Raw genomic sequence first — 72,089 nt, 5'->3', positions numbered from 1 at the left:
TAAGGCCTGAATATCCATCGCCATAGGCCTCTTCGATGCTGGTAAATAGGCCAAACTCCCCAAACTCTCTGCCCGGCGACTCAAAGCATCCGCCACCACATTGGCCTTGCCCGGGTGATACAAAATAATGATATCATAGTCCTTTAGCAACTCTAACCACCTCCTCTGATGCAAATTTAGATCCTTTTTCTTGAACAGGTGTTGCAAGCTCCGATGGTCAGTATAAATCTCACAGGGAACCCCGTATAAATAATGGCGCCAAATCATTAGGGCGTGAACAATGGCAGCTAACTCAAGGTCATGAACATGGTAGTTCTTCTCAAGTATCTTCAATTGTCTGGACACGTAGGCAATCACCCTACCGTCCTGCATCAACACCGCTTCGAGGCCAACCCTCGAGGCATTATAATAGACCGTATAAGACCCCAAACCTGTAGGCAATATCAAAATTAGGGCTATGGTCAGAGCTGTCTTGAGCTTCTGAAAGCTCGCCTCACACTCCTCCGTCCACTGGAACGAAGCACCTTTTTGGGTCAACCTGGTCATGGGGGCTGCAATTGAGGATGGTCTCTATAGCTGAGGATGGTCTAGGCCAACTCTACACGACCTCTATCTTCTTTGGATCCACCTGAATACCCTCACTCGATACCACATAGCCTAAGAATGCCACTGAATCCAACCAAAACTCACATTTTGAGAAATTAGCATATAACTTCTTCTCTCTCAAAGTCTGAAGCACAATCATCAGGTGCTACACATGATCTTCCCGACTCCAGGAATACACCAGAATATCATCGATAAAGACAATGGCAAATGAGTCAAGATATGGCCGGAACACACTGTGCGTCAAATGCATAAAAGCTACTAGGGAATTGGTCAGCCCAAATGACATAACAAGGAACTCGTAATGATCATACCGAGTCCTGAAAGTAGTCTTCAGGATATTTGGCTCCTGAATCTTCAACCGATGGTAACCTAAGCGCAAATCAATCTTAGAAAACACTCGTGCGCCTTGAAGCTGGTCAAACAGATCATCAATGCGAGGCAAAGGATAATGGTTCTTCACTATAATCTTGTTCAGCTGGCGATAATCGATACACATACGCATAGAACCATCACTTTTCTTCACAAACAAGACAGGACCACCAAAGGCGATACACTGGGCCGAATAAACCCCTTATCAAGCAATTCCTGTAACAAATCCTTCAACTCCTTTAAGAGGAGCCATACGATACGGAGGAATAGAAATAGGCTGAGTGCCCGGCAACAGATCAATGCCAAAATCAATATCTCTATCAGGCGGCATACCTGGGAGATCAGCTGGAAACACATCAGGAAAATCTTGTACTACTGGAACTGAATTAACTAAAGGGGTATCAATACTGACAACTCTCACTTAAGCTAAATACGCGTCACACCCCTTCTCAACCATACGCCGAGCTTTAAGAAAAGAAATAACTCTACTGGGAGTGTGATCTAAAGTACCTCTCCACTCAACATGTGGTACATCTAGCATAGCCAACGTCACGATTTTGGCGTGACAATCAAGAATAGCATAATGGGGCGACAACCAGTCCATGCCCAAGATAATATCAAAGTCAACTATGCTGAGTAACAATAAATTGGCTCTAGTCTCAAAACCACTAAGAGCAACCAAACACGACCATAGATGCGGTCCACAACAAGAAAATCTCCCATATGAGTAGAAACATAAATAGGAGAACTCAAAGAATCCTGAGATACACCCAAATGTGGAGTAAAATAAGAAGACACATAAGAATTAGTAGAGCCTGGATCGAATAGAACTGATGCATCTCTACGACAAACCAATATAATACATGTGATGACAAAATCGGAAGCAACAACCTCGGTACGGGCAGGAATGGCATAGTATCTGGCCTTTCCTCCCCCTTTAGGGCGACCTCTATCTCCCCAACCTCCACCTTTAGCTGGCTGAGCAGGTGGGGTAGCAACTAGAGCTGTAACCATAGCATGAGAACTCTGCGGGGCACGTTGTGGTTAAGAAGTATGTGGAGGTGCACCCCTCCCAAGTCTGGGGCAATCCCTCACCATATGACATGTGTTACCACACTCAAAACAATTTCTGGGAGGGCATGGTAGCTGTGACTGGCTTGAGCCAAGTCTGCTGGACTGACCTCTGAAAGTACCCCGCGCAGGAGGCGCGCTAGAAACCAGAGGTGCATAATAAGGCTCCTGAGGCCTAGGAGGAGCTGGAGAACTACTTACTGCTAGAAGAGCTAAATGAATATGGAGACTCATATAACCCCTACCGTGATGACCTGCAGCTGGGGTACGAGCACCAAAATAGTGGCCCGACTCTCGAGACCTCTTGGATGGTAGGCTTGAGTAGCGGTACCTGGATCTTCACATGAAAAACATGCGTAGGAGATGCATGAGTACACCACAGTAGTACTCAATAAGTGCCAAGCCTAACCTCGGTTGGGTAGTGACGAGGAAGGTCAGGGCCCTACTGAGGTTAAATAAAATATAAAGATCAACAGTATAGAACAGAACAGTAATAATAAGTACGACAGTAAAATAACACAGGATGTACAAGATAGCAACAACTATACAGAACGAGGTAAACATGGAAAGGAAATACAACTTAGCACCAATAATAACAATCGGGGATCTCTCAGGATACTGTCCTGTAGTCCCATATGTACATATCTAGTGGATCTCCCAGGATCCCGTCCCGTAGTCCAAATCATAGTGCGAGGGGGATCTACCGGAATCCCGTTCCGTAGTAACAAATGTAAATACCCAGTACTGGGGGAATCTACTGGGTGCATTCATGTAGTTCCATATAACTGTGCAGGAGGATTTACCGGAATCCCACATCCGTAGTCCCAAAGTAAACAGGCAAGGGGGAGCTACCGGAATCCCACATCTGTAGTCCCAAAATAAACAGACAAGGGGGAGCTACCGGAATCCCACATCCGTAGTTCCAAAATAATTACACAACAGCAACAGGAAAATATACAGAAATGGAGAGACTTCGTATTAAGGCAACAAGTGATTCTAGCCTAGCATGATGCACATAATTCAAGTAAGGCAGGTTGAACAAATAAAGCAATTAAGTCACTTAGACATGCTTTCCTAAGCTAACAACAGGCTTAACAATGCAAGTAATAGAAACAGGAAAAGAAACATACTAGTAATTACTTAAAGAAAATCGGATTTCTAACAATTAGCACAAGTACGCACTCGTCACCTCGCATACAAGGCATTTCAATTACCAAATATACCAATCCTAAGGGGAAGGTCCCCACACAAGGTTAGACAAGCCACTTACCTTGAACTGGCTCAAAAATCAATCTGAAACCACGCTCTTGCCACGAGTACTCGACTCCAAATGGCCCAAATCTATTCAATTCAATTTCATAATGTAAATAACACTTCAAGTAACTAATTCTACAAATATATTTGTCACGAACCCAACCCCGATCATGATGGCGCCCAACACACTGCTAGGCAAGCCCGACCATTCAACAACATTATCCCAAATTCTTTTTCAGATTATAGATAAATATCACAGAGAATTTACTAAGTCATTTCATCAAGTGTATAATTAATAATAAAATCTGCGGAAGTTCAATTAAAATACCACACCATAGCCCAATAGAATCTGGTGTCATGAATATGAGCCTCTAATACAGAATATCCACCTATTACAAGTCTGTCTAGGAAAAATACAGAATAAAAGATAGAGATAGATGGGAGAGATCAAGGCTGCGAACGCCATGCAGCTATCTCGATACTCCCGGATACTACTGCTCAGCTAAACAAATCCTCACTCAGCCTGTAGTGTACCTGGATCTGCACACAAGATGCAGGGAGTAATGTGAGTACTCTGACCCAGTGAGTAATAAACATAAATAAAGGCTGAGTAAGAAATTATGGAAAAATACAAAGTAAACTATAACTGGCAGTTTAGAACAACAAATAGTGAAACAACAAGTCAATTAAGTCAGAGTACCAAATACTGAGACATGTATAACAGATAAAAACAAATGCATAAGTGCAATGCAATGCATATGATGGTATACTCTAATACCCACTGCGGCGTGCAGCCTGAGCCATCCATTTATTTATCGTCGACGGCGCTCACTGGGGGTGTGTACAGACTCCGGAGGGGCTCCTACAGCCCAAGCGCAATATCAAGCCATCTCGTGGCATCAAATCTAGGCCCTCGGCCTCATATCAATATCAGTATAATCACCCAGGCTCTCGGCCTCAATATCAATGTAATCAACCAGGCTCTCGGCCTCAATATCAATGTAACACTGCTGCGGCGCGTAGCCTGATCCATGCTCAGTCCAGAAATCATCATAAGCCCCTTGGGCATTCGTAAAACAGTAGTTCTCAGCCCGAAATATCATTTAGAAATATCATTTAAGTTTTCAAATCTTAGAAAGATGGCGGAGTTTGCAAAAAAGTATTTAAAACCTTGGACTGAGATAAAATGATATGCAAAATATGCGAAAACAGTGATATCAATCCCTAAAGGATTCAAATAATTGGCAAGAAGCCCAAATGTAACAATCAAATCCAAGTAAGGATGATTCTCAATTTAGTTCAAGTAGAAAACACGGTAAAACATCTCTCGGGACGGACCAAGTCACAATCCCCAATGGTGCTCTACCCCACGCCCATTATCCAGCGTGCAAGTCATCTCAATATAGCGTTACGATGTGAAATTCCGGGGTTTCAAACCCTTAGGACATCATTTACATCAATTACTCACCTCGATCCGGTCCAAAATCTAGCCCGCGATGCCTCACCCGCACGAATCGACCTCCGGATGCTCCAAATCTAGCCACAATCAGTATATAATCATTAAAATATGCTAAGGGAGCGAAGCCCACTCGAAAATATCCAATTTAACATCAAAATCCTGAAATTGCTCAAACCCGGCCCCCGGGCCCACGTTTCGAAATTCGACGAAACTCACAAAATCCGACAATCCATTCAACCACGAGTCCAACCATACCAAAATTACTAAATTCCGATAACAATTCGGCCTCCAAATCTAGAATTTTTGTTTTTGAAAAGTTTACAATTTTTCTCCAATTTCTTCCATTTGATTCACTAATTCTTGATGAAAATAACCATGAAATCATTAAATATAATCACTTTTGGATATAGAACACTTACCCCAATCCATATGGTGAAAATCGCTTCGAAAATCGCTTTAATCCGAGCTCCATAGCTCCAAAAATGAGAAAACTCTCGGACTGCCCGAATCATACACTGTCCAGAAATTTTTGCAGTTACTGTTCACGCATTTTACTGTTCATGGGTACTGTTCACGGTACTGTCATGGGGTACGATATACGAGGTATTGTTCATATGTACTGTACACAGGACTGTACACGGATACTGTTCATGTTTTCTGTACACGGTACTGTACACGGTATTGTACACGGATATTGTTCACGTCGGTGCGGTTACTGTTCACACGTGAGAAAAATGCAGAAACTGCCCAGAAAATTGCAGCAGCTTTTCGTTTCACTAAAAAGGCTCTAACTCCATCATACGAACTCGGAATTCGATGATTCTTGTTCCTATGAGTCACAAATAATAATAAAAAGCATAGACCTTCAATCGAAACTCAATTCGGAGCTCTAGTTCAATACCCATTTCGCTCGTTAAACAATTAACTCATGTTTCGTGTCAAAAACCCAATCGCGACTTGATGAAATTAGACCAAACTTTCCAGATCACTCCTATAATTCATTATTTAAATTCTGGAAATCTCGAAATAAAATTTCGATCTCTAGAACTAAAAATGAACCTTTGGATCATTACATGCTTATGCTCAAACGACAAAAATCTTCCAAAAACTCTTCCAAAACTTATCCGAGCCTCATGGGACCCCGACCAAACATGCCAACATAATTCATAACATTATTCAAACCTCTTCCAATCATCAAAACACCTCAATCAACATCAAATTACCCAAAGCTCATCGAATTCAAGCCTAATTTTCTAAAAACTTCTGAAATACACTTTCGATCAAAAACCCAACCAAATGATGTCCGAATAACCTGAAATTTTGCACACACATCAGAAATGACATAGCGAAGCTACAACAACTCTCGTAATTCCATTCCGACTCTCGGATCAAAATCTCACCTATCAACCGGAATTCGCCAAAATACTAACTTCGCCAATTCAAGCCTAATTCTACATCGGACCTCCAAAATTACTTCGGATCACACTCTTAAGTCAAAAATCATCCCCCGAAGCTAACCGAATCATCGGGATTCAAATTCGAGCCCTCTAACACATAAGTCAACGTCCGGTTGATATTTCCAAAACAAACCTTCCTTAAAGAGACTAAGTGTCTCATTTCCTACTAAAACCAATCCAAATCAACTCGTTCACACCCAACACTGATAATGAAGCATAAAGAAATAAGAAATGGGGAAAACGGAGCGGTAACCTATGAGACGACGGGTTGGGTCGTCACAATATTCTAAGCTAATACACGAAATTATGTAAAATTACCAAAACGCCCCTCGAGCCCACATCTCGGAATCAGGTAAAATTTATATTTTCAAAAACCTCATACTCTCAAAAGCTCATGAATACCAAAAGTACCAAAATCGGACCCAAATGGTCCCTCAAATCACTACTCACAGGTTCCTAATTAGTCAAGCCCTAAACCTCAACTTGCCACTGATTTTTCCTTAATTTTCATGCTTAGGATGATAAAAATCACTATAATAACGAGTTTAGGGAGCAAAGACCTTACCCCAATGAACTGCTCTGAAAATCTCTTCTGAAAAGTGCTCCCCAAGCTTCTTCCCGTTTTAAAAAAGATGAAAAATGGCTAAAATCGCGAAGGCAAGAATTTATATGTTTTGCCTAGCGATTTCCGCATTTGCGGCCTTGGGACAGAATCTGCGGTCCCCCTTTTGCGCAAAACAAGTCGCATCTGCGACAACTCATTAAAAGCCCCAAATTCCGCACCTGCGACCTTCTCACCGCATTTGCGGTTACGCAGGTGCGTAAATACTTACGCATTTGCGGCCTCTGCTGCTCCTCCTTATTTTCGCTTCTGCGGTGACAACGCCGCTTCTGTGGCTCCGCACCTGCAGAACCTAAACCACAGGTGCGGTTATGATAGATACCAGCTGAACCTGTAACTTGTTAACTTCAAAAATCCTTCCGTCAACTATCTGAAATCATCCCGAGGCCCCCGGGACCTCAACCAAATATACCAACAAGTCACAAACCACTATCCAAACTTGTACCAATCCTTAAAATACCTAAAACAATATCGAAACCTTGAATTAACCAAAGATTTAAGCCTAAGAACTCCAAATTTCTCAAAATACGCTTTCGATCAAAAAGTCTATCAAACCTCGTCCAAATGACCTGAAATTTTGCACACACGCCACATTCAACCCTACGAAGCTACTACAACTTCTGGAATTCCATTCTGACCCTCAAACCAAAATCTCACTATCTGATTGAAAACTCCAAAAATTCAACCTTCAGCATTTCAAGCCTAAATTAGCTACGTACCTCCAAAACACATCCGAACACGCCTCTAAGCCCAAAATCACCCAACGAAGCTAACGGAACCATCGGGTTTCCATTCCAAGGCCGTCTTCACACTGTTCCAACTACAGTCAACTTTCCAACACTTAAGCTCTCATTTAGGGACTAAGTGTCCTAAAACTCTCCGAAACTCAAAACCGAATATCCCAGCAAATCAAATTAGCAGAAATAAACTTTTTGGAAAGCAGTTATTAGGGGATTGGGGCGTAAATTCTTAAGACGACCGGCCGGGTCGTCACAACTAAACCAACAGTGGGGCGATAACAAACCTGGAATACCAGCCACAGTTTTTATCATCCTCTGGGCTAACTAACACTCTCTTACTTCTCCCCACTAAAGTGAAAATCCCATGACAGAAAAGCTTAGGGGAGTAGAGATGAATCAAATGGAAATGTAAAAGGCAAATTAGCCAACCTTGCTAAATGCCTTAAACAAGCAACAACCCTCCACACAATGGGGCAAATCTGTCCTAAACAAACGTCGAAAAAATGACAGAATTCAATGATAACAGGATCAATGGGGGGGTTAAAATTCAGCGTAAAAGGATATGTATACACAAAAGTAAACCCGGTCAAGTAAGATGTAATTCTTTGGTTTGCATTAGGAATTATAATAGGGAAATCAGGTCTCCACAATCCCTACGAACAACATAGATCAGACCTTCGGTGATTTGAGAAAGATAAATATCAGCACAATCTAAAGAAGAAATAGAAGAAAATTGGTTTCAAATCGATTCTCTATCAGTGTAAAAAGATAGTTCATCAGGGACAATTTCATCTACTAAAGGCTCATGAACGGGTTCATTAGAATCTTTACTTCTAGATGAAGGTCTATGGGAAAGAGAACTCCTAGTTCTAGAAGGAGGCGTAGAACTCACTGGAGGTAAAGAAGTGCCCCGTATAGATGAAGACCCTAAACTACGTAGTCTTCCTCCTCTTCTGCTTCTAATAGGAGCAAGAGGAAGATCATCAACAATGGGGACTCTTCGAGGATTAGGGTTTGAAGAAGACATGGCAATACGAGGAAGAAGAAAACAAGAGCGAATATTCTAAGATGTGAAACTTTTTATGAGAAAGACAAAGACAAAAACTATATTTATACTTAGAAGCAACCGTCAAAGAAAAAGGTGTAATGATGGAAACTGTCGCTTCGTAATTGATGAAGCCGCAAAAAAGCCCTAAAAGACGATGAAAAGTTGCAGAACCAATTAGAAGATGCCACGCGTCACGACCATTAAATGGAAGTGACATATGAAGCGTCAGTTCCAGAGAAGGTATAATGGCGGCAAAAATACCCACTTTAATAAAATCACTTCCCAAATATTCTATTGATGAATAAATGGTAAGTGGGGGAACTATCTGTATTGGGAAAAATCAAGTTAATGTATCGAATTAATTATGTGGTGACATGTCATGACACGTGGAGTGGTAAAAGAATGATAGTTGGTGAAGAATAGTTGAAGAGGCACGAGCTTTAGCAGGCACAAGCAAAGATCCAAGAAATCCAAAAGGGATAGGTGCTCGAACCTCTTAATATTCTGAAGAGACATCGGAAGAATGAACCTAAATAGCAAAAGGGGTATAGATACGTATTATTGGTAATTAATAGGCATTAATTACGGAAAATATTATAGAATCTGTATCGAAACAGTTACGATTGACAATTATAACGTTACATTAAATGTCATTAATTGTCCATAATGACACCATTATGAAAGGAGAAAAACGTATTACTTAGAAATAACTATAAAAGTGAGGAATGGACATTTGTAAGGGCACAAAATACTATTGGAATATACTGATTTACTTTGCTTTCCATTCAGCTATTATTTACACCAGTTATTTCTATTTCTACTTCATTATCAGTAACCCGAGTTCTTCTTAAAACAAGCTTTGACCGAAATTCAAATTTTTGGTTAAACATTTGTGTCATACAATCTACACGCGGTCTCTTCTATTTTATACTTATGTGAAAACATCTTACTAGGAATGTTATGAATAAATTTTAATTTGTGATAAAGCTCATCGTCCTAATAGCTTAACAGTAAAACAAAATGGGAATTCTAATCACGCATGCTAGTAAAAGCAAATTAAAGCAACATTTTTATTAGCTTCATGCTTAATGAACTGAATTACAAACTTACAACACAATAAGTTTACCACCAAAAAGATACACCTTACATATGAGCTATTCAAAATAGAAAAATGAGTACTCACAACAGAAACTCCGTTAAGGATAACAGTACGAAATGACTAGAATTTTGCAAGGGAAATAGCTTATAAAAATTCCTTTAGTTTCTAAAGGCGCAGTGTTTTCTGATTTCGCCTGCTTTCCCAGTAAGGACGCCAATTTTGCCCATCTTTATCATTGATTCTCCAAAATCCTTGAAGAAAGTGGATGCATAGGGATTTAGCTGGGACAAGACATAAGCTTTTGTTTGACTATCAGTAAGAAGGGCTGCATCAGATGCGAACAACCCTCTTCTTTTGCTAACCATGGTGTAATAGTCAGTGTCGAAACTCTTAAAACTTCCAGGGTCCATTTCGACGATGGTGGTCACATCTCCTGGCTTGCATTTGATCTTCAAACGACCTATGTAGTTCTGATCCATCTTTGGGTCTGTATCACCTTTGCCAGTGAAATTGTACATACGACTTGAGAAGGAAAAACAATGTGACATTCCAATAGTGTGTCCTCCTACGAATAAACAAGGAGAAAATAAGAGAATATAAATATATGTTATAGATTTTTGAGATTCTTGAATTAATGTAACTCTTCCACATGGAGTTGTTTCACAATAAAATATCAATTTTACCTGATAAAACAGCAAGGTCTTTTACATTTAAGCCCAAGGAGCCAAATGTTGTTTTAAGAGTAGTGAAGTTATCAAAAGGAGTTGGCAAATTCTTTAAGGCATCTAAGAGAATTGAAACTCTCCCATCTCTTCTTCCCAAGGGAACTGCCCAAGTTGGTCCATTAATCTGAAACAACCCATAATATATAATGTTCAAAGAAAAATTATATTTGAAATGCTAACAAATAGGACCAAATGTACTATAGTAATTAGTTACCAGTTCAACAGCATCACGGGCTGCTAAGGCTAAAATATCAGAGCAAGACACAATGCCAGGACACTCTTGCTCTAAAGCAGATTTAGCAGCATCAATTACTTGGAATCCCCTTAGGCTTTGGTTTGGAATTGCATCTTTCTCAGCTTGGTTACCTTTTGTTGAATTCAGTAGCACTGAACCATCACATCCCTGCATGATTAAATGATTTTTTTAGTGCATTACGTGAAAAATGTTTAAAAAAACATAGGAATATGATAAATAAGGCATAAAAACATGGTGATTACCCTAACAAAACAATCATGAAAATGCATTCTCAACAAAGGAGCAGCTAGGGTTGGAGCACGAGAAATGTAGTGAGCTGTTGTCTGTTTGACAATTGCTTCCACATTTGGACATGTTTTCTTGTAGAACCCTACTTCCACTCCTTGTGAATTAGCACCCTTCAAGATGCAAAAAATCTGAAGAATAAGAAATGTAAGAAACTTAAATGTTGCCATTATCTTTTTTGGACAAAGGATGATGAAAATCTCAATGTACTTTCTTGCTTGAAGGGATGATTGGGACACACAAATGCATGCCCTTTAAATAGGATGCAAATGGTGATCATATCAATCCTTTGATTTGTATAAATGGTAGAGCTGGTATTGGAAAGTTTATTTTAATATTTACTAGCAGTTAGCACCTTCTAAACTAAGCAATTTTTAATGTCATTATTGTTGCTAATATATGCAAAATGGACTCGCCAGAAAATAAAATGTAATTAAAAAACAAAAAGGAAAAGACAACGAAGAGCTTTAATAATTTATCATGCTACTGTTGTGTGGTTGATTTGTTAAATATTTTTTTTAAAGAATCTATCAACCATATCAAGTGTCATCGACGCAAGAATACATTAAGTGCAGAAGTCAGATTTAAGGCTAGTTGAACGTAGATTACTCCCAGATGAATTTGGAATATTTGAAATTTCGGATAGGATCGAGCCTTTACAATCGCACTGTATATAATTCAAACCCTTTTTCGAACTATTTAATTTTCATTTTCTTGCTTCCACCCATTTAAAAGGATAATTAATTTTGCTACTTTGCGTATATTTGATTTATATTACATGACAAAAGACTTCCTTTATTTCTAGAGTTGGGGAGTAAACGTTATTATATCTGAATGAACAAAGTGTCTAGCTTAAAATGAGCTCAGTTGAGGTGTCCAACTGGTCATTGAGGACAACTTAAAGGAGACGTTTATGTATTTTGTCTTTTAAAACTCAGCATCTAAAAACGGCGCGTATTATTTTCTTTCTCTCACACACATATCACCTTTTAGTTGGTATGAAATTCTTTTCTTTTCTCTTTTTATCTTTCTTATAAAGAAAAAAAGTGTAACTTTTTATGATAACAAATATTTCTGAAATACTGGTGATAACAGTGGGAGACAATTTACTTGAAACAGGTAGAAAAAATAGTTAATAAACAAATGTCTGACATGTTTTATAAGCTTGATATTAAGTAATTCGAATATCAAGTTTAGTAGCATTGACCTTTTTATAAATTATTTGCTTTCAAATGCAGCAGGAGAATATACAACCCACCCCCTCGGCCCCTTGGAAATTAGTATGGTTCTAATCATATATGCTACCATTTGGAGGCGATAGCGTCTAAGATTTAAAGTTTATAGATTCTGAATTTAAAGTTCATAAGTTCTGAAATTTATTATATATACATATTTAGTGATTTCTCAGTACATATATAGAGTTTGGAGTCATATCATATACACGCAGAAATGCACAATATAAGCCACATTAATTATCACACAGTATTAAGTTGAAAGATGGACAGTTAATGTGCCTCCAAATAAAATACACGTGTAAAATTATTGGATTCACGTAAACACATAATTAATACTAATATAAATTCACCATTGCCAGACCCCGTAAACTTTGATAGAAATTTTATATATTTATATATGTATACCTTGAAAATGATTAATTTAAATAACTTGACATCTTGAATACTAAAACCTTTAGGGTCACCGATTGAGCAGAATACTAGTGTCCCGGTTGAGTTAAAATCCTAGGTCCACATCTAATCCAACGTTCATTTTTTTTTACACGATTGCACATCCGAATTGAATTGGTAAAGCGAGATGAAAACCACCATTGATTATTATTTCAATCCTTCAAATCCAAGAGCATGGTTGAATAAGAGGGCATGTTGGACCATACTAATTGTGTAGTGGGTACTAATCCTAATTCAATGCTCTCTTCTTCTTTTTTTTCAATTTGATTTATTTTTCAACATTGCTTAGCCCATTAAAACTGGTAAAATATGCTGATATACATGGACGAAATAAGAAGACAAATAAACTCAGGATTGAAACCAGAAAGTGACTAATATAATACAGATTCAAGTTAGTAACCCTTGAAGTGTTGAGTCCTATAATTAAGTCTTGCTTAGCTATAAAATAAATAGTATATTTGAAGATTAATATAATAAAGCTGTTGATACAAAGAACGCGCTGTTTAGGTAGTGCGTATGGATAGAGTAGAGCCGGTGTATTATTCCTTTAGTTGTCAGTTAGTTATATATGCTAATTATTTCTTTTGGCTATAAACAATTTAGTTTGTAAGCGTAGACATCGAAATTTTAATGAATTAAGCTCATACGATATTTGGACTAAATTCAAGATACTACAAAGCGAATCTTGTACTAGGAGTATATTAGGGCTGCTTGGAGGCTACTACTTTTACCTAACTCTAGATAACTCATATAAAACAGGTTACATATTTCCTTAAAAAAGAATCTTAAAAATTGAGATCATCTCGAAATTCCGTAAATTCATGGAATATTCACAAAGATCAAAGACATCAAATATTGTCTTTCACAAAGCTGCAGACGTGATTTTCTTCATTTTCATGGAGATCAAACATTCCTGGAAAACAATTTAAATCTAGGAAGAATCAAGGGAACAAACAGAATTGTACCCACAAAGATTCATCAATAAAAATTATTTCTTTTCATATATTTTTGTGATTGCAGTTAATTTTTAGCACTTAAAAATTTATTGCCAATAATAAATTTTGTTAAGTTTCAAAGATTAACACATGCGTTTTTACTAACTCTCTCAGATGCGGATTCAAAATATGAACATTATGAGTTTGAGTTCGGAACTCTACCACAGTCATTTGATTTATTGGATTCAAAATTGTTATTTATATTTACTTAGTAAATTTTTTAGCATAAATACAAAATTTAAGTCTATTAAAGTTATTGAATTTGGATGAACTTATATATAAAGCACTACATCCGTCTCTGTTCTTTCTCACGCACACATCACCTTTGGCTGATAGGAGAAAAATGAAAATCTCAAATTTTTCTGTCAAATACATTAGGGGAATCTGCAAATCACTCCCTTGGTCCCGTGTAAACAAGTTTCTCCACTCGAGCTAGTTTTTTTGGTTGAGTTAGGTCCTAAATCATAATTAAAAAGAGGGCTTGTTAGACCATAATAATTGTGTATTAAACCAATTTAATTAGATGATGTTGGATAGAGTTGAGGAAAAAATTATTCACTAACTTCCTATTCTTCAATTGGGTGGTTACGGATGTTAGGCCTGATTCTCGTTATTCTTATATCGTCCAAAACTAGCTAGTTTGTTCTCCAATTGAGTAGTTACTGATAGAAAATTGTAAAAATAGTAACCATGCTATCACTTATAGGGTGGTTGTATACAATATAATCAGCGTTTGTAAAAGTATTAAAAAAAATAATCACCACTTAAAAACACGGCAAATTAGGAAAAAAGTCACATGAACTCTAAGAAAATTTGATTTGATGTATGTACTGTCATAAAGTTTTAAACTTATACAAGTAAAATACATTCATTGTGTTCTGATCACAAGCATGTGAAAAAATATCTTCGCCGTATGATACTTACTAGGCGTTTGGACATATTTTTTTTAAAAAAAAAAATAGTTTTTGAAAAAACTCATCTTCAAAAAATCTCAAAAAACTTACAATTTTCATGGACAAACACATTTTTAAAACAAAAAATCGGAAAAAAAAATATTATGGACAAACGTGTAGATATTCGAAATGTCATTTTTGAATTACTCGAGACCAATCATACTAATGTATCTAACACTTGCACCTTTTTATTTTTTCCACTTTTTCCCCTGTCTTATTCTTCGTTCTCAAAAGTATAGTCACCTATCAAACAAAAACTCTCCAATACAATTATTTTTCTATCGCTTCTTTAAGTTATAATTATGTTTCAATTACTTTATAAATGCTGATTATATTTCAATCGACAACTTTAAAAATTGATATCTGAAAAATCATCCAAGAAAATTCCAAGGGGTTGCTTTTGGAGTTTTGGATTTAAAAGATTATGCTGCTTATATTCTCGCTTCTAGCACATGTTTCTACCTTTCCAAATCTCCTTTATATAATTTACTAAGTCATCATCGCGAAGATTGAATGAAAGTGACAAAGACAAAGATACTTAACATGACAAAATTACAAAAGTCAACTTTCTTACTTTTATCAATATATAATAATTCAATAGAAACTATATTTATACTATGTTTCAATTTTTTTGAACATTTTCCGAGGTCAAATTGACAAATTTTTTATGGGAATTCAGATATAGATTCTTTAGTTTTTTAAAATAAAAATTTATAAGTACTATATATAAGTTACAATAGTTAACAATTCAAAATATTTAAAAATTATTTACAAAAAATATACTCAAAGAAAACTTATATAGGTTTATTCTTACTGAAATAGAGGGAGTAAGTATTTTATGCCAATAGCTCTCGTTAATCGTTTAACAATAACAGAGAGTATTGTTCACTTTGGAACTTCTTAATTACTTGATTATTCTTTAAAAAAAAAGAGGATAAAACCCATGGAAATTTTTTAATGTTCGAAAACTTTAAGAAGAAAAGATCAACTTTTCAGGAATCATTTTGTTTTTCTGTTTCTTTTTTTCTTCTTCTTCTTTAATTTTAATGTAAACAACTTGAAATTAAGCAGTAGGTTATTGAGACAGTACCATCTTTGTTTTATTATCAAGAAAAACCATACAGTTACAAAAATAGTAAAAAATAGATACAAAAGAAAACAAGATACATGTACCTCAAATCATTCACGCTGTCACACAACACACATAAATACAAAATACAAAATGATTGAAACTTGGTACCAAAGAAATTATAGAGAATTTTACCCTATTAATTCACAAATGCACATTGCTTTCTAATTTCACCATTAGAACCTGTCTTCACTTCAATTCTTCCCATTTTTTCCATGGCTTGAGCAAATTCAGCATAGAACTCTTTGAGTGATCCTTTTACAAGTTGGTTGATGTATGATTTTGTCGTAGAACTTGTTGTTAAGGCTGCATCAGATTGGAATAAACCTCTCCTCTTGAGTAAAAGCTTGAAGTAACTAAGATCAAATGTCCTGAAACTACCAGGGTCCATCTCAACTATTGTTGTATTGTCATTAATGGATTTGCATTTCTTGGCCTTAAGATTGGCCGCGTATTCACTGTCCAGAGATGGATCTTGAGTATCAAAAGTTCCAGTGAAATTGTACAGACGTGAGGAAAATGATGGGCAATGAGAAACTCCAATAGTGTGAGCACCTGAAACATGTTAAAATATAGTAAATAAAAGCCGGCTAACTTTTCAATGAGATGGCCACACAATTCAGCATGACAGCATAGACAGAGATCCTAAGATCAAGTCTCACCGCCATCTATTAATACAGCCTATATATATACATGTGGACTAGAAAAATTAAAAGAGTATGTATTTTGACTTACCAGACAATAGGACTAAGTCTTTTAGATCAAGACCCTTCTTGGCAAAAGATGACTGAAGTCTGGTGAAGTTACTAGTTGGAGCTGGAATGTCTGCTAAGGCTTCTGATGCATTTGATATTCTTCCATCTCTTCTACCCGTTGGAACATTCCAATATGGACCTCCCTATTAATATGCCAAGAAAAGGATTAATCAGAATAGAAAATGGTGCTAGAATTTGAGAATTATTTATTCAATATTTTGCTTACTGTTACAACTACAGAGTCCCTAGCAACCAAGGCAACAATATCAGCACAAGAGACAACTCCGGGGCATTCTGCTTCCACTATTTTCTTCACACCATCAATGAAGGAGAATCCTCTCAGTGTTTGATTTGGGATTGCCACTTTTTCGGTCTGATTTCCTGTACTCTTTGTGGAATTCAGCAGCACAGAAGCATCACAACCCTGCCAATACAACAATAACAATTACGTGTCAATCAGTAAAAATTTGGGTCAGTTATATAAATCATCATTCATGTCACGCTACTTAAGTCCGTCTCAATTCAATTACGATAAATGTATATACTTACCCTGACAAAGCAATCATGAAATTGCATTCTGAGTAAGGCAGCTGCAAGAGACGGAGCGTTAGGAATGTGCTTCTGGACATAGTCTTGAATAATCTTCTCTGCTTTTGGGCAACTCTTGCTATAGAAGTTGAGTTGTAACTGGCCATGGCTAGACCCTAGGATTCCTACAAAAATCAATACTAGAAAACCCACAGAACTATATGTAGCCATTTTGGAATATAATGCTACTTAGTTTTCAAAGAGATCTCTTGTTTTGTTGTGTTTCTGTACTCAAACAGCATGCATTAGAGCTAATTTATAGGCACTTTGTTTGTTTGATCTAACTAACATGTGTTTATTTTACTACCATTTATCTTTTTCTTCTTTCTTTCTTAAATTTTTTAATGCAATAGAAAATTCATTAGTTATAGTCTATCTCTATTGCACTTGCTCAGTCACATCGATCATATATATCATAATCACGTTGACCAATCAACCTTCCCAATAATGAAGCAACCAATTATTTGGGCTTATAATCATCTTTCCTGTCTTTTCTTTTTCAAAAAATTTGCCATGACATGCATCAACGTTGAATAGTACTAACTCAATAGGTATATAACATTACATGTAGCAGAGACAGATCTATGATTTAAGCTCCATGAATTCAATCTTTAAAGTTTTTAACATTGAATCCGTTGTACGTATTTTTAAAATTATGGATTCATATCTACTATGCAGTTTTTTTGAATTTTTATACGTAGCTTTATGTTTTGCGTCGAAAACACTGGGTTCAGATGAAACCGCTTGTAACGCGATATCCACCTCTACCTGCTCCTGGAGTATATCTATCATGTATGTTCGTAATGGTGCATGTGAAGTCCAAGTACTTTTAACAAACAGGAACAAATACCTGCTACTTTAGCAGCCAGGACAGCTCAAATATATAGATGCTCATGGCATATCCTAGTTTATTAATCAAGTCTCCAACCTGTTTTGCTACTTGTTCTATTTCATATATATTCAGTGAGATGCAGTCTTCGATATAGATAGAAGAAAGGAGGAACCAAGTAAGAACAAATTTTCTTTATATAAATTTTTGAGATATTAATTGTATACTTGGAAATGCAATACTTGCCCATGAAAATAAACATGTTGAGAAACAAAATGTGTTTGTGAAAAATAATTTGTAGCACTCATAGCTACAGTCCTAACTCGATTATTTCCTAATAATTTTTGTACCTCACAAGCCACATTAATTAGTTGGCCAACACTCACTCGACCTTGAACCACCGGAGCATTACAAATATTCGGTATATTGCCCCGGGGAAAGGCTACATTTAGTGCCGGACCGATGATTAATTTGTCAACGCGCCCAGGTTTCTTTTTTCAAGCACGGAAACCCCAGAACCAGAAGTAGTAGGATTGATTCTATAATAATAAAATAAATAAATATACCGAAATATTTTTGCAAAAATTATCGAATCAAAATAAATATCCGCTAGCACGTCGATTGCTTAATTCAATAAAATGAGAATTAACACTCGATTTCGTTGGCACCATGCAATTGAACCAATTCAATTGTTTGCCCTTTGAAGATCTGGTTAGCTGCATTCTTCTTCACTATTTGACTTGGGATATATAAATAACAGACAACTAAAGGAATAACCACTACTAGAAATTCGGTCAAAAGCGACCACAAAAAGCGACCAAAGTTGGTCGCTTATAGGCCTAAAAGCGACCAAAAAGCGACCAAACATGCCTGGTCGCAATATTGTTGGTCCCTTTATTTTAGGGACCAGAGTTGGTCGCTAATTAGTGACCAACTTTGGTCTCTAAGGTAAAAGGACCAAATATTCTGATTTTGACTTTAGTGACCAACTTTGGTCGCTATATTAATTTAATAATATAAATTTGGCGACCAAAGTTGGTCTCTACATATGAAATACGTTGTTTTTAATTTATCATTAATCATTAGAAAGCGACCAACTTTGGTCTCTAATCCAAATATTATATTTTAAAATCTGGACAATAAAGACCAAACTTGGTCGCTAAATTCAAGAATTTAATTATTTTTTTTAAAGATAAGTGACCAACATTGGTCGCTATATTTCCAGAAATTGTATTTTTTTTAATAGAAATCTGGGCAGGTAGCGACCAAGGTTGGTCGCTATTGCCCAGAAAATTATTTTTTTTATAGTGAAATGCGACCAAATAGAGACCAAAGTTGGTCGCTTTTCTTGGTATATTTTTGACAGAAACTGCCTGTTTTGGCAGCTACACCACCTGCCAGCTTACCAAACATCCTAAACAGGCATTTTATGCCAGCAACAACAACAACAACTATTAAAAGCAACAATTAATAGAACTAACACATTAAGCTAACAAAACTAAGTTAACGCTTATTACAAGCCCATTCGAACTAAAAAGAACTAACACAATAGAACTAAATATTTTTGTCTAGTTCAAAGTATATAAAGTACTCAAGGAGTGTTCTTTCATCATCCTCGTCCGAAAGTTGGATTGCCTCGCCCGATTCATTAGGTGGTTGACTGCGTATGAATTCTCCCACGTCAGCTGCATGTGAAGCGAACCTATATGAAAAATTATATATATTGAATTAGTATTTCAAAATTTATATAAAAGTAAATCAAAATACTTAATGAAAAGTAAAAAACTTACATATATATAGTCGAGGTTCGACCCTCCTTTCTGAATCAGTCTCTTTCTTCTTCTTTACAATACGAGTTTCATTGAATAGCTCATTTTGCTTCATTGGCATCATAAAGCTATCTGGTGGCTTTGGTGATTATCCTCGTGGTACTATTACTCGGGATGAACTTGGATACAGAGAATAACTTGGATACAGTACCTGACAGGGTGTGTCTTTGATCAATTGTTGATCTCTATAGCTACAATGATAATGAGAAGGCAACGACATGTGTTTCAAAATAGTGATGGTATAGGTAGGATTTAACATTTCCTAAGTAGATAAAAGAGGTTATAGAGGAATTCTCTACTTCACTTTCCAAGAGGAAAAGAAGTTTGATTGATAGTGACAACGTTGATGAAGACGGAATATTTTTCCGTTGGTCATGACAGTTCCCATAAAGCGGGGATCATAAGACTCTATGATGACAAAGATTATAGGAAGTTTTGTTCTAAACTTTCTTCCAAGTCTGATCCGTACAAGCTTAATATGATATTGGTGATATTTCTTCGGATTCAGACAATGATTTGACCGACAAAAGTATGGAAATGCTCTTAAAAAGAATTAAAGGTAAAATGTTTTTCTTGGTAGAGAAGGATGCTGAAAAGATTTTACCTTTAATTCTTTTGAAGAGCATTTCCATACTTTTGTCGGTCAAATCATTGTCTGAATCCGAAGAAATATCACTACTATCACATTAAGCTTGTTCGGATCAGACTTGAAAGAAAATGTAGAACAAAACTTCCTATAATCTATGTCATCATAGAGTCTTATGATCCCTATTCTATGGGAACTGCCATGACCAACGGAACACATTCCGTCTTCATCAACCTTGTCACTCTCAATTAAACTTCTTTTCCATATGGAAAATGAAGTACAGAATTACTCTATAAGCTATTCTTTTATCTACTTAGAAAATACTAAATTCCATTCCGTCTTCATCACTATTTGAAACACATGCCATTGCCTTCTCATCATCATTGTCGCTAATGAGAAGAACAATTAAAGGCACACTTTGCCAGGTACTGTGTCTTAGTTATTCTTGGTGGAAGTTCTATTGCTTGTCTAATAACGTCATCAACCTCTTCTAATAATCCTCTGGCAATCTAAAATTCCAAAACATAAACTAAAAGTTCAATTCATATCCTAAACCTTCAATTCATATCCACAAAAGTTCAAGTCATATCCTAAAGGTTCAACTCATATCGTAAAAAGTTCAAGTCATATCGTAAAATTTCAATTTATATCGTACAAGTTCAATTCACAAGAACAAAACCTAAAAACTAAAAGTTCATCAATTCTTATCCTACGAGTTTAAACATAAACTAAAAGTTCAATTTATATCCTAAAGGTTCAATTCATATCCACAAAAGTTCAAGTCATATCCTAAAATTTCTATTTATATCCTAAAAATTCAACTCATATCCTAAAAGTTTCAATTTATATCCTACAAGTTTAATTCACAAGAACAAAACCTAAAAACTAAAAGTTATATTCATATCCTACGAGTTTAAACATAAACTAAAAGTTCAAGTCATATCCTAAAGGTTCAATACATATGCTAAAGGTTCAATTTATTTCCTAAAAGTTCAACTCATATCCTAAAAGTTTCAATTCATATCCTAAAAAGTTCAAGTCATACATAAAAGCTTCAATTTATATCCTACAAGTTCAATTCACAAGAACAAAACCTAAAAACTAAAAGTTATATTCATATCTTACGAGTTTAAACATAAACTAAAACATCAAGTCATATCCTAAAGGTTCAATACATATCCCAAAGGTTCAATTTATTTCCTAAAAGTTCAACTCATATCCTAAAAGTTTCAACTCATATCGTAAAAAGCTCAAGTCATACATAAAAACTTCAATTTATATCGTATATTTGTATCATACGAGTTTAAACTTAAACTAAAAGTTCAAATTTATATCCTAAAAGTGGGCGACTCGTTGTACTCAAACAAGAGCCACGCAACGATTCGCTTAAGGCCTTAAACATTAACATTGTCTTGAACTTTAAGAGAAAATCCAAATATACTATCATGTGTCTATATTAAATATCTACCTATAAACTAATCAAGATTAAACTAAAAGTTCAATTTATACCCTAATATATATCTACCTATGAATCAAGTCTTTGACGTTAAATTAGTATCTATTGCTTACTAAAATATTGAAGGAGAAATACTCAATAAAGCCTAGCCTAAATATTCAATCCATACCCTAAACCCTAGATTTCTATAAAATGTTAAATAATGATAAATATAATCTAAACTCTAGGTTTCTATAAAATACAATGTTAAATAATCAATTGAAACACTAATTCTAGGTTGAAACAATAAACAATTGAAACACTAATTGAAACCCTAGGTTTGTAATTCTAACCTTGAATTTTTAGGAGGTGGAGAAGGAGAGACGCAACAGCGGCAGAGGCGACGGCGACGACAACGACGGCAGCTGAGCGGTGGTCGTTGGTGGCGTAGGTGGGGCCTGGTGGTGGGAGTTGGAAGGGGGGTGGGGTTTGAGTGTGAGAGAGAAAAGAGGGATTTTGGGAATTTTTTAGAAAGAATGGGAGGGGATCCCGGTTTTGAGAGTTATGTAATTAAAATAGCGACCAACGTTGGTCGCTATTTTGGTGGGTAAAACAGTTTTGAATTTTTAGACATAGCGACCAACTTTGGTCGCTATATTCTGACCGTTTGACCAAAATAGCGACCAAAGTTGGTCGCTATTTCAAAAAATATATATATATATAAGCTATATTCGATACGGTATTACCTCATACACTTATACTTAGTGCATAGTATAGCGTTAGTACACTTATACTTAGTGCATAATATAGCGTAAGTATATATATTGTATATATATAAGCTGTATTCGATACGGTATTACCTCATACACTTATACTTAGTGCATAGTATAGCGTAAGTACATATATTATATATATATAAGCTGTATTCGATACGGTATTACCTAGTACACTTATACTTAGTGCATAATATAGCGTAAGTATATATATTGTATATATATATATATATATATATATATATATATATATATATATATATATATATATATATATATTATATAATATATATATATAAGCTATATTCGATACGGTATTACCTCATACACTTATACTTAGTGCATAGTATAGCGTAAGTACATATATTATATATATATAAGCTATATTCGATACGGTATTACCTCATACACTTATACTTAGTGCATAGTATAGCGTAAGTACATATATTATATATATATAAGTTGTATTCGATACGGTATTACCTAGTACACTTATACTTAGTGCATAATATAGCGTAAGTATATATATTGTATATATATAAGCTGTATTCGATACGGTATTACCTCATACACTTATACTTAGTGCATAGTATAGCGTAAGTACATATATTATATATATATAAGCTGTATTCGATACGGTATTACCTAGTACACTTATACTTAGTGCATAATATAGCGTAAGTATATATATTGTATATATATAAGCTGTATTCGATACGGTATTACCTCATACACTTATAGTTAGTGCATAGTATAGCGTAAGTACATATATATTATATATATATAAGCTATATTCGATACGGTATTACCTAATACACTTATACTTAGTGCATAGTATAGCGTAAGTATATATATATTGTATATATATAAGCTGTATTCGATACGGTATTACCTAATACACTTATAGTTAGTGCATAGTATAGCGTAAGTACATATTATATATATATATAAGCTGTATTCTATATATATATATATATAAGCTGTATTCGATACGGTATTACCTCATACACTTATACTTAGTGCATAGTATAGCGTGAGTACATATATTATATATATATATAAGCTATATTCGATACGGTATTACCTCATACACTTATACTTAGTGCATAGTATAGCGTAAGTACATATATTATATATATAAGCTGTATTCGATACGGTATTACCTCATACACTTATACTTAGTGCATATTATAGCGTAAGTACATACATACATATATATATATATATATATATATAAGTACATATTATATATATATATATATAAGCTGTATTCGATACGGTATTACCTAATACACTTATAGTTAGTGCATAGTATAGCGTAAGTACATATATTATATATATATATATATATATATATATATATATATATAAGTTGTATTCGATACGGTATTACCTCATACACTTATACTTAGTGTATAGTATAGCGTAAGTACATATATTATATATATAAGCTGTATTCGATACGTTATTACCTCATACACTTATACTTAGTGCATAGTATAGCGTAAGTACATATATTGTATATGTAGACACACACGCCCGCTTCGTAGTATTATTCATCCCTTGTATTACAAAATTATTAACGACTTACATTTATATTATTTACATAGTAAACACAAAAGTAATTTTTAAATTTGACCATATAGAGACCAACTTTGGTCGTTAACTTTAAATGAATTTAATTTAGCGACCAAAGTTGGTCACTAAATGTACATGAATTTAAATTAGAGACCAAATTTGGTCACTAAAATTTAATCAGATTTATTTATATTTTATATAATATTTAAATTAATAATAAAAATTGTTAAACGTTAGAACTGGGTCCCACATTGGCGACCAACTTTGGTCGCTAAATTTTGAATTATATTTATTTATATTTTATAAATTTTTTACATAAATATATATTTATTAAAATATTATAACTGGGTCCCACTTTAGCGACCAAAGTTGGTCGCTATCTTCTTATCCTTCAGTTAGCGACCAACTTTGGTCGCAAGTTTTAAATTATATATATTTATATTTTATAAGTTTTATAAAATAATAATAAAATTATTAAAAAAAATTGTGTGGGTCCCACTTTTGCGACCAACATTGGTCGCTAAACTCTGTATCTTTGACCAAGCAAGTCTGACCAGTCCAGTCAACAGTTTGACTAAATTTGCGTCCAAATAGCGACCAACTATGGTCGCTAAATTATTTCAAATATTTTTTTTTATTATTTTCGGTAGTTTGGCGACCAACTTTGGTCGCAAAAGACCAAATTTGGTCGCCAATATTTGGTCGCTTTTTGGCCGAATTCTAGTAGTGAACATACCAACTCAGCTCTATCCGTATATACTACCTAAACAGCGCGTTCTTTATATTACAGCGCTATCTTCAAATATTTAAGTTGTACTTAAACCAAGAACTTTATCATAGAACTCTACAGTACTTAAGCTGCATATTGTTTCTTAACTTCAGTATGTATTATAGTCGATCACAGTTTTATTTTTCCAAATTTTAACTTGATAGAGTTGTAATTCTAGAACTCCTCTACTATGCTCCCTTTTTCGGTGTGAGATCTTTTGGAGAAACTCACGCAGATTTGGCTCAAACGAATAATAATACACTTTTGGTTGCCGTGATTATGAAAATATTTCCGGTACAAAAGTCGGTATCATCATTTTATTTTGGGAAAATGCATAAGTACCCCCTCAACGTATGACCGAAGTTGCAACTACACATATTTTCTTTACGGGAATCCTATTACCCCTCCAATCTATTCTAAAATGGAATAAATATCTCCTTGAAATGTCATAACCAGATGTTTCTTGGGAGGTGAAACATGCTCGCATGCCATATATATATTTTGTTACTCTTTTTTTTTCCCTCTCATTATGTTTCTTATTTTGATCTATTATTCTATCCTTTTATGACTAGTAGCAACATGACAACAATGAAATCCAAAATTTTAATTCTCCAATATTGATTTCGGTCAAAAAAATATTCACGTAATGATAATTTCTTTGGTCGTCGTTGCTGCCGAATTTTTAAGAAAAGTATTGTATATTTTCGAAAAGAAAGGAAAAAAATATTTGTTTAAGTTAGTCATAATTAATTAAGTGTAATAAAAAGATAATACGTGTACATATAATCAAAATTTAAATTTATTTTCTTGCTAATGCAAAGATAAGAATAAATTCATAAAAGTTTAAGGAAAAAATACAAATCTAAAATTAATTTTTTTTTAAAGGAATAGTGTTGTAAATGGAGCTCGATGCCTTTTAATGGTGGTTGTCATCTTGGAAAGAAGGAAAAAAAGTGTAAAAGACAAAAAGATTAAGAAAAAGACAAGAAAAAGAAAAAGACCAGCAAGTAAATTGTGGGTTTCTCACTCTCTTTGAGAGAGTGAAACACACACTTTGCCACGTCATCATTTAAGGTGGCAATAATTTCATTTTATAATAATTTATGGGGTAATAGGATCCTCAAAAAGAAAAGGTGTGTAGTTGGAACTTCTGTCATAGATTGAAGAGATATTTATGCATTTTTCCTTTTATTTTCTATATAAGTAAACATATAACTAATACTAATAATATGATTTTATACTGGAATCTTGGTACCGTTGTGAGATAACAATCCAACGATTAGTTATACCTGGATACAAACAAGTAAAATGGATCGCAATAAATTTCCCTTATTCAACAAAAGTTATTTAAGGTGGGCAAGTTTAAAATTGAAAATAAAAGTTTATCCAGCTAAGCTTATTTACTTTAAAATTAAACACAAGTTTTAGATTATCCATGTTGGGATCGAATCCAGGCGAAATGCGGAAGCAAACCTTGGTAACAATAAATTAGACGACGCAATAAAGTATATTAAAGAGGCATAATGTTTTAATATGGTTTGTCAATTGACCTACTATATCAACCTACTAATAATTAAAAAAAAAATTATTTACGAGTTACAAGAGAATGAATTCTCACACTAAACAAGACTCTTTGAAAGACTACATTGTGAATGCTATTATATTCTTATGCATGAAGGAGAGATTCCCAGTTTATATAGGACACGATCTTTTCCTATAAGTAAGGATCTGTTAAATATGGGAAATATCTATATTTTCCTTTAACGAAAAACAAAAATCAATTATAGGAAACTCTTTTCCCTATCTTCGCGGAAAGGTAAAATCCAATATGGTAAGAAAATCACGGTAAACCCTAACATGAATGGTTGACATGGTTGATAGTCTGCTGAATCTTCTTTCAGAATAGTAACAAATCAACCATACAACAGTGGCAAGAAAAATTATAGAAGTTTGTCGTTCTCTTTCTCCTTTCTGTTCTCTGGTTGTTTTGTTTTCTGGTAATCAGTCCATTTCGCATACATTAGCAATAATAACATTAAAAAATGCTTCACTTAGAAGGTGCTAACTACTAAATTTTAAAATCAACTTTCCATTACTACAGCTCGGCCAACTTTAACAAATCAAATTAAAGGATTTTTATATCGCAATCATCTTCCTATTTAAAGGACATGTATTTGAGTGTCCCAATCATCACTTCAAGCAAGAAAGTACATTGAGATATTCATCATCCTTTGTCCAAAAAAGATAATGGCAACATTAAAGTTTCTTTCATTTCTCATTCTTCAAATTTTTTGCATAATAGAGGTTGCTAATTCCCAAGGTGTAGAAGTAGGGTTCTACAAGAAAACATGTCCAAATGTGGAAGCAATTGTCAAACAGACAACAGCTCACTACATTTCTCGTGCTCCAACCCTAGCTGCTCCTTTGTTGAGAATGCATTTTCATGATTGTTTTGTTAGGGTAATCACCATGTTTTTATGCCTTATTTATCATATTCCTATGTTTTTTTAAACATTTTTCACGTAATGCACTAAAAAAATCATTTAATCATGCAGGGATGTGATGGTTCAGTGCTACTGAATTCAACAAAAGGTAACCAAGCTGAGAAAGATGCAATTCCAAACCAAAGCCTAAGGGGATTCCAAGTAATTGATGCTGCTAAATCTGCTTTAGAGCAAGAGTGTCCTGGCATTGTGTCTTGCTCTGATATTTTAGCCTTAGCAGCCCGTGATGCTGTTGAACTGGTAACTAATTACTATAGTACATTTGGTCCTATTTGTTAGCATTTCAAATATAATTTTTCTTTGAACATTATATATTATGGGTTGTTTCAGATTAATGGACCAACTTGGGCAGTTCCCTTGGGAAGAAGAGATGGGAGAGTTTCAATTCTCTTAGATGCCTTAAAGAATTTGCCAACTCCTTTTGATAACTTCACTACTCTTAAAACAACATTTGGCTCCTTGGGCTTAAATGTAAAAGACCTTGCTGTTTTATCAGGTAAAATTGATATTTTATTGTGAAACAACTCCATGTGGAAGAGTTACATTAATTCAAGAATCTCAAAAATCTATAACATATATTTATATTCTCTTATTTTCTCCTTGTTTATTCGTAGGAGGACACACTATTGGAATGTCACATTGTTTTTCCTTCTCAAGTCGTATGTACAATTTCACTGGCAAAGGTGATACAGACCCAAAGATGGATCAGAACTACATAGGTCGTTTGAAGATCAAATGCAAGCCAGGAGATGTGACCACCATCGTCGAAATGGACCCTGGAAGTTTTAAGAGTTTCGACACTGACTATTACACCATGGTTAGCAAAAGAAGAGGGTTGTTCGCATCTGATGCAGCCCTTCTTACTGATAGTCAAACAAAAGCTTATGTCTTGTCCCAGCTAAATCCCTATGCATCCACTTTCTTCAAGGATTTTGGAGAATCAATGATAAAGATGGGCAAAATTGGCGTCCTTACTGGGAAAGCAGGCGAAATCAGAAAACACTGCGCCTTTAGAAACTAAAGGAATTTTTATAAGCTATTTCCCTTGCAAAATTCTAGTCATTTCGTACTGTTATCCTTAACGGAGTTTCTGTTGTGAGTACTCATTTTTCTATTTTGAATAGCTCATATGTAAGGTGTATCTTTTTGGTGGTAAACTTATTGTGTTGTAAGTTTGTAATTCAGTTCATTAAGCATGAAGCTAATAAAAATGTTGCTTTAATTTGCTTTTACTAGCATGCGTGATTAGAATTCCCATTTTGTTTTACTGTTAAGCTATTAGGACGATGAGCTTTATCACAAATTAAAATTTATTCATAACATTCCTAGTAAGATGTTTTCACATAAGTATAAAATAGAAGAGACCGCGTGTAGATTGTATGACACAAATGTTTAACCAAAAATTTGAATTTCGGTCAAAGCTTGTTTTAAGAAGAACTCGGGTTACTGATAATGAAGTAGAAATAGAAATAACTGGTGTAAATAATAGCTGAATGGAAAGCAAAGTAAATCAGTATATTCCAATAGTATTTTGTGCCCTTACAAATGTCCATTCCTCACTTTTATAGTTATTTCTAAGTAATACGTTTTTCTCCTTTCATAATGGTGTCATTATGGACAATTAATGACATTTAATGTAACGTTATAATTGTCAATCGTAACTGTTTCGATACAGATTCTATAATATTTTCCGTAATTAATGACTATTAATTACCAATAATACGTATCTATACCCCTTTTGCTATTTAGGTTCATTCTTCCGATGCCTCTTCAGAATATTAAGAGGTTCGAGCACCTATCCCTTTTGGATTTCTTGGATCTTTGCTTGTGCCTGCTAAAGCTCGTGCCTCTTCAACTATTCTTCACCAACTATCATTCTTTTACCACTCCACGTGTCATGACATGTCACCACATAATTAATTCGATACATTAACTTGATTTTTCCCAATACAGATAGTTCCCCCACTTACCATTTATTCATCAATAGAATATTTGGGAAGTGATTTTATTAAAGTGGGTATTTTTGCCGCCATTATACCTTCTCTGGAACTGACGCTTCATATGTCACTTCCATTTAATGGTCGTGACGCGTGGCATCTTCTAATTGGTTCTGCAACTTTTCATCGTCTTTTAGGGCTTTTTTGCGGCTTCATCAATTACGAAGCGACAGTTTCCATCATGACGTTTCCATCATTACACCTTTTTCTTTGACAGTTGCTTCTGAGTATAAATATAGCTTTTGTCTTTGTCTTTCTCATAAAAAGTTTCATATCTTAGAATATTCGCTCTTGTTTTCTTCTTCCTCGTACTGCCATGTCTTCTTCAAACCTTAATCCTCGAAGAGTCCCCATTGTTGATGATCTTCCTCTTGCTCTTGTTAGAAGCAGAAGAGGAGGAAGACTACATAGTTTAGGGTCTTCATCTATACGGGGTACTTCTTTACCTCTAGTGAGTTCTACTCCTCCTTCTAGAACTAGGGGTTCTCTTTCCCATAGACCTTCATCTAGAAGTAAAGATTCTAATGAACCCGTTCATGAGCCTTTAGTAGATGAAATTGTCCCTGCTGAACTATCTTTTTACACTAATAGAGAATCGATTATAAACCAATTTTCTTCTATGTCTTCTTTAGGTCGTGCTGATATTTATCCTTCTTAAATCACCGAAGGTCTGATCTCTGTTGTTCGTAGGGATTGCGGAGACCTGATTTCCTTATTATAATTCCTAATGTGAACCAAAGAATTACATCTTACTTGGCCGGGTTTTCTTTTGTGTATACATATCCCTTTACGCTGAATTTTAAACCCCCTCATTGATCCTGTTATCATTGAATTCTGTCGTTTTTTCGACGTTTGTTTAGGACAGATTTTCCCCATTGTGTGGAGGGTTATTGCTTGTTTAAGGCATTTAACAAGGTTGGCTAATTTGCCTTTTGCTTTCTTCCATTTGATTCATCTCTACTCCCCTAAGCTTTTCTGTCATAGGATTTTCATTTTAGTGGCGAGAAGTAAGAGAGTGTTAGTTAGCTCAGAGGATGATAAAGACCGTGGCTGGTATGCCAGGTTTGTTGCTGCCCCCACTGTTGGTTTAGTTATGACGACCCGGCCGGTCGTCTTAAGAATTTACGCCCCAATCCCCTAATAACTGCTTTCCCCAAGTTTATTTCTGCTAATTTGATTTGGCGGAATGTTCAGTTTTGAGTTTTGGAGAGTTTTGGGACACTTAGTCCCTAAATGAGAGCTTAAGTGTTGGAAAGTTGACCGTAGTTGGAATAGTGCGAAGACGGACTCGGAATGGAAACCCGATGGTTCTGTTAGCTTCGTGGGGTGATTTGGGGCTTAGAGGCGTGTTCGGATGTGTTTTGGAGGTCCGTAGTTAATTTAGGCTTGAAATGCCTAAAGTTGAATTTTTGGAGTTTTCGGTCCGATAGTGAGATTTGGTTCGAGGGTCAGAATGGAATTCCGGAAGTTGGAGTAGCTTTGTAGGGTTGAATGTGGCGTGTGTGCAAAATTTCAGGTCATTCGGACGAAGTTTGATAGACTTTTTGATCGAAAGCGTATTTTCAAAAATTTAGAGTTCTTAGGCTTAAATCCTTGGTTAATTCGAGGTTTCGATGTTGTTTTAGGTGTTTTAAGGATTAGTACAAGTTTGGATAGTGGTTTGTGACTTGTTGGTTTCTTTGGTTGAGGTCCCGGGGGCCTCGGGATGATTTCGGATAGTTGACGGAAGGATTTTTGAAGTTAAGAAATACTTACTCCCTCTATTTTAGAAAGAATAAACCTATATAGGTTTTCTTTGAGTATATTTTTTAAAATAATTTTTAAATATTTTGAATTGTTAACTATTGTAACTTATATATAATACTTGTAAATTTTTATTTTAAAAAAACTAAAGAATCTATATCTGAATTCCCATCAAAATTTTGTCAATTTGACCTCCGAAAATGTTCAAATAAATTGAAACATAGTATATAATATAGTTTCTATTGAATTATTATATATTGATAAAAGTAAGAAAGTTGACTTTTGTAATTTTGTCATGTTAAGTATCTTTGTCTTTGTCACTTTCATTCAATCTTCGCGATGATGACTTAGTAAATTATATAAAGGAGATTTGGAAGGTAGAAACATGTGCTAGAAGCGAGAATATAAGCAGCATAATCTTTTAAATCCAAAACTCCAGAAGCAACCCCTTAGAATTTTCTTGGATGATTTTTCAGATATTAATTTTTAAAGTTGTCGATTGAAATATAATCAGCATTTATAAAGTAATTGAAACATAATTATAACTTAAAGAAGCGATAAAAAAATAATTGTATTGGAGAGTTTTTGTTTGATAGGTGACTATACTTTTGAGAATGAAGAATAAAACGGGGGAAAAAGTAGAAAAAACAAAAAGGTGCAAGTGTTAGATACATTAGTATGATTGGTCTCGAGTAATTCAAAAATGACATTTCGAATATCTACACGTTTGTCCATAACATTTTTTTTTCCGATTTTTTGTTTTAAAAATGTGTTTGTCCATGAAAATTGTAAGTTTTTTGAGATTTTTTGAAGATGAGTTTTTTCAAAAACTATTTTTTTTTAAAAAAAAATATGTCCAAACGCCTAGTAAGTATCATACGGCGAAGATATTTTTTCACATGCTTGTGATCAGAACACAATGAATGTATTTTACTTGTATAAGTTTAAAACTTTATGACAGTACATACATCAAATCAAATTTTCTTAGAGTTCATGTGACTTTTTTCCTAATTTGTCGTGTTTTTAAGTGGTGATTATTTTTTTTAATACTTTTACAAACGCTGATTATATTGTATACAACCACCCTGTAAGTGATAGCATGGTTACTATTTTTACAATTTTCTATCAGTAACTACTCAATTGGAGAACAAACTAGCTAGTTTTGGACGATATAAGAATAACGAGAATCAGGCCTAACATCCGTAACCACCCAATTGAAGAATAGGAAGTTAGTGAATAATTTTTTCCTCAACTCTATCCAACATCATCTAATTAAATTGGTTTAATACACAATTATTATGGTCTAACAAGCCCTCTTTTTAATTATGATTTAGGACCTAACTCAACCAAAAAAACTAGCTCGAGTGGAGAAACTTGTTTACACGGGACCAAGGGAGTGATTTGCAGATTCCCCTAATGTATTTGACAGAAAAATTTGAGATTTTCATTTTTCTCCTATCAGCCAAAGGTGATGTGTGCGTGAGAAAGAACAGAGGCGGATGTAGTTCTTTATATATAAGTTCATCCAAATTCAATAACTTTAATAGACTTAAATTTTGTATTGATGCTAAAAAATTTACTAAGTAAATATAAATAACAATTTTGAATCCAATAAATCAAATGACTGTGGCAGAGTTCCGAACTCAAACTCATAATGTTCATATTTTGAATCCGCATCTGAGAGAGTTAGTAAAAACGCATGTGTTAATCTTTGAAACTTAACAAAATTTATTATTGGCAATAAATTTTTAAGTGCTAAAAATTAACTGCAATCACAAAAATATATGAAAAGAAATAATTTTTATTGATGAATCTTTGTGGGTACAATTCTGTTTGTTCCCTTGATTCTTCCTAGATTTAAATTATTTTCCAGGAATGTTTGATCTCCATGAAAATGAAGAAAATCACATCTGCGGCTTTGTGAAAGACAATATTTGATGTCTTTAATCTTTGTGAATATTCCATGTATTTACGGAATTTCGAGATGATCTCAATTTTTAAGATTCTTTTTTAAGGAAATATGTAACCTGTTTTATATGAGTTATCTAGAGTTAGGTAGAAGTAGTAGCCTCCAAGCAGCCCTAATATACTCCTAGTACAAGATTCGTCTTGTAGTATCTTGAATTTAGTCCAAATATCGTATGAGCTTAATTCATTAAAATTTCGATGTCTACGCTTACAAACTAAATTGTTTATAGCAAAAAGAAATAATTAGCATATATAACTAACTGACAACTAAAGGAATAATACACCGGCTCTACTCTATCCATACGCACTACCTAAACAGCCCGTTCTTTGTATCAACAGCTTTATTATATTAATCTTCAAATATACTATTTATTTTATAGCTAAGCAAGACTTAATTATAGGACTCAACACTTCAAGGGTTGCTAACTTGAATCTGTATTATATTAGTCACTTTCTGGTTTCAATCCTGAGTTTATTTGTCTTCTTATTTCGTCCATGTATATCAGCATATTTTACCAGTTTTAATGGGCTAAGCAATGTTGAAAAATAAATCAAATTGAAAAAAAAGAAGAAGAGAGCATTGAATTAGGATTAGTACCCACTACACAATTAGTATGGTCCAACATGCCCTCTTATTCAACCATGCTCTTGGATTTGAAGGATTGAAATAATAATCAATGGTGGTTTTCATCTCGCTTTACCAATTCAATTCGGATGTGCAATCGTGTAAAAAAAAAATTAACGTTGGATTAGATGTGGACCTAGGATTTTAACTCAACCGGGATACTAGTATTCTGCTCAATCGGTGACCCTAAAGGTTTTAGTATTCAAGATGTCAAGTTATTTAAATTAATCATTTTTAAGGTATACATATATAAATATATAAAATTTCTATCAAAGTTTACGGGGTCTGGCAATGGTGAATTTATATTAGTATTAATTATGTGTTTACGTGAATCCAATAATTTTACACGTGTATTTTATTTGGAGGCACATTAACTGTCCATCTTTCAACTTAATACTGTGTGATAATTAATGTGGCTTATATTGTGCATTTCTGCGTGTATATGATATGACTCCAAACTCTATATATGTACTGAGAAATCACTAAATATGTATATATAATAAATATCAGAACTTATGAACTTTAAATTCAGAATCTATAAACTTTAAATCTTAGACGCGATCGCCTCCAAATGGTAGCATATATGATTAGAACCATACTAATTTCCAAGGGGCCGAGGGAGTGGGTTGTATATTCTCCTGCTGCATTTGAAAGCAAATAATTTATAAAAAGGTCAATGCTACTAAACTTGATATTCGGATTACTTAATATCAAGCTTATAAAACATGTCAGACATTTGTTTATTAACTATTTTTCTACCTGTTTCAAGTAAATTGTCTCCCACTGTTATCACCAGTATTTCAGAAATATTTGTTAACATAAAAAGTTACACTTTTTTCTCTATAAGAAAGATAAAAAGATAAAAGAAAAGAATTTCATACCAACTAAGAGGTGTTATGTGTGTGAGAGAAAGAAAATAATACGCGCCGTTTTTAGGTGCAGAGTTTTTAAAAGACAAAATACATAAACGTCTTTGTCCTCAATGACCAGTTGGACACCTCAACTGAGCTCATTTTAAGTTAGACACTTTGTTCATTCAGATATAATAACGTTTACTACCCAACTCTAGAAATAAAGGAAGCCTTTTGTCATGTAATATAAATCAAATATACGCAAAGTAGCAAAATTAATTATCGTTTTAAATGGGTGGAAGCAAGTGATGATGGACTATAATTACGTGTTTTAGTTGATTATTACACTCTAATTTACTGTACTTTAGTTGAGTTTGCGCTTTAATCGCTAGTGTTTTGCACTAATTATGTGTTTTATGCCTTGTAGGTGTGATTCCGAGCTATATAGATGTTATAGAATGAATTTAAGTGATTTGAAGCTTTGAAGTCTGAGTAAAAGCTCAAGGAATTAAGCCGGGATCTGTGTTCGGGGGTCAAATTTGATAGTTGAGAACAAACGAAGACTCGATGAGGCATATTGCGCACTGTCTAGTAAAATGCACATAACTCTTTACTCAGAACTCCAATTTAGCTCCATAATATATGGTTGGAAACATAACCCAAAGGGCTACAACTTTCATGTTTTGCGTTTGTCTAAATTCCAAACGAAACAGGATGAATAACCGCGGTTTCACCGCAACCGCGGCAGAACCGCGGCAGAGTGCAGACGCAGACAATTGAAGAATCAGAGGCCATGTTTGGCCGCGGTTTGACCGCGACCGTGGTAGAACCGTGGCAGGAGGCGGAAATTTCAGGGACTAAAGTGCAAAATACGGGATTTTTAGCCCAAAACCCTATTTTAAAACTAGACTTCGCCCAAGAGAGGCATGTATTGTTTTGGAGAGTATTTTTGGAAGAAGAACAAGTGTGAGAAATCACCCAAAACATCTTGGTTTCTTCTTCTCTTTATTTTTCTTGCAAGTTTTATGATGAATATTGTCTTAGTTTATTTACCCATAGTTATGAGTAGCTAAATCTTTTGTCTAAGGTTTTGATGGAACCTATTTGGGGATGAACTTCTTGTTTATGTGAATATAAATTGTTAGTCTCAATCTTTATTTGTTCAACTTTGTGAATGTTGTAGTTAATTGACAGGATCCTCAATTAGTTGTGCCTATTTAGTGTGCATAAATCGGGAGAGAGTGCATATTTAGGTTATTGTTGAACAACACTACTCCCAAAGTATAAGAGGGATCTATAACTGCCGGTTTAAAGGCGGGATTAGGGATAACGAAGTCTTGGGTGCAATCTTAAGTGAACTGTGTTAATTAAAGCTAGCTAGTGTATCTCGGGAGAGTGCAATAGTATATTACTGTGATTACTCGGGAGAGATTTACGGTAAGAAAAGTGTTCATGATTGATAGAGGTGTGTTGGAAAATTTGTATGAAGCATAAACAGAAAGGATTCCATCAATAGGGGAAGTCATTACCTTAGCATTTTCTTATCATTATTTACAACCTTAGCATCCTTAGTTTACAACTGTTTATTTACGTGCAATTTTAGTTATTGAAGACACCATCAACTGTGATTCAAACGTTTGGGGAAATTGGTTCTCAAGAGTTTAGTAGTTCTAAAGATAGTTATTGATAGGTTAATTCTCTGTGGATTCGACCCTGGGCGTAATACTCGGGTTATATTTGCAACGTCCGCATTGTCCTTTTTATAAGGCATAGTTGGGCGTGATCAAATTTTGACGCCGTTACCGGGGAGTTGACGGAATTATCAATTACCATTGATAGAAATTCAAAAATTCTTAGTATGGTCAGTTTTCTCTATACCCAACTTGTGAATATTTGTGTAATTAATTTTTCTTACCTTAGTCTATTTTTATTGTTTGGGTCTTGTTTATTTTCTTAGTTTTGAAAAATGGCATCATATAATAAAAATTGGTGGGATGGTAGTTGTTCATACTGTGATGACCCTTGTCTTTATTATGGAGGACCACACTCGTGGCAAAATTGTTTAAATTTTCCCGGGGGTGTATTGTGCGCACAATCTCAAACCCATGAGTGGAGTATTCGTGATAAGTGTGGTTTTCAAAATGGTCATTGGGATGATTGTGTTGATTGGTCCTTCCCTTCCCCAAGCCCCCGCTATGATGATTCTATTGTTTTTGGTGAAAATGATAGGGCTAACGAATTGGAAGAAGTTGAGCATGGCCGAAAGGTAGAGTTCAAGCTCATGTTGGAGTGCTTACTTGAAGGAGGACACAAAGAACAAAGTGCTTTGGAGGAGCTTTTGGAAAATAGTCTCCAAAATTCCTTGGCACTTAATCAAAACCAAGAACTCTCAAATGCCCAAAATGAGAAAATAATGCTCATGTTGGAGACCATTCTTGAAAATGAGGAAGAATGTGAGCTAAAATTTGAAGAGTCAAGAATTGAACCTCCGCCAACCGACCCCATGAGTACCAATGATGCCGAGAAAAACATGGACTTAGAATCAACCGGCGTAAATAAAAATCTGGTTGAGAATGACTCTAGTCCGGGAGAAGAAGAGGATGTCAGAATAGAAAAATTACAAAATGAAGGTTTGAAGTCACATTCCAAGCATTTTTCAACATTAGAATTATATAGTGATATAAAAATTGAACTACATGAGTCCGTGAGGGACTGCGAGGAGGAAAGGCAACAACCATACATTTTACAATTTGAGGAAACAAAAAACCAAAATGGCATTCCTCACATGAGAGCCAAGAAGTGCAAAATGAAGAATTTAAGGCTCGGCTCGATAATCAACTTACCACCCCCTATCGCTCGTGGTCACAAGCTTGATTCCAAGCTAGGTGCACAGTTCATATCGTTCAAGTAGCGAAAAAAGTGGTAAAATTATTTGCGTCGTGCCGCGACTTTAAATCAAGCGCTTGTTGGGAGGCAACCTTATTTTATTTTATTTTTATTTATTATTGTATTATTCTTGTAGTGTAGATTTTTTATTTTTATGAACATGGAACACAAAGCCATTGGAAGGATGTAACAACAAACCATTGGTTGGAACTAAGTGTGAGGTACCCGCACGAAGGACCAAGATTGGGAGAAGTCTGAGTACCCCATGAGCTTCTAGTGCTTCGGCCTTTGGCCTACCAGGGAATTTCTTTTACCCTCTTATTAGTATGATGTGCATTGGGGACAATGCACAATTTTAAGTGTGGGGTGGGAGACTTGCCTTGATACTGTATTGTAGCGTACATAGACATGAAACATGTTGTAATATTGTATATGTGTTGTTGCGTATAGTTGACTGTACTCATATTAGGAGTAACTGACTTGGCCCAACGACGGACGCTTGTCGACGGGTCTCTTGAGGGTCAAAGTCGGATCTAAAAAAAAACAAAGGTACAGGACTCTTCTTGAGGACGGACCACTTGGACAGTACTCTTGAGGGAAGTAGTCCATGTAGCTTCTTTTTATTTTATTTTATTGTTCTTTTCTAGGTAGTGTAGTAATTCCCCCTTGGTTTTTCTTTAAACCACGGTTCTTTTCTAAGGGTTTTATTTAAACCGGGTGTAGTTAGTTTTTTGTGGGAGTAGGAGCCATTGTGTTGTGTTTTGAAGTGAAGCAATATCTCTTGACTTTGTTATGCCTTGAGAATAGTGAGTATTTTGGTTGTGACGCTTAGGCTCAGTTTTTGACTCTTGTAGAAGTACCTTAAATTGTATTATCTTAACTTTGCTCAACTGCTTTGACTAGAATGTCTTGATGAATCCAATCCTGAGTGAGTTATGTGCCATGTGTGTGTGAGGTTTGTTGTATTCTGTGCATTGCATTTGATGTCTAGAACTTGCCCTGTGTGTTTGCAAAGCGAAATAGTAGTTTTGTTCAGTCTTGGAAGTGATATAGGCGTTTCTTTGTTGAGCCAGATATGTATATTTTACCAGCCTAATTGTTATGTATCGTAGTTAACCCCTTTAAGCCTGTAATCTAGTTTCTTTGGCAACCACATTACAAGCCTTACCTATTTGTTTGAATTAACCATCTATTTGAACCATTGTAACCTCTCATGAGCACTTGAATTGTTATGAACTTTCTAAAAGTTAAAGTGTGGGGTGGTTGGTTTGGCTTTTGAGTGGAACCAATGAAATAAGGAGAAAGGTGCACTGATTTGAAAAGGCAAGAGCCACTTGAATTGAAAAAAAAAAGAAAAAAAAATATTCTTTGATAGTGGTGACTCTTGATATAATTGTGCTTAAATAATTTGGGAGTTGATGTATATTGATGTGAAGGTGGAGTTTGGTTTGACATATGTATGGGGTTTGAATGTTAAATTATATGTATTAAAGTGCTTAGGGAGGTGGAGTCACTCTTATATCTAAATGTATCCTACCCGTCCCGTAGCCTACATTACAACCAAATAAAGTCCTAATTGATCCTAGATTGAATGAGCTCAATTAGTGGAGTAGTACACTACGGGCAAGCTTATGGTGCATCTTTTGTGGCATATGAATATTATTTTTGAGAGTGAGTGAATTCTTTCTATCTTGAGTTCCCAAGTGTTCTTAAATTTTATTGTGTGGAACCACTCTTTTTTTTTTCTTTTTTTTTTGCGTAAGGGAATTTGATTCATGAAGGAAATGTAATGTCAGTGACCTCTATATTAGAGTAAGTGGGTGAGTTGTGAATAATGCGTGGTACTTGTAAGTCAAATCTTGAGGTGAAGATGTTACGCTTTTGTGCTTAGTCTATTTTAAATATTTTTGGTGTGATGAGTTAGGAAAATTGCTTTAAAAAGGTCGTGTCTATATAAAGTGTAGTTTGATTACTCGAGGAAGAGCAATGGTTTAAGTGTGGGGTGTTGATGATGGGCTATAATTGCGTGTTTTAGTTGATTATTACACTCTAATTTACTGCACTTTAGTTGGGTTTGCGCTTTAATCGCTAGTGTTTTGCACTAATTATGTGTTTTATGCCTTGTAGGTGTGATTCCGAGCTACATAGATGTTATGGAATGAATTTAAGTGATTTGAAGCTTTGAAGTCTGAGTAAAAGCTCAAGGAATTAAGCCGGGATCGTGTTCGGGGGTCAAATTTGATAGTTGAGAACAAACGAAGACTCGATGAAGCATATTGCGCACTGTCTAGTAAAATGCACATAACGTTTTACTCAGAACTCCATTTTGGCTTTATAATATATGGTTGGAAAGATAACGCAAAGGGCTACAACTTTCATGTTTTGCGTTTGTCCAAATTCCAAACGGAACAGGATGAAACACCGCGGTTTCACCGCGACCGCGGCAGAACCACGACAGAGTGCAGACGCAGACAATTGAAAAATCAGAGGCCATGTTTGGCCGCGGTTTGACCGCGACCGCGGTAGAACTGCGGCAGGAGGCGGAAATTTCAGGGACTAAAGTGAAAAATACGGGATTTTTAGCCCAAAACCCTATTTTAAATACTAGACTTCGCCCAAGAGAGGCATGTATTGTTTTGGAGAGTATTTTTGGAAGAAGAACAAGTGTGAGAGATCACCCAAAACATCTTGGTTTGTTCTTATCTTTATTTTTCTTGCAAGTTTTATGATGAATATTGTTTTAGTTTATTTACCCATAGTTATGAGTAGCTAAATCTTTTGTCTAAGGTTTTGATGGAACCTATTTGGGGATGAACTTCTTGTTTATGTGAACATAAATTGTTAGTCTCAATCTTTATTTGTTCAACTTTGTGAATGTTGTAGTTAATTGACAGGATCCTCAATTAGCTGTGCCTATTTAGTGTGCATAAATCGGGAGAGAGTGCATATTTAGGTTATTGTTGAACAACACTACTCCCAAAGTATAAGAGGGATCTATAACTGCCGGTTTAAAGGCGGGATTAGGGATAACGAAGTCTTGGGTGCAATCTTAAGTGAACTGTGTTAATTAAAGCTAGCTAGTGTATCTCGGGAGAGTGCAATAGTATATTACTGTGATTACTCGGGAGAGATTTACGGTAAGAAAAGTGTTCATGATTGATAGAGGTGTGTTGGGAAATTTGTATGAAGCATAAACAGAAGGGATTCCATCAATAAGGGAAGTCATTACCTTAGCATTTTCTTATCATTGTTTACAACCTTAGCATCCTTAGTTTACAGCTGTTTATTTACGTGCAATTTTAGTTATTGAAGACACCATCAACTGTGATTCAAACGTTTGGGGAAATTGGTTCTCAAGAGTTTAGTAGTTCTAAAAATAGTGATTGATAGGTTAATTCTCTGTGGATTTGACTCTGGGCAGAATGCTCAGGTTATATTTGCAATGTCTGCATTGTCCTTTTTATAAGACATAGTTGGACGTTATCAGCAAGAAAATGAAAATGCTCAGATTAAATAGTTCGAAAAAGGGTTTGAATTATATACAGTGCGATTGTAAAGACTTGATTACCTTGGGTGATTTCTTGTTTTCTAAAGGAAAAGGCTCGATCCTATCCGAAATTTCAAATATTCCAAATTCATCTGGGAGTAATCTACGTTCAACCAGCCTTAAATCTGACTTCTGCACTTAATGTATTCTTGCGTCGATGACACTTGATATGGTTGATAGATTCTTTAAAAAAAATATTTAACAAATCAACCACACAACAGTAGCATGATAAATTATTAAAGCTCTTCGTTGTCTTTTCCTTTTTGTTTTTTAATTACATTTTATTTTCTGGCGAGTCCATTTTGCATATATTAGCAACAATAATGACATTAAAAATTGCTTAGTTTAGAAGGTGCTAACTGCTAGTAAATATTAAAATAAACTTTCCAATACCAGCTCTACCATTTATACAAATCAAAGGATTGATATGATCACCATTTGCATCCTATTTAAAGGGCATGCATTTGTGTGTCCCAATCATCCCTTCAAGCAAGAAAGTACATTGAGATTTTCATCATCCTTTGTCCAAAAAAGATAATGGCAACATTTAAGTTTCTTACATTTCTTATTCTTCAGATTTTTTGCATCTTGAAGGGTGCTAATTCACAAGGAGTGGAAGTAGGGTTCTACAAGAAAACATGTCCAAATGTGGAAGCAATTGTCAAACAGACAACAGCTCACTACATTTCTCGTGCTCCAACCCTAGCTGCTCCTTTGTTGAGAATGCATTTTCATGATTGTTTTGTTAGGGTAATCACCATGTTTTTATGCCTTATTTATCATATTCCTATGTTTTTTTAAACATTTTTCACGTAATGCACTAAAAAAATCATTTAATCATGCAGGGATGTGATGGTTCAGTGCTACTGAATTCAACAAAAGGTAACCAAGCTGAGAAAGATGCAATTCCAAACCAAAGCCTAAGGGGATTCCAAGTAATTGATGCTGCTAAATCTGCTTTAGAGCAAGAGTGTCCTGGCATTGTGTCTTGCTCTGATATTTTAGCCTTAGCAGCCCGTGATGCTGTTGAACTGGTAACTAATTACTATAGTACATTTGGTCCTATTTGTTAGCATTTCAAATATAATTTTTCTTTGAACATTATATATTATGGGTTGTTTCAGATTAATGGACCAACTTGGGCAGTTCCCTTGGGAAGAAGAGATGGGAGAGTTTCAATTCTCTTAGATGCCTTAAAGAATTTGCCAACTCCTTTTGATAACTTCACTACTCTTAAAACAACATTTGGCTCCTTGGGCTTAAATGTAAAAGACCTTGCTGTTTTATCAGGTAAAATTGATATTTTATTGTGAAACAACTCCATGTGGAAGAGTTACATTAATTCAAGAATCTCAAAAATCTATAACATATATTTATATTCTCTTATTTTCTCCTTGTTTATTCGTAGGAGGACACACTATTGGAATGTCACATTGTTTTTCCTTCTCAAGTCGTTTGTACAATTTCACTGGCAAAGGTGATACAGACCCAAACATGGATCAGAACTACATAGGCCGTTTGAAGATCAAGTGCAAGCCAGGAGATGTGACCACCATCGTCGAGATGGACCCTGGAAGTTTCAAGAGTTTTGACACTGACTATTACACCATGGTTAGCAAAAGAAGAGGGTTGTTCGCATCTGATGCAGCTCTTCTCACAGATAGTCAAACAAAATCTTATGTCTTGTCCCAGCTAAATCCCTATACATCCACATTCTTCAAGGATTTCGGAGAATCAATGATAAAGATGGGCAAAATTGGGGTTCTTACTGGAAAAGCAGGCGAAATCAGAAAACATTGTGCCCTCAGAAACTAAGAGAAACTATTATAAGCCATTTCCCTTGCCAAATTTTAATCCTTTTTGTATTGTTATGTTTAATAATGGGATCTCTGTTGTGGATATTCTTTTCTTTTCTGATTAGTTTGTGGAACGTGATTTTATGGTGGTAAACCTTCATTGTATTGTAATTTTGTAATTCAGTTCGTTAAGCATGTAATGTAATTAATAAAATTATTTGTTTTTCTTTTACTAGCACGTATGATCAATAGAATTTTCTTTTTGTTTTACTTTTTTCAAATATGAGGGGATAAACTTTATCGCAAATATTATTCATAATATTCCGAAAGGTTGAACTAATGACAAAAACATCTATATTAATTAAAGTTGTATTGTGGGCCGGGCGCGGGCCTAAATGGGCTAAACAGGACGGGCCAAACGGGCCCGGGCTCTGGCGGTCCCGGGCTTAGCGGTCCTGGAGGGTGGAACCGGCCCATTACGGGCCTAAGCCCACATGGTCCTGGGCTAAATGGTTCGGGCCCACGGGGCTAAACAGGCCTAGTGTTCCGGGCTTTTTTTTTTTTTGAATTTTTTTTATCTAAAGCAATTTCTTGTAAATTATATATATATATATATATATATATATATATATATATGCTATATAAATTGCTTATATGTATATATATATATATATATATATATATTGTCACGACCCGGATTTCCCACCCTCGGGAGTCGTGATGGCACCTACTAATGTGAGCTAGGCAAACCAATCATTTAACTACTTATTTCATTACTCAATTATTTCTTTAAAACAAATATAAGACGATAACATGAAAACAGCGGAACTTGAAATAATTAAGCGGAAGATAACAATTAAATATATAAAATCTGCATCTACTAAAACTCTTAAAACCTAAAGCACCCAAAATCTGGTGTCACAGTGTCACAGATGGTCTAAGATTTACTACATACGAAGTCTGAAGAAAATGACAATACACTATTTCTGAATAAAAGGAAAATGAAACAGGAAATAGGTATAGAGGGAGAAGTTAGGGCCTGCGGACGCCTGCAGGTTTACCTTGGATCTCCGCGTGGACTGAAGGTAGCCTCCACACTACGGTCCAAAAGCTGCTCCGGGATCTGCACATAGTGCAGAGTGTAGTATCAGCACAACCGACCCCATGTGCTGGTAAGTGTCTAGCCTAACCTCGGCGAAGTAGTGACGAGGCTAGGACCAGACTACCAAATAAACATGTGCAGTTCAAATATATATACAGCCGGAAAAGAAGTACAGAAATAACCAGACAAAATGGGAGGGGGAGCATGCTCTGGGGGAGATAACAGTTTCGAGTAGAAAGACATCAAATAAACGAAAGAAACAACATAACTCGGATATCAACAAAGAATCAGAAAACAATAAATGCACGACATCGATGTCCAAATCCCCAATTTTTAAAAAACCTAGGTTGTACCCAAAACACCCAATTTCCCCCATGAAAATCATTGATTTGAGTTGAAATCATGTTAAAAGATGTTAAGGAGTGAAGAAAATTAGTTAGAAATTACTTACCAACGTTTTGGAGAAGAAAGGTTGTTTGAAAAATCGCCTCTTATATTTTTGGAGTTTTGAAAAATGAAAAATAACTAAAAATTCCGTCTAAATATACTACTCTCAGATGCCCTGTGCGGTTGTAGTCCAAACGCGAGGCGATGAAAATTGTGCTCGGAGGGAAGGCTATATGCTCTACCCTTATGCACGCCTCCAACCACGTTCAACCACAATGGGAGAGTTTCTTCCTCCGATGGCATGATTGACTGGCCTTGCTCATCGGTCGGCTGACTCCTAGCGAGCTCTTCCACTGCTTCTCTATACCGATTTTACATTAAAAGTGAAATTTAGTATATAAACAATTATTATTCATTATAAAAGAATTTTAAGTTAATATTGATCTTACATAAGCCTCCTCAGCCTGTGGCTCAACCCAAGCTTCTTCCCCGATTGTGACGACCCAACCCGTCGTCTCATGAGAACCGCTTCGTTTTTCCCATTTTATGCTTCTTCATGTTTCGTTATCGGTATTCGGTGTGTTAGAGTTAAATCGGATTGGTTTTGATAGGAAATGAGACACTTAGTCTCTTTAAGGAAGGCTTATTTTGGAAAAGTTAACCGGATGTTGACTATTGAGTTAGAGGGCTCGGATGTAATTTTCGGTGATTCGGTTAGCTTCGGCGATGATTTGTGACTTAGGAGTGTGACCAAAAGTAATTTTGGAGGTCCGGTGTAGAATTAGGCTTGAATTGGCGAAGTAGTATTTTGGCGACTTCCGATTGATAGGTGAGATTTTGATCCGAGGGTCGGAATGGAATTCCGAGAGCTGTTGTAGCTCCGTTAAGTGATTTGGGATATGTGTGCAAAATTTCAGGTCATTCGGACGTGATTTGGTTGGGTTTTTCATCGAATGCGTGTTTTGGAAGTTTTAGAAGAACTTAGGCTCGAACTTGAGGTAATTTGATGGTTTTTGGTGTTGTTGAAGTGTTTTGATGATTGGAACGAGGTTGAAAAATGTTTTAGGATGCGTTGGTGCTTTTGGTTGAGGTCCCGGGGGCCTCGGGTGTGTTTCGCGTGAGTTTTGAGCGAGTACGGACATCCCGGAACTTAGAAAATGGATGGGGCAGTCATTGGTGCGTGGGGCGCGGCCCTTTTTGCGTTGGGCGCGGGGGCCTAGCGCGGGGGCGTGGTCAAGTGCGCGGTCCGCGCGAAATGAAGACCTGCAGGTCGGTCTAACTTCGGAAGCTCATATCTTTTGATCTACAAGGAATTTTGAGGTGATTCAAAAACGAAAGTTGTAGTCCTTCGTGTCGAGTTTACAGAAAGGTAAAGATATCGTAATTTGGACATCTGTAGCAAAGGTTATGGACAAAATACTAAAGTCTATCCTGCAGAGCAAGGCCTGCGCAGCCGCGGACATTTCTGCGCGGACCCTGCTGGTTTTGCGCGGACCGCGGTCATTTTTGTGCGGTCAGCGGTGTCAGAATCCGAAGGGTACTCTATAAATACGAGGTTTTGGGTTTTATTTAATATTTTGACCTAGAGAGCTCGGATTTTGGCGATTTTTTGAAGGGTTTTCAAGAAATTCATCGGGGTTAGTGATTTTAACTCAGATTTGGCTAGAATACATGAATCTATCACTGAATTCATCATTTAATTCGTGATTTGAGATGAAATTTGGGAAGAAAATTGTGGAACCTTTCAAAAATGTAAAATGATGATTTGAAGGACCAAATGGTATCGGAATTGGATAATTTTGGTATGGTTAGACTCGTGAGGGTATGAGGATTCTGAAAATGTAAATTTTACCCGATTTCGAGACGTGGGCCCGGGGCTCGGGTTTTTGCTAATTTCGAGATTTTTGATATTTTTCGAATATTTTCGCTTGGGCTTTGTTCCCTTAGCATATTGTGACGTATTCGTTCTGATTTTGGATAGATCCGACGCGTGTGGAGGCCAATTCAAGGGGCAAAGGCGTCGTGAGCTAGAGAATTAGCTAGTTCGAGGTGAGTAATGGTTTTAAATGATGTCCTGAGGGTTTGAAACCCCGGATTTGCACAACGTAGTGCTATACTAAGTTGAGATACACGCTGTGTGACGAGCGTGAGGTTCAATGCCATGGGGATTGAGACTTGGTCCATCCCGAATGATATTTTACTACCTTTTTGATTGAGACATATACTTTATTGTTGTGAATTGGGCTTGTTGCCATGCTTGGGGCCTTGTGCCGACCTGTAGATACCTTAGGGGATTTTTGACTGGTTTTCCTCACTTACTTTGTTAACGAATTTATATCCTCAGTCATGTTTCCAACTGCTTAAGAATGATATGAACCAGATTTTTTTTGAAATGTTAAACACAAATAGAAAGAGATATGAGGGCTGAGATCCCGACCGTACATTATGCCCGAGAGGCTGTGATTTTAAATGACTGAGAGGGGTCGAGGACCCACTAGTGAGGGTATTTTATATGATATGGATCGGGATACGCGCCGCAGCAGATATATATATTATACATATTATGGATCGGGCTGCACGCCGTAACAATTACTTAGCGCTTGGGCTGAAGGAGCCCCTCCGGAGTCTGCACACCCCCAGTGAGCGCAGTCGACTATTATTATTATGGATCGGGCTGTACGCCACAACGATATACGGATCGGGCTACACGCCGCAGCGGTATATATATATATATATATTGATTCGGTTATCGTGAGAAGTATATGAATTGACAACTGAGGGTAAGAACGAATAAATGAACTGATATGCTTGAGGAGTTGATTTATACTGATTATATCTGTTTTACCTGGTTTAAAGAATTTCACATGATTTCCTTATCCACAGATGTTTAAATGATTTTACTGTTTTGATATAGAACTGCTTAGTGCCTTTACGTGATTTCATACTGTCAGCCATTATTTACTCACTGAGTCGGAGTACTCACATTACTCTCTGCACCATGTGTGCAGATCCAGGTATAGCAGAGTCCGCACCTGAGCGCTTATTCCTTCCAGGCTAGGCAGTGATTTGGAGTTGCGAGGTAGCTGTTGACGTCTGCAGCCCCTTGTCTCTCTTATCCTCTATCATTTATGTTTTCTTCAGACTGTTGTATCGGATTCCGTACTTTGTAGACCTATAGCAGATTCTGTAGTAGCTCATGACTTGTGACACCCCGGTTTGGGCTGTGTCGGGATGGTTCTTGCTGTTATTATCGTTAAATTCCGCAATTTATGAATATTATATTAGATGTTACTACTGTTTATGATGAATAACTGTTTAAATGAGGTGTTCCATTTTGGTCTGGCTGGCCTTGTCTTCACGAGAGGCGCCATCACGACTGGGTTTGGGGATTGGGTCGTGACAAGTTGGTATCAGAGCCTAGGTTACTTAGGTCTCACGAGTCATGAGCAGGTTTAGTAAAGTCTCGCGGATCGGTACGGAGATATCTGTTTTTATCCTCGAGAGGCTGCAGAACCTTTAGGAAAACTTCACATTCTTGGATTCTTATCGTGCGTCCCTGAGTCAGCTTGAAAAGAAACTCTCAAAATTCTTTCCACGTGTTGGTACGCGCGCATAAGCGCTCAGTATCAAATATGCCTTGATGGCTTGTGAATCCCCGATCGAGGGGCGAGATGTAATCCATGTGAGTTTATGTTGTGCCAGTCTGGAGGACTTGAGGCCGGATTTTTGCCTATGGCTTGAGCACCGAGGTGCTGATTGTGTGAGCAAGTGTTTTGAACTTATATGTTCAGTATTGTCCCTAATAGTGGTAATGACAGCTGGATAGCTATGTGATGAATATGCTAGTACTGCGTGATGTTTCTATATGACTTGGAAGTGTCGAGGAAGATTTTCTGAATGATAGAAGACCTCATGTGCCAGTAAATTGTAAGTGTTGAAGTTTGAAATTTTGGGGTCGCATAAGAGAGTGAGTTTAACTGTTGCGAGATCTGCCGAAGATTTAAAGGTACTAGATGATTTGTGTTTTCACAAGCTTACAAACGATTTGAGTTTAATCTCACTACGGTATTAAGGCAGCAGTGGAGTATATGCATTATGAGTATTGTGTGTTCTGATCTATGACTTCGAGCCAAGTTGGGGAGCTTGCTATTGGTCAGCTGATTGTACGGTGGCGTTGCTATGTTGGTTTTGAATTGAGGCATGCTGGCGAGTGGAAATTGAGCCGAAGATGGCACGAGTGAAGAAAAATTTTAATAAAGGTTATATGGTGCTTCGTAGATGTGTGAAAATAATAGGATGTCTTGAGCTGTTGTAAAGAATGCTCAACGTATAGAGAAGGAAGATGCTTGATTGTATTGGGATAAGATCGTATCCTGCGATGTCAGAGTGCTAATGAGGCACAGGTGGTTTTGTTAGTTGAGCAGGCTAAATGCAAGTTGAATAGAGTGAATGACTCTCGAAAATGGTCAGAATGTGTTCAAGATTCTACATGTAACAATGGGGTATCTTAAAGTAGCATATGTGATTAGGAACCGAGTCTCCATCGGAAGAGGTCAAGACTTGTGGTATTTTTATGTTAATTATGGGATTCTATGTATTAGTATCTAGAAAGTAAAGGTAACGGATTTAGATTCGCCGGAAGTTCTTCGGAGTGAAGTATGTTGGAATGTGGTGTATCTGGAAATAATTTAGAGAGGATTCAGTGGCTTATGGGTCTTAGACGGTGTGGTCTTGTGCTTGGGTCTCGTGTGGTAAGCCTGGGTTGAGGAATTGTGGTGCTACAGCAAGGAGAAATATCAAGTTGAATATGAATCAGAAGGAAATTTAGATAGATGGAGAAGGTTGATAGTAGACCGGATCGGCATGGTAAAGGTATGATTAATTCTTGGTATGTGTTCGAGGTAATGAGTTCGTACAAGTATTTTGCAGCAATGCTCTTGGGTTTTGTTGGCTTGCTTAGCTTGGTCGAGTTAGAAGGATTCCGTCCTGGCAGTTTAATTTATGCAAACGAAATTGAGAGAGTTCTTGTTGATTTCTACCGTGGTTGAAGAGGTACATTTTCTACGAATATGAGAGACATGGGATGTGTAATGATTTTTCTTCTAGATGGGATCGATGGAAGTTCTTGACTAGTGGAGTGCATAGATGTTTGTGGCCCGGAAGGGAGGTAAGGTTTTCATGTATCCTCGGATGGTATGTTATATGCGGTATGTTGTGGAGGACCGAGACTTGCGTGTGTTAGGTTACCGTTCAATTCAGAAAGGAAGCTCATAAAACACTTAGGCAGTGGGTAGCCTCAGATAATCAAGGAAAATGGTACTGCTATTTGAAAGTGATTTGACGAGAGTATATGTTTCAGAAAAAGGGCAATATGATTAAATGGATGGCACTTCGGTGGTATTGTGGCACTTTCTTGTTAGATCTACTGGTGATATTCGGGTTGGCTTGGTAGTACAGGGAAATTTTAGAGTCTATTGTGGAATTATTGGGTATTAAGGTGTGGTATGCTTTCGGACGGTGAAGTTGGGATATGATGTGGTGATTCATGTGTCGCGTGGATTTGAAGACGGAAGTTCTCATATTCAGGCTATGTTGTGATTGTGGATCGTGTGTAACGGCTATCGGGATTTGGGGGCCCGAGTGGACCTTTCCTTGTCTGGTATATCAGATTTTGGATATGATATCGGGGTTTAGACTGGATTTCTCAGTGTTGGGTTATTATGGATTATTGCGCTATGGGTTATGCCGGAAATGCCACAAGGTGAGTGGCGAGGTGCGTCGGAGTATGCTCTAGTAGAGCGGTTTATGTTTTGAAGAACCAGCGGACGGCTGGGAAGGGTTGCTTTTCTTATTTGGGCCTCATGATGGATGTCAGTGCAGAGGTTGCCATCATTGATTCAGTTCTGATATTGAGGGACTTTTCGAATGTGTTTCTTGTGGCCGGGCATGTTGCCGGACGGAGTTGTGGATTTCGGTATTGATTTGGTGCCGGGTACCGCATCGTATGACTCCAGCAGGAGTTATGGTAGTGGAAGAAGCAGCTTCAGGCTTCCTCGGTAAGGAGTTCATTGGCAGGCTAATGTGGATGCGTGTTCTAGTTTGAGTCAACTCGGTTGGCTCCGAATTATATCGTTGAGGGTTAGGTTGACTCGACCGTTATTGAGCTTATTAGTGATTGGGAGGTCCGTGAGTTGCCTTCTGTGTTGCGAGACGTTATGATTTGTTGGTTATGGGCACATATGGTGCGATTCTGTTGGGGCTCATAGTGGAAGCCGAGCGGAAGAATAATTAGGTGTTGCTCAATGGATGGCGTACCGGTTACGTCCTATCGGGTTTGCATAGTATATGCTACTTGTTTCACCATGGGTGTAATGATCTACTTTGGTTTCAAGCATCAAATTGTGCGTGGTTGTCGATCTTGAGCATAGTGACTGGAGGTGTTTCATGTATAACAGTGATTGAATAGGATCGCGCGTTGTAGCGAGGCCACGTGGAGATATGACCTTTTGGGGTGGATTCAGTGTTCTATTTATATGATGTGAGATGGGGTCTCAGCCTTGTGTTGTGATGGTATTGATGAGCTTGAGGTACGACTCTTTCGTTTGAGTCATTTTTTTATGATTTAAGTATGTTCAGACCGTTTCTTATTGGTGTGTGTATTATGCAAGTTGTGGCTTAGGCCTGTATTGAGGTGTCATATCACCAGAGTGGTGTGTTGGATTCGAGGTGATCGTTGGGGTCATTAATGAATATGAACAGATTTTATTTCAGCTTGTTAGAAGGATAATATCGAGGTTCGGCTCAGAAACCTGTTGTGGTATTAGTCAAAAGGGAAGTGGCTTCATGAGTGGTTGATCTGAGAAATGGTTATGGTTTGTTGCGTGTTTCATGTATCGTTGGCAGTATATGAAAGTGTTGGAATAAGACCTTAGTTGATAAGAGGTTTCCTATCGGTATTCGGGCACTGTGGGCAACTGCTGTGAATAGAAGTTATTGTTTCAAGTGTTTGGGTTATGTTGTATATCATATGATTGAGGGTTATTACAGCTGGTTCGGGCCTATTCTAAGTATAGATGTGAGGATCTGATCTTGTGTTTGATTTCGGAAAGTGCAATGTGGTTCTATGGTTTATGGACTAGATGGATTATGAAATTTCAGCTATGTTGTGTTATCAGACCTATGTGAGATAGGGTGACGTGGGATCACCCCCGGGTATATTCTTGGTAAGGTCATTCAGCTATTGGTTGGCTTCTAGGATAACTCTGGGTACGCTCGAGGACGAGCGTTTGTTTAAGTTGGGGAGTATGTGACGACCCAACCCGTCGTCTCATAAGAACCGCTTCGTTTTTCCCATTTTATGCTTCTTCATATTTCGTTATCGGTATTCGGTGTGTTAGAGTTAAATCGAATTGGTTTTGATAGGAAATGAGACACTTAGTCTCTTTAAGGAAGACTTATTTTGGAAAAGTCAACCGGATGTTGACTATTGAGTTAGAGGGCTCGGATGTGATTTTCGGTGATTCGGTTAGCTTCGGCAAGGATTTGTGACTTAGGAGTGTGACCGAAAGTAATTTTGGAGGTCCGGTGTAGAATTAGGCTTGAATTGGCGAAGTTAGTATTTTGGCGACTTGCGGTTGATAGGTGAGATTTTGATCCGAGGGTCGGAATGAAATTCCGAGAGTTTTTGTAGCTCTGTTAAGTGATTTGGGATATGTGTGCAAAGTTTCAGGTCATTCGGACGTGATTTGGTTGGGTTTTTGATCGAATGCGTGTTTTGGAAGTTTTAGAAGAACTTAGGCTCGAACTTGAGGTAATTTGATGGTTTTTGGTGTTGTTGAAGTGTTTTGATGATTGGAACGAGGTTGAAAAATGTTTTAGGATGCATTGATGCTTTTGGTTGAGGTCCCGGGGGCCTCGGGTGTGTTTCGGGTGAGTTCTGAGCGAGTACGGACATCCCGGAACTTAGAAAATGGATGGGGCAGTCATTGGTGCGCGAGGCGCGGCCCTTTTTGCGCTGGGCGCGGTGGCCTAGCGCGGGGGCGCGGTCAAGTGCGCGGTCCGCGCAAAGTGAAGACCTGCAGGTCGTCAGTCTAACTTCGGAAGCTCATATCTTTTGATCTACAAGGAATTTTGAGGTGATTCAAAAACGAAAGTTGTAGCTCTTCGTGTCTAGTTTCCAGAAAGGTAAAGGTATTGCAATTTGGACATCTGTAGCAAAAGTTATGGCTAACATACTAAAGTCTGTCCCTGCAGAGGAAGGCCTGCACGACCGCAGACGTTTATGCGCGGACCCCGCTAGTTTTGCGCGGACCGCGGTCATTTTTGTGCGGTCAGCGGTGTCGGAATCCGAGGGGTACTCTATAAATACGAGGTTTTGGGTTTTATTTAATATTTTGACCTAGAGAGCTCGGATTTTGGCGATTTTTCGAAGGTTTTTCAAGAAATTCATCGGGGTAAGTGATTTTCACTCAGATTTGGCTAGAATACATGAATCTATCACTGAATTCATCATTTAATTCGTGATTTGAGATGGAATTTGGGAAGAAAATTGTGGAACCTTTCAAAAATGTAAAATGATGATTTGAAGGACCAAATGGTATCGGAAATTGGATAATTTTGGTATGGTTAGACTCGTGAGGGTATGAGGATTCTGAAAATGTAAATTTTACCCGATTCCGAGACGTGGACCCGAGGCTCGAGTTTTTGTTAATTTCGAGATTTTTGATATCTTTCGAATGTTTTCGCTTGGGCTTTGTTCCCTTAGCATATTGTGACGTATTCGTTCGGATTTTGGGTAGATTCGACGCGCGTGGAGGCCAATTCAAGGGGCAAAGGCGTCGTGACCTAGAGAATTAGCCAGTTCGATGTGAATAATGGTTTTAAATGATGTCCTGAGGGTTTGAAACCCCGGATTTGCACAACGTAGTGCTATACTATGTTGAGATACACGCTGTGTGACGAGCATGAGGTTCAATGCCATGGGGATTGGGACTTGGTCCATCCCGAATGATATTTTACTACCTTTTTGATTGAGACATATACTTTATTGTTGTGAATTGGGCTTGTTGCCATGCTTGGGGCCTTGTACCGACTTGTAGATACCTTAGGGGATTTTTGACTGGTTTTTCTCACTTACTTTGTTAAAGAATTTATATCCTCAGTCATGTTTCCAACTGCTTAAGAATGATATGAACCAGATGTTTTTTGAAATGTTAAACACAAATAGAAAGAGATATGAGGGCTGAGATCCCGACCGTACATTATGCCCGAGAGGCTGTGATTTTAAATGACTGAGAGGGGTCGAGGACCCACTAGTGAGGGTATTTTATATGATATGGATTGGGCTGCGCGTCGCAGCAGATATATATATTATACATATTATGGATCGGGCTGCACGCCGCAACAATTACTTATATGGATCGGGATGCAAGCCGCAACCATTATATAGCGCTTGGGCTGAAGGAGCCCCTCCAGAGTCTGCACACCCCCAGTGAGCATAGTCGACTATTATTATTATGGATCGGGCTGTACGCCACAGCGATATGCGGATCGGGCTGCACGCCGCAGCGGTATATATATATATATTTTTTGATTCGGTTATCGTGAAAAGTATATGAATTGACAACTGAGGATAAGAACGAATAAATGAACTGAAATGCTTGAGGAGCTGATTTATACTGATTATATCTGTTTTACCTAGTTTAAAGAATTTCACATGATTTCCTTATCCACAGATGTTTAAATGATTTTACTATTTTGATATAGAACTGCTTAGTGCCTTTACGTGATTTCATACTGTCAGCCATTATTTATTGTTGTTACTCACTGAGTCGGAGTACTCACATTACTCCCTGCACCATGTGTGCAGATCCAGGTATAGCATAGTCCACACCTGAGCGCTAATTCCTTCCAGGCTAGGCAGTGATTTGGAGTTGCGAGGTAGTTTTTGACGTCCGCAGCCCCTTGTCTCTCTTATCCTCTTTTATTTATGTTTTCTTCAGACTGTTGTATCGAATTCCGTACTTTGTAGACCTATAGCAGATTCTGTAGTAGCTCATAACTTGTAACACCCTAGTTTGGGCTGTCGGGATGGTTCCTGTTGTTATTATCGTTAAATTCCGCAATTTATGAATATTATATTAGATGTTACTATTGTTTATGATCAATAACTGTTTGAATGAGGTGTTCCGTTTTGGTCTGGTTAGCCTTGTCTTCACGAGAGGCGCCATCACGACTGGGTTCAGAGATTGGGTCGTGACACCGATTTTGCTTTTTGTGTGGGTCTTCTTCCAAACCTCATCACATTTCGCGGGTCTCTTAAGAGCAGCTTCTGCAAATGAAACAAAAAGAGTTAATAAATTCAAGTAATGTTAGAAAAAAAACAAGTAATTATCATCACTACCCTCAGTCTCTCCATGACTAGTCCACACATAGTAATTATCCATAAAGCCCTTACTATATAGATCAGTCTTAGCATCCTCTAGTTTCAACCATTTTCTACACTTGCATTTCGCACAAGGACACCTAATCATCCCCTTATTTTGAATAAATGACATAGCATGATTAATAAACTCATCAACACATTGTACAAATTCATCTCTGAAACCCCGCCGATTAGGAATGTTCCTATTGTACATCCATATACGATGTTACATCTACATATACAAACAATAAATTTATTATTTGCTACATAGTAGTTTCTTGCTCTATATTACTCTGTCATATTAGCTATAATTGCAGGAGGAAGAAAGAAAAGAAAACTCAAATAGATCTAATTTTATAGGAGTAAATGATACTGTATAAGACTTTACACTATCATATTACAATAAATTAAGACTAATACAGATTGCCTGCAGTAAGTACTGTATAAATTAGTAACCTTAAAAATGAAACAGTAAACCAATATTAATACTAATAAATTTTGCAACATACAAAATTATATTAATACTGTTTCTTCTTAGAGCAATAGAATGAAAGCAATAGGACAATTTTCATGATAAAGATGACTCATCAGAATCAAGTAAAAAAAGAAAATTGAGAGCAAAGAAACGATAATCTACCACCAAAAGAACATTAAAAATAATGTATCAGAACTCAATTTTACTACAATATTGCAATCAACTTTATCTTCTTTCAGTAATTTTGATTGTATCAAAAACACTAACCCACTTGTGCACATATTCTTTCAATAATAACTTATATACCAAACATTTAAAGAGCAAGAGATGAACACACAGAGAAAAGGAGCAGAAGATTGAGAGAGAGAGAGAGAGATGAAACAGAGAAGAGGAGCAGAATATAGATAGCTAGATAGAGAGAGGGGGGAGATCGAGATCGTACCTGCTGCGAACCGCGAGAGAAGGCAAAATCTAAAAACCAGGCGCAACTCACGGCGAGAGAGCTGGAGAGATTTGTCTATGGTCTGTCTAAGTTGAAGTAAAATTTGAAAATGGTGGATTTTAGATTTCTAAACCTAAAACTAAAAGGGGAAACGACTGGTGCTTTCTTTTGTTGCTTTTAGATCGATGGAAGTAAATGATAACAATTGATTATATGGATGTGTGTTACAGTATCTGCTTGAGGAAGTTGCCCTTATTCCGGATCGATTAAAGAAGATCCCGTTGCAGGTCTGATGTCTGCCCCTTCTGATTTACCTGTGTGCCAACGTAAGTCTAATTTTAGTGGGTGCAAGCGGGTAACCAAAAAAAATGGGGGGAAAGGAACGTATAGTGAAAATAAAAGGTGGGAGATATTAAAAAAATAACTAAGAATAAAGGGAAGTAAAATTTTACAACTATATTTATGTAATAATATATATATATATATATATATATATATATATATATATATATATATATATATATATATATTATAATTTAATATATATTTCGGTACGATATCGGTATTTCGGTATTTTAAAAAAAATACCAAATACCATACCTAACAAATTACCTAGTATGTAATTATTATATAAAATATCAAATTGACAATTAATTAAATTCTAGCTAACAAATTACTATGAATCAATGAAAATTAAACTAATATTTTAAAAAAAACTAACATATAATTCTTCTTATTGTATAATTTATGTGTAATATTTAAGTTTCTGAAAATATTATGCCCATAATTGTAATATTTTTCAATGTAATTCATCTTTTAGTATTAATTAACAATGAAATTAATATTAATAATTTAAAATAAATCATAAGCTAATGTTATTATTAATTTACAAGCTAATTACTACTAACCCACTTTCACGTAGTTAAGTATCAATTAATAGTCTAATCAATCACTAATATTACTTAAGGATATCACTAATGCACTTCTACTTAGTGTAGTTATCATTTTATAAACTAAACAATGAGTAATATTTCTTAAGAATACTGCTAATACACTTCTACTTAGTAGAATTTTTAGTGTATAGGCTAATCAATCGCTAATTTTTCTTACTGGTATTATTAATACACTTCTACTTAGTGTAATTCTCAATGTATAAGCTAATCAATCAGTAATAGTTCTTAAAAATACTATTAATACACTTCTACTTAATTAGTTTAATTATTAATACATGGGCTAATCAATCATTAATATTACTTAAGGATACCACTAATACACATCTACTTTCTGTAATTATCCATTTATAAGCTAACCAATCGCTAACATTTCTTATTGATATATTTCTAATACACTTCTGCTGAGTGTAAGAACTAAGAATTCTCTCTCTCTCTCTCTCTCTCTCTCTCTCTCTCTCTCTCTATATATATATATATATATATATATATATATATATATATATATATATATTAAGGCCTCTTATTAAATACGTATCTAATTTTTGTAATTATCAATTTATAACCAAATTAATCGCTAACATTTCTCAGGTATAAGCTAATCAGTTAGTAATAGTTCTTAATACTACTACTGATAAACTTTTACTTAACCAGTGTAATTACTAATAGATATGCTAATCAATCATTAACATTACTTAAGCATACCACCAATATGCATCTGCTTTATGTAATTATCAATTTATAAGTTAATCAATCGCTAACATTTCTTACTGATATTACTAATACACTCCTACTTAGTGTAATTCTTAATGCATAAGCTAATGAATCAGTAATAGTTTTTAAGACTATACTAATACATACTTAATTAGTATAATTATCAATGTATAGGCTAATGAATCACTAGCGTTACTTCAGAATACTACTAATATTACTTAACGATACCACTAATAAACCTCCACTTTAATTATCAAACTAAAGATAAACAATGGCAAACATTTCTCACAAATATCATTAATATCCTTCTATTTAGTGTATAATTATCAATATATCGGCTAATCAATCACTAACGTTATTTATATAAGGATACCACTAGTTCACTAATTGTTAACGTTACTTAAGGACATCATGCATTAATACACTTCTAATTACAGTAATTATCAATTTATAAGATAAACCATCACTAATATTTCTTACGGAAACAATTAATACACTTCTTTTTAGTGTGTAATTATTAATGTATAGGTTAATCTATGTAGTTAAGGATACTACAAATTTACTTTTACTTTGTGTGATTATAAATTACTAAGCTAATTACCACTAATATATTTTTAAGTAGTGTATTACCTCCACTTAGTGTAAATTTCAATAAATAAGCTAATCAACCACTAAGATAATTAAGTAAATACTTATCGAGGGACTTACCGACAACCTCCTTCGGTATTGTGTAATAAAAAATACAAAATAATTATCTATAAGATTATATATTTAAATTACCGACGGAAGTCCATCGGTACTGTAAGAACAAAATTTAAATTATTATGTAAATGCAGTAGGATTGACTACGTCGATAACTTTATTTATTTTTTTAAAGTATCGAGAGACATCGTCGGTACCTAAAAAAAATAATTCAAAAATATAAATACAAAATATTCTGAGGGAGTCCGTCAGTATAACCATTTAAATTTTGACCTGTCAAAATATCATTATTTACCGACGGAAGTCCGTCCGTTCTCTTTTTAAAAAATTAAAAATTAAAAAGCTCAAAAGTACCGAGAGACTCTGTGGGAAAGTCCTTCGGAATACCGACGGAAAAAAGTATGTCGGTAAACAGATATTTTTAGTAGTGATTACTCCACTTCATGTGGATTTTAGTTTCTTTGAGATATGGAACAATATCATCTTTTTCTTTATTTTTTCCTCATTTTCAGATTTTCATGGAGTTACTTTTCTATCTGTTGAATTGTGTGGATTGAGTTCATCTAAAGGTTTACCTATTGCCAGTGTTTCCTATTCCAGTTGCTTCGAGGTGTGAAGTATCTCCATTCTGCAAACATTCTTCATCGTGACTTGAAACCTGGAAACCTACTTATCAATGCTTACTGTGATTTAAAAATTTGTGACTTTGGTCTTGCACGTACAAACAATAGCAAGGGCCAGTTCATGACTGAGTATGTTGTTACGCACTGGTATAGGGCACCGGAGCTCCTGCTCTGTTGTGACAACTATGGAACTTCCATTGATGTATGGTCTGTTGGTTGCATTTTTGTTGAACTCCTTGGAAGTAGTTCTGTGAGCTTCAGCTTGTCACTTTCAAGACACGGACCATGAAACGTTGTTGTTTAGATTATATTAGAGCTTTTTGTAATTTTATACTATCAAATATTTTCTGTCTTTTAATAATGTTAGGAGTAAGGCTGTACTGTGGGCCGGTCTGGGCCTGGGACCGGCCCAAGACCGCGGTCCAAACGGGCCTAATGGGCCGGTTCAAGTGGGCCTGGGCTTAAGTGGTGCAAAAGACCGTGGCGGGCCGGTTCAACACAAATAGCCCGTGATCCCGGGACCGTTAAGCCCGGGACCGGCAGGCAGGCCTAGGCCGGTTCTATTTTTGCCCAACGGCTAGATTTTAAAATCTGACTGTTGGGCTTCAAAATTGGTCCGTTATGCACTTTAAAAAATAGTCATTTGGCCCCCAAACTTTGCTTTAACCCCAAACTTTTTATAATTACACTTTTTCTAATTCTCAACTAAAAATACCCCCCCCCCCATTCTTTCATTTTTACTCACAAATTCATCAATCTTTCTCAATCTCTCTCTAATTTTCTTCTATAATTGCTTACTTTATTAATTTCGTGAAAAATTGTGAAGTTGGTGAATTGAAGTATTCAAGTCTTCAACGATGTTCAATTTTCAAGAAGTTGTTCGTCAATTCGGTAAACTCGTTCCAACTCTTAAGTTTTAATATTATAGTTTTGTTAGTTTTATTTAGTATAATTATAATTAATATGGCATTTTCTTTGAAAAATATTTTTGGTTATAAGGGTAAGGGAAAATCTAAAATTGGTGAATCTAGTAGCCAAGCTACTACACTTCCCCCGGCTTCCCGACCCAGACCTGTTACCCGTCCTCCTCCACCTATTATTCTTGATAGTGATAACCCTTGTTTTCAATTTTTCGATAGTCAATTTTGCCATGATGTTGCACCGGGTCAACAATTAAATGAAGAAGTTATGAATGCTCTTTATCCTAATGAAACTATCTTTGAAAATTATGAGGAAAATGATGATTTAGATGAAACGCAACCGGATTTAGATGATACACCTACTAGTCCTGTTAATAACCCAAATGATGCCTCGCCTGACCCTCATGTAGTAACCCCTACTTTTAATAGACAACCTGCTAAACGGCCTGAAACATCTCTTGTTTGGCACTTTTTTACTCAACTAAGAGAACAAAATAAGGCTAAGTGTAAAACTTGTGGGTCTCAACTAGTTCATAAATTTATTGGAGACCGTAGCGGTACGGGTAGTTTGACTAGACACATATTGAAACACCCTAGAGATAAAGCTAGATTTTTACAAATAAAAGTTGCGCAAGAGGGGACAAGTGTAGATACTACGGTTAACCCTAGTACAAGTTCAAATCTAGTTCAACCGGGAATTAACACTGTTACCGGTGATATTTTATATTATGATCCAAATAAAGATCGTGAAGAATTGACAAAAATGGTTAATGTTATATGCTTACCCTATAGTTTTCCTTCTAACCTTCATTTTGTGCATTATATTAGAAGAGTTTTTAATCCTACTTATAAAGGATGGCCTCGCGCAATCGTAAAGAGCGATATTTATAAATATAAACATGAATATGAACAATATTTGCATCAACATCCTTGAACTAAAAAAAAGTAATGGTTTCTCATTTGGATGTGAAAACAAAATGGATAATGTTATTCACATGAATACTTGTTTTAGTATGTTCTTACATTTGTTTTTTCTATATGTATATCTTGTTTAAAATAATTGAGGGTATTTTAGTAAACTTAGCAGTACAGTACAATACAGTCAAACCAAATAATAAAGATGTTATTTAACAACAGCAAATGATACAGTCTATCCAAACGTTGTATCCATCAAAATGATACAATACAGTACAATACAATACATTATAAAATGATGGGGAACAATGATCCAAACACAGTGTTAGTTACCAAATGCAATGTTGTGATTAGAGAGTAAAAAATGATCGTTTAGATGGCGTACAAAGCTGGGAAAGAGGCTGTACGTAATTGTTCCCCTAATATCTTCCTCTCCCGTTATGCCCATTAACTGCACTTTCCACCTCTTACACTAAGAATCTGTAACTAATCAGGACTTTATATCAACTGATATGGGACTAGAATTTCTCTATGATCTTCTAATGCTCTTGACACGTGTCAAGATCCAATTAGCCCATGTGGTAGATCTATTTTCTACCAATACACACAAACTTAGATGCATTGGACGGATTATATTTTCATGAATTAATTTTGTCACCCCTGATATATAACCAACAAATGGAGAATAGCAAAAGCCATTTTCAGTAGAAAGATGAACAAGATAACACTGGAAACAGGCATACAGTCCATATGCGTGGGAAAAAAATGTTTTTGACATATATTGGGAGAGATGAATCTCATTATTACAATTTACAATCAGCTAAGGGAGGACCCGCAATTACAATTGATAATAACAGGGCATAATATGAGAAACCCGCAATTACTATTGAATTTCTTATGCTTATCCAAATCCCAATGATAATGAGATCTGAAAATAAAATAATAGAAATAGTCTTTAAGTTTTACACATTTGTAAAGTAAGATTTTTTTTTAACATTACTAGTGTAATTTAATATGTTACACCAAAAAAATTGCTTATTTACCAAGTGATCAGATCATATCTGTAATAAATAGTTACTTGTCATTGTCGAGTGACTTAACTGATAGTGTTAAAATATTACATATAATATTAGTGCATAAGTCTTATATTAATAAATCATAAGGTTGAAATTTGATTAGATGATATTGATTTGTTTTATACATTGTTTGGTTGCTATGTTAGTTTTTCCCATAAAATAATACATGTAAAAGTTATGCGGGATTCTATGTACTATTATTTTTTCTAGAATTGAACATGAAATAAAATTCGAATATTACAATACATGGAGCAAATAAACTAAAATATATCCTCATTATCTACAAAATTAATTTCTTTAATACAACAAATTAAACACCCCACAACAAATAATTGTTGCATTACAATTTAGTGGAAATACATTTGTAGACAATAAATTTGTGTCTAGAAAATAAAACAAGACTGGAAACTATTGCAACAATTGTAGTATTTTATTTCAAATAATATGAGTGTACAATCTCTATGAATCCTCTGATTCTTCTTTTCAATAATAAATAAATTCAAGGGTTTTTGAGCTTGATCTTGAATATGTAGTTGTCGCCACGAACGATGATCTTGTTCTTGAGCTTTAGCTTGATTGGTTGAACTTAACCTTAATTTGTTCTTCGTTCTTGAGCTTGAACTTGATTGCTTGAAGCTTGAAACTTGTAGAGGAATTTGCAGTATATGATCTACGAGCTCTTTCTTGCTTCTTGTTATAACTTGGTGTCTTTTCTGAGTTATGAAGACCTCTATTTATAATTGTGAGAGGGAAGAGTTATGATAAGAACAAACTCCGTTCGACCAATCAAATTGAAGTGTGACAAGGTCGCACTTGATTGACCAGAATATGTCACTTGCACACGTGGCGCGATCCTATTGGTTCTTCTACTTGACTAGACATGCCACGTCATTTGACACGTGACATCAAACTGGACCTCTAGGAAGATGACATCTTGGGCTTAATGAAGTAGGCTCATCACTTTAGCCCAATGGATTAAGACTTATTTATTTAATCCATATATATTGGACTTATATCAGTAATTCAGTTATATTAGCCCATAGTATTTATTTGGACCAATATATATTGAATTTAAAATATAATCCAAATTATTTTAAGGATTTAATTTTAATAAAATTTATATGCCTACAAATGTCTCATACTTCAAATTTTGCCGGGGTATGACATCACCTAACATCCGTGATAAGTTTTGAAGTATAACGTACATAATACACATATATCATTTATATGCGTATATAATACAGTGGGATATATAGTTGTCCATGCACCTCCTGAAAGTAATTATTTCTAATAAGCTAATGTAGTACATTTTGGCCAAGTGCACTTTCAAATACATATACCAATCTCAAGATATCTTTGCTTATACTTGTGGCATATTCAGCTATAGAACTTCAGCAGCACATTCAAAAAGAAAGATACATTCTTTTGACCAGTGGGCCCACATAGAAGTATTCCTTTGATCAAGTATGTCTATCCATGTGATAAACAATACCTTATTTCCATGGGATTAGAATTATACCCGGACAAGGCTTGCAATAGCAACTCCACCGATACGGGACGTTGCAAGTTGTACGGAAGTCAGCTTTTCTTCTACCTGATGAGTCATAATTGGAGAAGGACTTTAATCCAACTAGGAAAAGGACACCAACGCCGCCTCTTAACACTTGATCCCACATCCAAAATCATTCCACTAATAGACGTATTTGGATGTCTATGTAAACCTCATACCGCTATATTTGTTGAGCATTGAATTAAAGCATTTGAAGGCTACCTTGTCTCCATATTTTCACAGCTAGGAAGCAAGCTCAAGGTAATTTTCTTCTTCTGTGCATTTTTTTGTCGTCGTTTTGCCTTGCTTGTTTTTTTTTTAATGTCAAACAAGTTTGTTTAATGAGATGATCCATAAAGAAGGTCACCTTAGGGTGCTCATCACGATCCAAATATTGGAGAGATTACTCTCATGGCCCAATAATCAAAGTGATTACTCTCAATATGGCTCGACTATCAGAGTGATTACTCTCAATGTGGTTCGACTATCGGAGTGATTACTCTCAATGTAGTTCGACTATCGGAGAGATTACTCTCAATGTGGTTCGACTATCGGAGAGATTACTCTCAAAATGATCCGAGTATCGAAGAGATTACTCTCAAAATGACCCGACTATCAGAGAGATTATTCTCAAAATGACCCGACTATCAGAGAGATTACTCTCAAAATGACTCGACTATCGGAGAGATTACTCTCAATGTGGCTCGACTATCGGAGAGATTACTCTCAAAATGATCCAACTATCGGAGAGATTACTCTCAGTATGGCTAGACTATCAGAGAGATTACTCTCAAAATGACCTGACTATCAGAGAGGTTACTCTCAAGATGACCCGACTATTGGAGAGATTACTCTCAAAGTGGCCCGAATATTGAAGGCCATTTTATCCATTTAGACCTTTGTGCCCTTCTAATATTCTTGATTTAGAATTTGATGATTTTTTTTTTCCTTCTTTGCATCCCGAAGAGATTGCAAATTTCAGAGACTATACCTCACTTTCCTCCAAACTTATATATCTCGTAATCGAGGGTGAAGATGGCATAGAACAAACCAAGCTTTTGGTTCACACCCCACAAGCTGGTCGGTATGTAGCCTCATGGCCTTCTTTGAGGAACTCCCTTCATGTAGAAAACTGGAACTTGGAGCACAAGTCTACTTCTAATCCATTGTACAAGATGTGGTCTCTCCAAGCGCCAATCCATCGCCACGTAAACATTACTAGCACCCTTCAAACTTAGAGCGTCACATAATTCAAGGTAAAGTACGTTGGAGAAGCACAACAACAATCGAGGGCGAGTATCGTCATATTCTAGGATATTGGGAATGGGTTGAATATGTACTTGGTAGAACCCAACAAACCCCGAGTACAACAAAGATTTATGATGTTGTCTGTGCCTCACTTTTCTCTTATGATCGAAACTCGAACATTTTGCAAGCATTTTATGAGCCTTGGTACCCCAAGTCGAACACGCTTCTTACATCAGCTGGGGAACTATCTATCTCTCTTTGGGACTTACATATCCTTGGAGGTCTGCCCATTGCGGGTTCTACATATGAAGAAGTGGTACCTGAGACAAGAGGACTCATCGGTTTTGACGAAAAATAGATGATATTTATTCCTCGATCTTGCGAGTATTTATTTGCTGCCTTCATCACCTTAAGGTACGGGTGTTAACCAAAAGGTCTCCTTGAGCAAGTAGACAAATTTTTGGTATAAAAAAGCTTTAATATATAAACTCTCCCCACTGCGAAGTAAAGAGAAATCCATGCGCTTAAAGTCAACACATAATCCTAATGGAGTTATTCCCGAGACAACTAGGTGGTCGAGTGATCAAGAAGCAACATTTTTCAAGCTTAGGGCGAGGTCTGACAAGAAAGATGAAACATATATAGCAGCCTTCTTATCAATTTGGCTATGTGATTTTGTGTTTCCCTATAAGGCAGAGAACTTCATTCATCCCGAGACTTTTAAGATAGCAAGCATGATGGCAAGCAGGTGAAAGATTAGCCTTGCGATCCCAGTTTTGGTGAGTATTTATCATGCTTTGAATAAGATTTCGTGTTCTTCCCAACTTGATCAAGTCAAAGTTTATTTTTCCATCCATTATGTTTACGGCTGGCTCACACATTACCTCAAAACCCATTATCCATTTGTTAAGGCTCCGTCTGTCCCTTTGATGGTGGCATACTCAGGAGAAGGAGCTGCGAGGTACTTTGACGAAAATAATGCAAGAAAATGCATCCATAATAGGGAGGATATAGTTTGGACACCAACAATGTTAACCAATTCTCGTCCTTATTATTAAGTGGATAACGATGCCCCTCAAGAGTTGGAGTCAAATTACTTCATGTGCTTACGTTTTAATTACCTCCTTTTGAGGTATGATAACTCATTCATCATCGATCCATAGCCCGCATCAGTTTGGTCATTAATTTGGGTTTTACCAGAATGTCTTCGATTTTGTAGAGAATAATATTCGTAGCGCCTCTCTAGATGAAGGTCTCAGATTTTGGAGGGTTTGCACACTGTATCGGTCTATGTCATGTGAGGCTTTTCCTCCAACGGGAGATCCTGTGGAGAAATCTTTCTCCACCAATTATATGTCTTGATAGGAGAAAGTGCATGGGAAGTTTCTTGAGAATAATTTACAAGCTATGGTAGAGAGTGTTGGGCTAAAATCTACTACTCCTTTAGGAGGTGAAGACCAAGGTGTTGGAAAGACGCTCTCAAAAGTCAAAGAATTACCTACTCCAACCCCTAAAGTAGTTACACAACATAAGAAAAGGAAGCTTAAATCCTCAAAGGCAACTTTGAAAAAGATGGTATGCGCTTCAACAGATATAGAGAAACACCCCCCAGTGGGTTTACTGGATTCTCTTTTCGAGGATATGAAGAAGACAAATATTTTGGATCTTTCTCCATTAGAAAGTTTACTGGATTCTCTTTTTGAGCTCGCTGCGTCATATGACCAAGAGCGATCCAATATGGCTGATAAGACGAGTTAAGATTCTAGATATGTAAATTTTGACCCTCCCGAAATTTTACACATCTTAGGGTTTATATATTTCTTTTTGGTCTAATTTGCTATTTTTACTAGTTTGAACTCTTTTGCTCTATCTTATCTTAAAAAATAAAATAAAAAAAACTACAAAAAATATTTTCCCTTATTTTAGCTAGTTGATATTTTGTATAGTTAGTTTTACTCCTGAAAAATACAAAATAGCCTTGATATTTTATTTTCCAAAAAAGATAAGAAGAAATTTCAAAAAAAAAATAATAATATATTTACTTAGTTTAGTATTAAGTTGTAGGTTTTAAATATATATATATATATATCAAATAGTATTTAAATTACTTTAATAGAGCTATCTTAATTTCTTTTTAATATTTCATGTTATTTAGATAAATAGTATTTTTAGTTAATCATAAAAAGAATAAAAAATGAAAAAAAAACACAAAACAAACAAAGGGATTGAAACAAAAAACAAGAAAAGCAAAGAAATGAAAAAGAGTAACAAAGTTTGAAAAAAACGGAAGGAGGAAACTGAAGAAAGAAAAGGAATGAAAGAAATCAAAGGAATATTTTAGTGGTCCTCATTTTCCATCTTTCCTCTAAAATCACGTGCTCACCTAACAAAATTGGATTTTCTTTATCATTTTTCCGACATTTTCCTTTAGAGGGGGAACTATACATTAACTTTCTCCCCAAGATATAGAAGATATAAAAACCATACAAAGAGAGAAGAAAAAACGCCTAAAACAAATCTGTAGAAGGCTGACAGGCAGCGCCGCAAATTCTGAAAAAGGACCCCCCTGCCCGCCGTTCTTCTTCATTGTTGACGACCCAAAAAAAAAGAAATGCGGCGGGCATCTTCTTCTTTAGCAAAGAAGCAGCACCAATCCTGAGTTTAAAAACCCCAGCGGCAGAACCCCTCTACTCCACCAGCCATCACCTCCAGCCGAGCAACAACACCATGAACACCACCAAAATTGCAGCAAAGAGCAGTCTAAAAAAAAGACTGAAAACGACCACCATTTTCAGATCTAAAACACCCCAAACCACCTCTTAAACAACTGGAGATTGGCCGACTTTCTTGAGTCGGGTTCGAGTTGGGGGAAACAAGTGGGTTTCGTTAGAACTGTAGTTGATCGCCTGAGGTTTCCGCGATCCGAAAGGCTCCATTTGAAAGCTTCCTGATAATTGAGCTGTTGTAATTAAAGTTCACAGCCATCTACATAAAGGTTCAGCTTCTTTCTATTTTATTTCCTCTTCAATAATTTGGGTCATCGTATTTCGGTTTAACTTCAAGTTTTAGAGGATTGAACTTTGTTTATGAGTGCTTATGTTTAGTTCATCATTTTACTTGGCATAGTTGAAAATCCTGAATGAGTATTGGGTGTTTATTTCAAATTTGTGGATCACAAAACTTTTATTTTGGTTTTGTATATATTTATTTATTTGTTTGTTGGGTCCCAAAATAACAATATACACTTATCATAAATCTTGCAAGCAAAGTATTAAGTTGTCAAAGTTGGTTTCAATCATATCGTCCATTTGTTTGATAACTCCGTTTTAAAGAAACGCGTATGGCTTGAAGCGAGGAACCCTATGTTGACGTTGTAGCAATTATCTGTATTCACATACCATTGTTTTAGTCATTGGTTTTATCTTCACTTATTTTGAATAGTTTATTTTATTTGCAACTTCTTAAATGATAATTTTTTTAATCTAATAGATAATCTCTTTAATTACAATAATATCTAAATGTTACACTTATTCACAATACATCCATAAATCACAAACGATGTAGCTGGCTTTGGGCGCGATTTAATAAACCATTGTGAATATGGGTACAGTTCCCATGACATAGTTACGATGCCTAATTCCAAATTCGGGTGTGCATTTTACGTGACCCAACTCCAAATCTTAGCAACGTTAGATAAAATGTGTCTCGGACTGCGGGTGCCTTTCATGTGGTGTGGTCCAAAGATATGTTTTAGATAATGTTGAAATCTTCCCTAAAATATTTGAAAGTGGTTAATAAGTTAAAAATTGCACCATAGGTTTAAAACATGTATTAAAATCAGATAATAGGCCAATTGTAATAGTTTAAGTGACCGTGCTAGAACCACGGAATCCGGGGGTGCCTAACACCTTCCCCCCGGTTAACAGAACTCCTTATTCAGAATTTCTGTTCGCGGACTGTAAAACAGAGTCAATCTTTTCCTCGATTCGGGATTTGAACCGGTGACTTGGGACACCATAAAATTATCCCAAGTAGTGACTCAGAATCTCTAATAAATAAATCTTATTTCGATTGTCACTTAAATTGGAAAAACTCCCTTATATACCCCTTTACGTGGGTGTAGGTAAAAAAGGAGGTGTGACAGCTCTGGCGACTCTACTGGGGAAAAGAACCCAGAACTTCTGGTTCAGGGTTCAGAATTCGAACTTAGAATAGCTATTATGATTGGATTTTATTTGTTATCTGATTTTTACATGTTCGAGCCTAATGTGCTAAATGCCGTTTTTATCGCTTTGATTTTGCTTGAACTGTATATAAATTGTTACGAAACCCTTCGTCTCTCTGAGTATTCTAAATCATCTGGGAAGTGTGCACTTCGTGTGACTTCTTTTCTGTTAGAGTCATATCTCAATTTTAGAATGAGGTTCGGATAAGTTGCAATGCTTCTATATTCCCGGTACGCTGCCCCTTCCGGCTCGAGCTATCCGCTCGGGTAAGCCAGGTCTAGAACAATACACCTAGGTTTTAAACCTAGAATAACATAGCCTCATGCCGGATCCCTAGTAGTAACGCTTGTTTGCATCACGTGCATTTGACTTTGGGGACTCAACACAGGGGTTGGGTCCGTCTAGGACTAGTGCACCCAAATTAAAAGACCATTCCGATGCATCTTACGTGCTACTTGCGTATCTCTCTGTTTCGGCTTGCATATTGACTGGCTTCTAGAATAAGGAAAGAAAATGAAAAAAAGAGAAAAAGGAAAAAATCAAAAAAAAAAAAGAAAAAAAAAACAGAGAGTGAGATGGAGGTATTTGAAATATCCTGAAACTCTGCCGAAATTTTAAAAAATGGAAAAAGAGGTCATTTCAAAACAAGTCATATTTTTCTGTTCCGTCAAAATTGGGCGAACTACGCGGGTCTGATTCTCACCGGATGTGAGAAACGTAGGCAAACTTCATTGGTTCCGTCCCATAATATTTTTTTAAAAATTCAAAAATATTTTTCTTTACTTCCTTCTTTAGAAAAGTCCTTATTTTAGACCCCAATTTTCAAATCCAAAAATATTTTCCTTTACTTCCTTCTTTAGAAAAGTCTTTCTTCGAGCCCACAATTTTCATAAAACAGTCCAAAAATATTTCATTTTTCTTTAGAAGTTCACCTTTCGAAATTTGAAAAGAAAAAGTCAAGTTTCAAAAATAATTTGTTTTCTCTTTAGAAGTCTTTCCTTCATAAATCCCAAAATAAAAGTCCAAAAAAATCCTAATATATTTCCTTTCTTCTTTAGAAGTTTTTCTTCCGAAATTTTCAGAAAAAAAAGAAAAAAGAAAAAGAAGTTAAAATTCAGAAAAAATTTATATTTTTTCTCTTTTTTAGACGTCTTTCTTTTAAAAAATTCTTTTTTAAAAAAAAACAAACAAATCTAAATCCAAAAATATTTGCTTTCTTCTTTATAAGTTTCTCTTTCGGAATTTAAAAAAAAAATTAAAAAAATCTAAAAAAAGAGTTAGTTTATTTACTTTATTCCCAATCTTCCCGAACTACGTAAGATCTGATTCATGTTCCCACATGATACGTGGGCAACCCACATCAGGTTCGATCACCATTAAAAAGAAATGAAAAAAATGAAGAAATGAAAAAATATTGATAATAATAAGGACTGACTGAGTCCATTCTAACATGTTTTGTTTTGAATTGTGAAGAAAGTTGAGGTGCTCGGTTTGTGGTAAGCTGGAAACACAAGATCTAAGGATAAATGATAACTGACATTGAAGCTGTTACAAGTCCACTCTCCTGAGTACCACTCGTAATCATTCGATCTTCCTGCAAAGATTGAGAAGCCTGCCCGAAAGATGATACAGAAAGAAATGACCCAAAGAGTAAAAAGCTTAGAACAATGGTTGAAAAACATGCAAGGGTTGGTAGGTCAAAAGAGTGTTGCCTTCAAAGATCTATGTATGTTCCCCGATGTCCCCTTGCCACCTGGTTCCAAGACTCCCAAATTTGAAAAGTATGATGGACATGGAGATCCCATACCCCACCTGAAAAGGTATTGCAATCAACTGAGAGGTGCGGGAAGAAATGAAGAATTGTTGATGGCTTATTTTGGAGAAAGCCTTACGGGAGTAGCCTCCGAATGGTTTATGGATCAAGACACGTCTCGCTGGTATGTCTGGGATGACATGGCACAGGCCTTTGTCAAACAGTTCCAATACAACATTGACATTACCCCAGACCGTAATTCCCTTTCAAACTTGAAGAAGAAACCAACTGAAAGTTTCAGGGAATATGCCATTAAATGGAGAGAGCACGCAGCTAGAGTTAAGACACCCATGGACGACCACGAGCTAATCACTGTCTTCCTTCACGCTCAAGAGCCAGGTTATTTTCAAAACATGATGGCCGCAGTTGGCAAATCCTTCTCGGAAGCAATCAAAATGGGAGAAATAGTCGAGAACGGTCTTAAGACAGGCAAAATTATAAGTCAAGCAGTTCTTAAAGCCGCAACTCAGGCTCTCCAAGTTGAATTTGATAATTTCAGTGGCACGAATGAGAATGATGAAGAAATCATGATGACAACAGGTTCGAGAAGAGGTCCCAGGAAAACACCTCGAAGGTATGCGCAGCCTCATCAGGTTTCCCATGACTCCCCTGAGCATTTCTATCCACCTCAGAACCCACAATACTCTATCGCTCCACATCAGTATGTTGTCCAGCCACCAAAATACCCCAGAAGGCGAGCATGAGCATCACAAAATCTCCACCAGCCTCCACAAAATTTTCAAATGCCCTATAACCCACATCTAAACCAGGGGTATAGAAGGGAACAAAGGCTGAAAGATAATTTTACACCAATAGGAGAGTCCTATGCAAGCTTGTTTGAGAAATTAAAGCAGTATGACATGATTTCACCTATTCCTCCAAATCATGTGGACCCCCATGCAATAAGCTTTGACCCTTCTAAAAGGTGTGAATACTATTCCAATGCCCAGGGGCACAATGTTGAAAGCTGTCGGGATTTGAAAAGAGAAATAGAAAGGATGATCCAGTGTCACGACCCAAACCGATGGGCCGCGACGGGTACCCTGTACCTTACTTGACCGAGTACAAACATAATGTATATTTCTTATTGCATTGTTATATACGTGTGACATATGAGCCTAATAGGCTAACATAATCATTTATAACCCAAACATAGTCCGACAGGGCCGTACAATCTTTCACGTACACAACATATGCCTACAAGCCTCTAAGAGTACATAAGTGTCACAAAGGTCGGGACAGAGTCCCGCCATACCAAACAATAGACGTCTAAATCATACTAACCAAATACGTAACTCCGAAGCAAATGGAGCGCACCAACATCTTCCGCTGAGCTGATAGCCTACTTGTAGGGCTCTCGACATGTCTATCAGGACCTGCGGGCATGAAACGCAGCGTCCACAGGCAAAAGGGACGTCAGTACGAATAATGTACCGAGTATGTAAGGCATGTAAATAAGTACATAAGAGACATGGAAGAAATATGGAGTACATGACTCAACCTGTAAGTCTGAATAACTTCATAAATCATAAATTACTTTTAGCGTCATGCATATGCGTATGAATGTCATGTCATGCATAGGTACATGTTTCATAACATCATCAGCCTCTAAGGGCATCCCATCATATCATATAGACCACTGTGGGCAAAATCATCATCGTATACCAGCTGATCAGGTGGGGGTGCGTATATAACGCCATAACCTTTCCCAT

At 36.1% G+C, this 72,089-nt stretch overlaps 4 protein-coding genes across 4 annotated transcripts; 2 read left to right on the top strand and 2 right to left on the bottom strand.

The window, feature by feature from the left end:
* Positions 1-9,672: 9,672 nt before the first annotated feature.
* On the bottom strand, positions 9,673-11,230 carry LOC107767275 (peroxidase 27-like). Its single transcript, XM_075218856.1, has 4 exons — positions 10,949-11,230; positions 10,665-10,853; positions 10,409-10,574; positions 9,673-10,290 (listed from the first exon to the last, which is right to left on the bottom strand). Exons 1-4 carry the CDS (start codon positions 11,159-11,161, stop codon positions 9,884-9,886), a joined length of 975 nt encoding a protein of 324 aa, XP_075074957.1. The 5' UTR covers positions 11,162-11,230; the 3' UTR covers positions 9,673-9,883.
* Positions 11,231-15,801: 4,571 nt separating this feature from the next.
* On the bottom strand, positions 15,802-17,322 carry LOC107759988 (peroxidase 3-like). Its single transcript, XM_016578006.2, has 4 exons — positions 17,058-17,322; positions 16,735-16,932; positions 16,489-16,651; positions 15,802-16,308 (listed from the first exon to the last, which is right to left on the bottom strand). The coding sequence occupies exons 1-4, from the start codon at positions 17,265-17,267 to the stop codon at positions 15,893-15,895; spliced, it is 987 nt and encodes a 328-aa protein (XP_016433492.1). The 5' UTR covers positions 17,268-17,322; the 3' UTR covers positions 15,802-15,892.
* Positions 17,323-27,090: 9,768 nt separating this feature from the next.
* Positions 27,091-28,631, top strand: LOC107772308 (peroxidase 27-like). Its single transcript, XM_075218855.1, has 4 exons — positions 27,091-27,355; positions 27,451-27,639; positions 27,730-27,895; positions 28,014-28,631. The coding sequence occupies exons 1-4, from the start codon at positions 27,143-27,145 to the stop codon at positions 28,418-28,420; spliced, it is 975 nt and encodes a 324-aa protein (XP_075074956.1). The 5' UTR covers positions 27,091-27,142; the 3' UTR covers positions 28,421-28,631.
* Positions 28,632-41,484: 12,853 nt separating this feature from the next.
* LOC107818912 (peroxidase 27-like) lies at positions 41,485-43,044 on the top strand. Its single transcript, XM_016644989.2, has 4 exons — positions 41,485-41,766; positions 41,862-42,050; positions 42,141-42,306; positions 42,425-43,044. Exons 1-4 carry the CDS (start codon positions 41,554-41,556, stop codon positions 42,829-42,831), a joined length of 975 nt encoding a protein of 324 aa, XP_016500475.2. The 5' UTR covers positions 41,485-41,553; the 3' UTR covers positions 42,832-43,044.
* The last annotated feature ends 29,045 nt before the right edge of the window (positions 43,045-72,089 follow it).

The sequence above is a fragment of the Nicotiana tabacum genome, chromosome 8 (assembly GCF_000715075.1).
Source record: "Nicotiana tabacum cultivar K326 chromosome 8, ASM71507v2, whole genome shotgun sequence".
Classification (NCBI taxonomy): domain Eukaryota; kingdom Viridiplantae; phylum Streptophyta; class Magnoliopsida; order Solanales; family Solanaceae; genus Nicotiana; species Nicotiana tabacum.
Note: the sequence above shows the minus strand (reverse complement) of the source record. Positions and strands in the feature narration are given on the sequence as shown.

Excerpts from the sequence above, each read along its gene's own strand:
- LOC107767275 (XM_075218856.1), bottom strand. The coding sequence starts at position 11,161 with ATGGCAACATTTAAGTTTCTTACATTTCTTATTCTTCAGATTTTTTGC. Across the intron at positions 10,854-10,948 it reads TTCATGATTGTTTTGTTAGG|GGATGTGATGGTTCAGTGCT; the intron begins GTAATCACCATG and ends TTAATCATGCAG. Across the intron at positions 10,291-10,408 it reads AGACCTTGCTGTTTTATCAG|GAGGACACACTATTGGAATG; the intron begins GTAAAATTGATA and ends GTTTATTCGTAG.
- LOC107759988 (XM_016578006.2), bottom strand. The coding sequence starts at position 17,267 with ATGGCTACATATAGTTCTGTGGGTTTTCTAGTATTGATTTTTGTAGGA. Across the intron at positions 16,933-17,057 it reads TTCATGATTGCTTTGTCAGG|GGTTGTGATGCTTCTGTGCT; the intron begins GTAAGTATATAC and ends TTGTATTGGCAG. Across the intron at positions 16,652-16,734 it reads GGGACTCTGTAGTTGTAACA|GGAGGTCCATATTGGAATGT; the intron begins GTAAGCAAAATA and ends GCATATTAATAG.
- LOC107772308 (XM_075218855.1), top strand. The coding sequence starts at position 27,143 with ATGGCAACATTAAAGTTTCTTTCATTTCTCATTCTTCAAATTTTTTGC. Across the intron at positions 27,356-27,450 it reads TTCATGATTGTTTTGTTAGG|GGATGTGATGGTTCAGTGCT; the intron begins GTAATCACCATG and ends TTAATCATGCAG. Across the intron at positions 27,640-27,729 it reads CCCGTGATGCTGTTGAACTG|ATTAATGGACCAACTTGGGC; the intron begins GTAACTAATTAC and ends GGGTTGTTTCAG.
- LOC107818912 (XM_016644989.2), top strand. The coding sequence starts at position 41,554 with ATGGCAACATTTAAGTTTCTTACATTTCTTATTCTTCAGATTTTTTGC. Across the intron at positions 42,051-42,140 it reads CCCGTGATGCTGTTGAACTG|ATTAATGGACCAACTTGGGC; the intron begins GTAACTAATTAC and ends GGGTTGTTTCAG. Across the intron at positions 42,307-42,424 it reads AGACCTTGCTGTTTTATCAG|GAGGACACACTATTGGAATG; the intron begins GTAAAATTGATA and ends GTTTATTCGTAG.